Source organism: Myxocyprinus asiaticus, chromosome 38 (assembly GCF_019703515.2).
Source record: "Myxocyprinus asiaticus isolate MX2 ecotype Aquarium Trade chromosome 38, UBuf_Myxa_2, whole genome shotgun sequence".
Taxonomy (NCBI): Eukaryota; Metazoa; Chordata; class Actinopteri; order Cypriniformes; family Catostomidae; genus Myxocyprinus; species Myxocyprinus asiaticus.
The window spans coordinates 14,661,824-14,733,912 of record NC_059381.1 but is presented as its reverse complement, the minus strand read 5'-3'; the positions used below and the strand labels follow the sequence as shown (position 1 = coordinate 14,733,912).

At 38.7% G+C, this 72,089-nt stretch overlaps 1 protein-coding gene across 1 annotated transcript; it reads right to left on the bottom strand.

Annotated features, from left to right (window-relative positions):
* Positions 1–23,965: 23,965 nt before the first annotated feature.
* si:dkey-1d7.3 (transmembrane protein 132D) lies at positions 23,966–58,496 on the bottom strand. The gene is made up of 9 exons (XM_051677410.1): positions 58,025–58,496; positions 52,506–53,379; positions 47,120–47,266; positions 39,725–39,899; positions 31,524–31,667; positions 29,926–30,134; positions 28,811–29,081; positions 28,225–28,416; positions 23,966–26,206 (listed from the first exon to the last, which is right to left on the bottom strand). Exons 1-9 carry the CDS (start codon positions 58,074–58,076, stop codon positions 24,737–24,739), a joined length of 3,534 nt encoding a protein of 1,177 aa, XP_051533370.1. The 5' UTR covers positions 58,077–58,496; the 3' UTR covers positions 23,966–24,736.
* Between the last annotated feature and the right edge of the window lie 13,593 nt (positions 58,497–72,089).

Sequence of the window (72,089 nt, the reverse complement as noted above, 5' to 3'; positions counted from 1 at the left end):
ATGCACAAATATGAGCATACACACAGTTAATGAATGAGGCCCAATGTCCTTAAGCCTTTCTATCTCTCTCAGATACTTGCATACAAAAACTCCTACAACAAACTCTGACATTCATCACCCTCATGTATTTCTCTGTCTGTGTGGAGCAATATGACACCCATAAAGGCGATTGCGATGCCAGTAGCACATGAAAAATCCATCACTGCCCTGGAGACTAAAGAGCAGGCAATAGCAGATGTGTGCTCCTTATACCTCTTCCAGCCCTGCTCCTCCCTGCCTCCTCCTCTGCCTCTCTTCCCACCATTCACTCTGTGATACAGTCACTCTGCTACAAGTCCCTGAATCATCTCACAGACTCTCTTGGTGTATACAGTACTTGCGCCTTCTTATCCACTACAGTGGAAATCCAGCATACACACAACCGCGAGGAAGACCCGGCTTAACCCCCGAGAAAGTTTTATCTTTTTAAATCTTGCAGAGGATTTATTTGTCAATCCCTATATCCTGGGATTTTTCTACTTCTTTTTATATATCTAAGCCATGGTGTGCAGTTTGCACTTTAAAAATATTTCACTATATCTACTCAAAATATTGAGGCAGCAATCTGCATGCATTTATTTAATTTTAATGTGCTTATCTTATTTTCAGATGCTGGGAAATGTTAAAGGGATAGTTTGGTCAAATATGAAAGTTCTGTCATTTACTCTTTCTCATGTTGTTCTAAATCCATCTGGAACACAAAAGATGTTAGGCAGAATGTTAGCATCAGTCACCATTCACTTTCATTACATCTTTTTTCTATTCAATGAAAGTCAGTGGTGACTGAGTCTGTTATTCTGCCTAACATCTACTTTTGTGTTCCACCAAAGAAAGAAAGTATTATAGGTTTGGAACAACATGAAGGTGAGGCAATGATGACAGAATTTTCATTTTTTTAGATTCGTAAAAAAAAAAAAAAATAGACACAGCAGCACAAATAGAGCAGAACGCAGGTGTCTCGAGACAAGTTTTTAAAAGTTGAAGTTCTTTTTAAACTGACACGCCATCTAAAAAAACTCAACTGCACAAAACTCCTGCACGAGATGCAGAAAAAACAGCAAAACACAGTGCAACAGTCAAAGCCGTCTATCCAGCACATAGAAAAACAATTGAAAAAAAGTGCAGCTGTGTGCAAAAATTTATTCTGTGTGAATGGCCCCAAAGGGTTAAAATCTGAGTAAAACAGTGCATCAAAATAAATGAATCGGTGAAACCATGTGGGTCACAAGAATCCTGAAATTCCCAATAAAATTTAGTCTCCCAATCCAACCCTGGTGAACTGTCCCAATAAGTAGCATCCTTTTAATTTTTTTTTTTTTTTTTAGAATGCAGAAAATCAGTGATGTAACACAACAAAGCTCTTTGTGCATCTGTGCTAGAAAGGGAGTGTGTGAGGACTTCTGTCTGCTGGTAAGTTGTTTATGTCGGGTGTGATCAACATTGTAGGATAGATGAGGAGATCAGGGCTTGGGAGGAGAGCAAGGCATAGCTGTTTGAGACTGTGTGCATGTGCAGCTGTTTGCATGCTTTAATCACAGGGGAGTGGGCCATCATCCTCATCATGTTGCAGGACCGTCCAGGGTAGTGGTGGTGGAGGGAGGGAGGTCACCAGTAGTGCAGGGACGGACGTAAACAGCATGCAATTACAGATCGACTCAGACAAGGTAAAAAAAAAATAGCAGATGGTCCCTTAACTGAGATCAAGCACTGGTGTGTGAGTGGATTTTAAACTAAAGCAGGATGAATAAAATGAGTTAATATTCTTATTTTGCTGGAAAAGCATGAGCAGGACTCCATTTGATATGCAATTTGCAGACTTCAAGCAAAATAAGAGGAATGAGTGGGCCGGAATGTATGAGACAAAATATAAGAAACGATGAGCACACAGGGTGATTTTTAAAATTATTATCGTGTCATACATCAAGAGGCTAAATTCTGTTCCGGGAAAATCAAGTAGACGATTTGTCTTGTCACCTCAAATAAACAAATAAACCATATGACCCATCTCTTTATTAGAATCAGAAAAGTACAGATATTTGTGATCAATATAATGATGAAAGAGCCAGTCATTTGTTTCTCAGTCAGTTTCAGGACATTGGACAGCTCCCTCATTCACACACCAGTCACGTCTCGCTCCATGTCCCAAGCAAATGTGGCACTGAAATTTGTTGGAGGAGGCAGGGGAGATGGGTATTTTGGAGGATGTTTGTGTGTGCGGTGAGGCAGAGAGTTGGTCGATGGGTAGTGAGCTCCAAACTTGTTTTAGACAGAGGGGGAGGCAGGGAGTGACCCAGCCTCAGTCCATATCCTGCCGTGGCATTCGAAACAAAGAGCACCTCTGGCCTTTTAAAACAGTGTGATGCTTGCACTGCAGGCTGGCACTGTTTCCATACATAGAATATTAATTTTTTTGTGGCTGGTGTCCCACTGGGCACTGGAGCACGGTGAGGGTACAGAAGGTCATTTCTGCTTAGAATTAAATGTTCCTCTCCACTCTTGGTGGCATCACAATGCTGCTTTGCATTTAGAAACACTTATTTGCCAAGAGAGCTCAGGGCTAGTGGCAGTCCATGAGGGAATTTTCCGGTGAGACTGCTATGTAAATATTGATATTGATCAAACCAAAATATTTGAAAATATATCTCCCTGATATTTAAAAATTGTCTTAATAATTAATGATGCTCAGAAAAAATCTGGTAAAATGTATTAACCTCCTGAGACCTGAGCATGACTGCTGTGTGCATTCTTTATTTTTTTTATTTTTTTTTTATCTAGTAGCACCTAATAAACAAGCAAAAACAGTTTTGTTTCTAGAGTAAATAGTTTTCCTAAAAATGTATGTCCACATATGTGGACAGCGGTACTAAGTAGTGAAGTTTTAAATACCAAGCTATAGAAATATTTTTTTCATCAAATAGTTTGTTTCAGGAGTTTTGGTTAATCATGTTTTCGAGATGTTACAGACATTACAGCTAATTTTCTGTAAAGCTTAATAAATTATTCTGATTCAAAGTAATGCCCAGCATCATCCAATCACTGCCAACCATGGTAAATAAAATTTAGCACTATAAATTCTGAATATATGTACTGATTACCATTGTCCCACGTCTGCCAAACATGTTGAGTGAAACATCATCTGCAGCCTGAAACTGAACTTCTGGTTGTATTTTAGGAGTGAATGGACTCATAGAAAGATAAAGGATGTTCCCTCGCTCACTATTTATTGAATGACTTCAGTGTGCTATCTGTCTGCACTGGTCTCAGAACAGTTTGAAATGCACCTTATTTTCATTCTTACTCCATATAAAGCCTCTGAAAGCAACACTTTTCAGCTTTTGGATGAACCCACTGATTCTCAATGTATCAATGCAGAGTGAATATGGGAATGCTTTAACAAATGTTAATGAACAAAACCGTATTGTACAGTGATAACAACATAAAATATAACAAAATGTATATTAAAATGAAGCAAAATGACCCGCAGATGTTAATGTTGAAAGTTATACAAAATAACTAACAAGTTTTTAAAACTTTTTAGGGAATAATTTTCCAAAATCCATGAATGTGTACATAATGTGTATCAGCGCACTGGTACGCGAATAATTAATTAACGTTTTAAAGCAGCATATCAAACAAAACTAGAGATGCTACTCTTTACACCCAAACAGGTTTCAATGAAAAAAGGTTTCTTACCAGAGGGACTTTTGTTGGCACTGCACCCATAGAAGCGCTTCACGGAAATCAATGTCATGTTGTTGTGTCACGTGACTCGGTGCGGCAGAAGTTTAACCCTTAAATGACAGTCTAGAGTGTTGTGAACAGTATTCAGTCGGATTAAATTAAAGTTATTAGTTGCGTATAGCGAAGCCAAAGTGCAATGTCCATGCATGTGGACGCGGGGTCGCACAAGGTTAAATGGTGCATGGAGACGGAGAGTACTACACTCTTGCTGGTAGCTGAAACCGTTATGAAATTGGCCAAAATGACACATGTAAAGTGATATTGAAAGCTAACTAGCTTGGCAGGTAACCTCTGTTAATAATTGTTTTTAAGCAGTATTTTTAGGTATGATTGGACTTTTTCTGCCACATTTTGGATGGAAGCAAATAACCATGTGTCATTTGAATGTCCATTCTGGTTGGTCAGTTTACTAATGAGAGAATCCTTTAGGTGGTCAGCCTCTTTTGGTATTCATACAATGATGAAAACTGGCCTAGGTTACCGCGCATGAAAGAAAAATAGAAAATGCATTACATTGTATGCATCTTAGTTATGTACATTTATTAAAGGGATAGCTCATTCAAAAATGAAAATTCTCTCATCTTTTAACAGATTGATTTTTAAGTCCAAATTTTGAAAGTGAAAGTGGAGATTTATGGTAAAAAAAGGACTTAAACATTGATCTGTTTCTCACCCATACTTATCATATATCACTTCTGAAGACAGGGATTGAACCACTGGAGTCTTATGGATAACTTTTATGTGGCCTTTATGTGCTTTTTGGAGCTTCAGGTTCTGGTCACAACTCACTTGCATTGTAAGGCCTTATAGAACTGAAATATTCTTCTAAAAATCTTTGTGTTCTGTAGAAGAAAGAAATTCATACACATCTGGGATGACATGAGGGTGAGTAATTGATGAGAATTTTAATTTTTATTTTGGGGTGAACTATCCCTTAAGTACGAGGATTAAAGCAACAGTTATTTTCAACGCTTTAGTTGCTATATTCACTTTGAATAACTTTTTTAGGAGACCCCGCGTCCAAATATACATACTTTCGTACTATATTATGCAAAAATCAGTATGTCAAATGAGTAAGGTGTACGAATCCTCTGTATTGATAAAACAGTAGGTGAGAAATGTCTGGACTACATCTACCAATAATTATGAAGTGTGCATCCACTGGACACTTTACTAACCCATAATCCCAAGGGAGCTGTGAACAGCGAGTCGGCGCTCTTTTCAACTGTATATACCAAGCAAGTTGTTCCTTGTGATTAAATTGTACTTGTTTAACAAAACCAGAACAAATCATTTTCGTGTTGGCTGTTACTATGTCATACTTTCGGGTCATGGGACAATGCCCACATTTCCATATGAAAGTATTCACACTACTCACATGCATTCTAAAAGAATGTAATTTATTAATGGTTGAGAAGTACGTTCTTCATTAAATGCAGTACTTACTCTGACAGTACACAAATTCGGACACACTGTCAGATTGGAACACAACTACCAAAACTGTTACTGAGATGCAAATGCTGATGTCAAAAATAATATGATTCTAGTGCAACACTATTCCTAAATCAAGTACTGCTAGAGGGTTACATTCCTCAAAGGGATTATATTAAAACTTTGTCTTTAGCCTTTTGTGCTCGAACAATTTCACTGCAAATTTTTTTTTTTTTTTTTTTTTTTTAGTAAATGTCACACATGTTCAGTGGCATTTTTCATAATAGCCTTGCAGAAATAAACAAAGATATTAGGCAGGGCCTGTAATGGGGATGCAGGTATTCAAGCTGTGTTGGAGAGCCTAAAACTGTCATTTGGAGATACTTACTAAGCCAGTTGCAGTAGCGATCCCTTGGCTGAGGATTAGAAGAGCAGACAGGGGCTTTCTGCACTGCACAACTCATTAGGTCAGAGCTAATCCAGCTTTTGCAGCAGAAGACCCTTGGTGCCTGAATGACCCCTTAGAAAACTGGATGCTGCTGTTCCAGACACTGCATACATAGAACAGGGGCAAAGAATTCCCTGACATGAGCTTGGCCATGTATCCAAGTGTTCAGAATCCATCTCAATTAGTGCACAACCATTATGGGTTATTTTTGTTGCTGATGTAGAGCCAACATCTAGAGAGAATAGTGGCAGGGTATATACACTGGGGTCATAAAGTCTGATATCGCTAGTGAAATTTTTCTTATTTAATCTTTTTTTTCTTTACAAATGTAATTGTCAGCATAACAATTTGAGTGAAAAGTGAACTGAAAAATAACATGAATTTGGTGTGTCCCCCTTTTGCTTTATTGACAGTATGCATTCAAACTGGCATGGACTCCACAAGTGCAAAACTTGATGCATGTTATCCCAATATGATTTAAGAATATTCCTATCTTGCCTGCTTCAGTGTAAGAAAAGACATCTGACCATTTATACAAAAGATCTTCTTACATTTGATTAGGATTCAACAAATAGAGCAGAATCGTAAATATTTCTTCTTCATTTATGTCATAGTTGGTCTCATTCATGAAACTTTCGTGAATAAATGAGTAAATTCTGAGTAATATGAGTGTAAAATGGACCTTAACGAAAACGTTCCTCAGTCCCCCAGATTTGTTAGTTAAATGTGCATATGTTTGTGAATTCCAAACATTCTGAAATACTGGGCGTGTGCACATTAATGCACAATTATCATAATCCACGCCCATGAAAACACCATATAAGGAAGGCACCTTACTCATTAGTAAATGCTTTTAATATCTCTGTGGAACAATAATAAAATTAATGAAGAAGAAAAAAATTTATGAATGAAGTGCATTCACACCTAAACATTTTTGACCATAGTGACTCAAAGAAAGTGAGGAACTTACTGTCATCGCATGTTTTTGCTGTCATATGAGGCTCTTTTGTGAATCAAACGTCAATAAAAAAATAAAAGTGTAAAAATAAATTCAGTTCTAGCCGGAAGGAGGATGTCCACCATCATTAACCTTCTCTGGTTCAGTACACAGTGCATACTTGCAACAGGAAGAATCTTCAGAGAAATTAATAGAATGTCTGAAGAAGACCTTTGACCAAAACATTGTAAGATATTAAAGATTGCGAGCCATACGACAGTTGTGTTGTGTACGCTCCTGTCCTCAAGATGTTTATTTATGGGTTTAACAGCATTAGCATTAACCATATGTTATCAACTAAATGCAAATTATCGATTTCATACTTAATTATGAAACCTAAATTATAGAGCTCATACTGTATCAAATGCAGAAACTGTCCAAACAGTCACATTAGAGAGCATTCATTTTTTAATTTTTTGTCTGATCAAATGTCTTTCTGTGAACTTTTCAACCCAAGTACTTCTGCTGGAAAAGCGATATATAAAATGTAAGAAGCAGTACGAATTGGGAATAAACTATACTTTGAAGAATATAGGTTTTATACATTAAGATATATATACACCGATCAGCCACAACATTAAAACCATCTGCCTAATATTGTGTAGGCCCCCCTTGTGCCACCAGAACAGAGATGCTATATAAAAACATCCAGTGAGCGGCAGTTCTGTGGACGGAAATGCCTTGTTGATGAGAGAGGTCAACAGAGAAAGGCCAGACTGATACGAACTGGCAAAGTCTACGGTAACTCAGATAACCGCTCTGTACAATTGTGGTGAGTGCTGTTGAATGCTATTCTGAGATGAGGGTTGGCGCTTCTTTGGTGGCACGAGGGGGACCTACATAATATTAGGCAGGTGATTTTAATGTTGTGGCTGATTGGTGTGTGTGTATATATATATATATATATATATATATATATATATATATATATATATATATATACATATATATTATGTAAAGAGTATAGGGTATGGTTTCATAAGAAACATTTTATTTTTAAGGTTAATTTCACTCATTTAATTATTAATTTTTACATTACTTATTTAATTTCACTTCTATCAAAATGTGGTCATGAGAACACTACAGGTTCAATGTCAATTTACACATGGTCAGGAGCAGGTGTACATTTTGTTCATTCCAGCTAACATTTTGAAAATATGAAAAATCCAAAACTTTACATCAGAAAAGCTTTACGAACGATTTACACAAAAATTCGTTCTGCTTGTGTTTCATGATTGAGTGTCACTGTTTCTTTAATTATTATAAATAATTATAATTATATGTTGTTTTTTTATCACAGAATTTTAATGTGGTCTCAGGCTTTTGGACCCCATTGTATATGAGAGTGACAGATTATTGCTAAAATTCAATGGAATTAAAATTTTATTTTACACAAAATAAAACAGTCTGAAGCTTTGACTTTTGCTAATTTGCCAAGCAGTTCCTTAGCAGTTTTTATTAGTTCCTTAGGCAATACATATATGGAAATATTCAGAGATGTTTTTGTCTTAGAGGCATTTGCAGAGCCAATTCAATTTGCAACCCTAACTACCTCTTATGCAAAAAAAAAAAAAATAAAAAAAAATATTCGTCAGACACAACTCAATTCTCTTGTGCACTTGGTGAGGTTCTCAAAAGTATTTACCTCTGAAACGCAACTAATTTGTAAGCATACCTTTGAGGTTTGACAACCTGGGTGTACATGTGTGTGTGCGGTCTTGTTTGTTTTCTTGCATTTATGCTTCCTGTCAGCCACTCTCATGTATGACAGTGGAGAAAAAACTTAATTACCATGCATCCAGATCATTTAAGCTGCTACTCCTCAGCGGGATACCTGCATGCATGAGTTGGTGGAAGTTACCACTACAAAGGTGGGTGGTAATGAAACCAGGCCAGATGCACGCAGAGGGAGGAGGCTCTGAGTCCTTAGGCTTATTATCAGCAAGCAAGCCCTACCTGCAGGGAAGACCTTTAGGCCTTGGGAGACTAGGGCAAGGTGCGTTGCTGGTCTGACTAAATAGGAGACACTGAATATGGAAGGTCTCAAAGCGGGACAACAAGGATGTCATACAGAGCAGAATCTATTTGCAATTTTTTCAGGTTAGGCTAGCTTACGCCCCATAAAGTTTGACTGTGGCATGTAAAGTATACTGTAACATTTACTGGAGCAAGAATCATATTACCCATGAATGAGCTGAAGGTATAAGGAAATTTGCAGGGAATGTTTTACATTTTTGCATTTGGCAAACGCTTAATGCAACTTGCAGTGCATTCAATGTACACATCTTAATCAGCAGGTGTTTTCCCCGAGAATGAAATCCACGACCTCGTCCATACACAATCAGAACCACAGGAACACGACAACAATGTGTTTGCCCATGGTACTTATATTAGATTTAGATTTTATTTTATTCATTTATTTGACTATTTTATCCAAAGCCAACTTACAAATGAAAGGTGTAGAATGTACAAATATGAATTCACACAAATTGTCTCATAATAGCTTTTTCTTTGTGACTGTACACATTATGAATGCTGGGGCATAAAAGCAATTCACCAATACCAACAGGGATAATTTAAGCAACTGACCTTTACATGCTGCACTAATGTCATCACAAACCAGAAATATGACTGGTTGGCAATGTGCAGTTGTGCCCTCTGGATATTTACCACCACTATTACACCAATAGTCTATTTACATTTGACCTTTGTGTGCCTGGTTATATAAAAATATATATACATGTATACATGACTTCAAGTATTTTCCACATTTCGGGACATCTGAAAAAATCACATCCACCATAAGGCACCTCCATGGAACAGAACTTTTGCCGTTTGAGACAACAACAAAGCACCACTGATAATTTAAAAACTTCAAGTGCTCCATCTATTTTGCTGCTGCATTCATCTTCTAAATGCTCTTTCATGAAATTTCATGACACAGTCTGCAAAGCATACTCCCCAGACTCCCCCAGAATAAATGAGCTGCAGACTGATTGTTGTTGCCACACTATTTTGCCTGTTGCATTTGGGTATATAATTTTGCATTCATGGTAATTTGTTAGTGTGAAAATGGAACCGGATGAATTTCAGATGAGCTACATCAGAACAAAATTGCGATTGGACTTCTGTAAAGCAAAAGGGGGCATGGTGACAGGCAAGATGGCAAAAGAGACTTGGAAAGATAAAAAAGGAGTGAGAAATGGACAGCCGAAGAACGTGTGAAATTCATTTGCAAAAGCATTTCAGCATTTCAAATATTGAGGAATGAGCCCAATTATACAGTTAATGTAATGCAGTGATGTATAGGTCCAAATGTAGGTGAAATATACATTACTCTGTATATCGTTTACTAAATATATATATGATGGATTTCAGACGAAGATTCTGTTAGAACTTCTTTGACATTTGAATGACCATTGGTGACACATTTTCCAATGAGGCATTTCCTCTTTCACTGTTACTGCTACTGTTACAGTTACTGCATCATATTCAAGGCATTTAAATGGTTTATTTATTACCATATAGGAATCTTAAGTGGGTTTTGTGATGTGCAAGATTCTTGACAAAGATGCAAAGGCCTCCATTTAGCCCAACATTTTGCATGCCACTTTGACCGATGCATTCATTCACCTTGAAATTTTCATATTTAAATTATTCCTAACATAATATCTACAGGGAACTTTTTTCAAAAGGCCTAGAACTGTCTTGAAGACAAACAGACTTTAACCATGGCATAGTAATGCTCTCATTATTCACAAACCATCGCTGGTTTTCATGAGTGCAAGCCATCTCCAACCTCCACTGCTGTCGCACAAACTTCCCGCGACAGTTAGACACCTGTCTGTGTTTCCCCAGTGGGTGTCACAACTTCAGATGCCTCTGTCAGCAGACCCCCTGCTGCGGCCAATCCAGCACACAGCCCCCTTGATCAGCCAACACAGTAATGGATGATTCCTGACATCTACTTGCTCTGCTGTACGGCAGCCTGTAATGAGAGCCAAATGTGTGAGACTCCAGGCCTGGTGCCTCATTGATTCTCAGCCCATTTCCATCATTGCCTATACATGCCATGTCCATCTCGTCAACCTCAGCTTATTTTCCAGCAAACACCTCTGACTGATTGCCATCAAGCTGTCTCATTTTCACATTTCACATATGCCTGCCAAAGAGGACCACCAAACTTCCTCAGTTGGCATGTTACCAAGAGAATAGCTACACCCTTAAAAGAGATAGAACCTTTGGAGTTCAAATATGAACTTCTATTTCAAACAGTTTCAAAATTGAACTTTTAGGTTCTATAAAGATCTTGTTGTTATTTGGCATACTATAATCCGTTGTTTTAAGAACCTTTATTGTGACAAAAGCATTCATAATAGAGTGCAACAGTGCCCGCCCACTTTTTCAGCCATATTGGTTCCGGAATTGTTTTTCTTATTAATTTCTTCTGACGGGACTTCATAAAATCTATCATAAAAGAATTCTAAAACATGTGCTAAGCCAACCAGCTCCAAGGTGAATCAGAAGATTACAAGCTTTGATTTGCAGCAAATCATGGGCAACGTTTGTGGCACAAGATGCTGAAAAATCAGTGAGACGCATCACAAAAGTCAAAAACGTCCATTTAGTGCATATTTACATGAAAACTATATATATATATATATTTAAACAGTACAGAAAGACACAAGAACGTGTCCTGTGTAAACGGCCCTTAAGGATTTTTTTAATATATAATAACAATAATAATAATAATATATTATAATTATTTTGGTTATTATTATTATTAGTAGTAGTAGTATTAGTAGTAGCAGTAGTAATAGTAGTATTTATGAACAAAAAAACTGCCTGTGTATGTTGTATTAAAAAAGGTTTAAAGAGTGAAAAGAACCTTAAATGTTCCCATTTGCAATTTTCAAAACTCCCCAAAAGTTTTCTGAACCATTTTTAAACCTTTTCTTTGTGAAAGTGAAATGGATTTAAACTGATTTATTGGAAGAATGATTTTCAAGGCACTTGAATGGATTATGTACAACAAACATATGGCATGCTTACTTGATGTATAGCTTCCCTAAAAAAGGGGACGCTGCTTCTTGTAAAGGCATGCTAAGGAAATTGTTCTGTCTTGATGCATTGATCAAATATGCAAAGCAGGCAGTTCTTGCTTCTTAACTTGCCTCTTGAATGCACCACTGCACTTTTCGAACACTAATAACTATCTTATAAGGGCACAGGAAGAGCATCAAGGTCAAACTATTTTGTCTCGTGCAGCTCTGGGAGTCCAGGAGTAGACGTTAATGCAACAACAACTGATAAATGCAGCAGTTATGCTTGCAGGAGGAGAGTGTGAGGGCAGAGGGGAAGGGGAGACCAGGTTCTCACCAACTGTGTCACCAGTCCTTAACAGATGCCTCATTGATCAGTGGCTGACACAAGATCTGCAGTGCAGCAGAATGAATGTGCTCTTGGTAGAGTAGCCACGAGGAGAGATAACTGAAAGACGGCCAGTGATCGAGCACCGTCCTCGAGGCCAAATCCACTGAATGTTTGACATAGCTTGGGGTGACTGGCAGCAAGTGGGGGGAGGTGACTAGGGGGTTTCAAAGACAGAAGAAAAGACAGCCATGAAAAGGCCATTGATTTAGTCATTTAGCCATTATGGGATTGCGCCCTGCACCTTGCCATTATTAATGTCACAAAAACAAGGGAATCTTAAAAAACGTAAGACCCTATGAAAACAAATTGTAGCTCTGTGGCTTTTAGGGGCCATTCACACCAAACACATTTTTACGTCTGTCTGCACAGTTTATTTTATTATTTTTTTATGCGATGTAAACACGCGCTAGGCAGATGTCTTTGAATGTTGCGCTGCATGATTGGCATGTAAAGCCACCAACCACATTTTGTTTTGTTTTTACGTGCCTTTTAGGGTGCAGGGTTGTCTAAAATCGGTTATACCGCAACAAAAGATGGCCATGGAAAAATGTTTTCAAATACATTGAAGCCATCTATATGCTCGTGTACTTCTAAAAGTCAACAACGTTTGATCTGATATGCACATTTAAAATATATAGTTAATGTCTTCTGGGAAAATCTTGCACTACAAATTTTTGTCCAATAAAATCCCCTATTTGCCCCTCCCCCTAATACCATCTGCTTTTGACTAGCAATAGACCTTATTCACAGCAGCGCCATATTCGATTTTTGACTTGAATGAAAACGAGGCTGTGAGGGATAGACTTCTAGTCTCTCCAATGGCACTTACTGTATAAAGCTCCCAGATCACATCTCATTTTCCACAACTCATGTTTTCTGGAGGTTTTTGTCAACTAAAATTTGTTGTAAAGATGTTTTTTTTTTTTTTATGTTTCATCAATGGAATGATCCAAAACACTGTAAACAACCATACAACCCACTGATGAGACTGTAATTCTGTCCCTCACAGCCTCGCTGTCATTCCTGTCAAAAATTAAAGATGGCACTTTAGCAAATCATAGTTTGTGGCTGTGAAATACGTAAAGTCTATTGGCTATTTAAAAAAGGTATGAGCCCTTCGAATTGTTCCATCCAAACTTCCTGTTTCAACAGAAAATGCATCAACACAGAAAATAAAACTGCTTGTCAAGTGATATCACTGGGTGAAATCAAAAAATAGACTTGAGAAGAGATGTGTGTTTCATGTGGTGCTGGAAATGGCCCTAATGGGAAAATCGGTGGACGGATGCATCACAACAGACAGGACATAAATCATCTGCTCAGCTTCACAGACAGATTGTGGTCTCGGCTGTATGGGGCACCAATAGTACTGACAGAGAATGCTTGTGCCAACTGACCTTGCTGTAGAGGTACACATTATAGGGAACTTGCAATGGTGTGTGGGGAACTTCTCAAATGAGGATGCAAAGTCTCTGTTTTTTAATTCAAGAGGCCTATAAATTCATGTTTCAGTTCTATTTGATGTTTACACAGTTTCCATATTAAAGGCATTGTAAGGATGAGGTAGGCTGAGTAGGATCCATTTGTGGATATTTATTAGAGGGGTTGCTCAAACAATTCAAACAGTATTCTTTAAGCGTAGTCAGGTCACAGGCTTGGGTCAAAACACAGATAAATTGGTCCTCAGGCAACAAATCCAAAAACAGTAATCCAGAGACATAAATCCAGCAAATGTAAGCAATGGTCATAACAAAAGAAAAAAACAATGGCAGAGAAACAACACTTGGTAAGGCAGATAACTGGCAATATTTCGCAAGGTGATTCTGTGGGCATATGGCTTATATACAGTGCATCCGGAAAGTATTCACAGCGCTTCACTTTTTCCACATTTTGTTATGTTACAGCCTTATTCCAAAATGGATTAAATTCATTATTTTCCTCAAAATTCTACAAACAATACCCCATTATGACAACGTGAAAGAAGTTTGTTTGAAATCTTTGCAAATTTATTAAAAATAAAAAACGAAAAAAATCACATGTACATAAGTATTCACAGTCTTTGCCATAACACTCAAAATTGAGCTCAGGTGCATCCTGTTTCCACTGATCATCCTTGAGATGTTTCTACAACTTGATTGGAGTCCACCTGTGGTAAATTCAGTTGATTGAACATGAATTGGAAAGGCACACACCTGTCTATATAAGGTCCCACAGTTAACAGTGCATGTCAGAGCACAAACCAAGCCATGAAGTCCAAGGAATTGTCTGTAGACCTCCAAGACAGGGTTGTATCGAGGCACAGATCTGGGCAAGGGTACAGACAAATGTCTGCAGCATTGAAGGTCCCAATGAGCACAGTGGCCTCCATCATCCGTAAATGGAAGAAGTTTGGAATCACCAGGACTCTTCCTAGAGCTGGCCGCCTGGCCAAACTGAGCGATCGGGGGAGAAGAGCCTTAGTCAGGGAGGTGACCAAGAACCCGAAGGTCACTCTGACAGAGCTCCAGCATTTCTCTGTGGAGAGAGGAGAACCTTCCAGAAGAACAACCATCTCTACAGCACTCCACCAATCAGGCCTGTATAGTAGAGTGGCCAGACAGAAGCCACTCCTCAGTAAAAGGCACACGACAGCCTGCCTGGAGTTTGCCAAAAGGCACCTGAAGGACTCTCAGACCATGAGAAACAAAGATTGAACTCTTTGGCCTGAATGGCAAGCGTCATGTCTGGAGGAAACCAGGCACCGCTCATCACCTGGCCAATACCATCCCTACAGTGAAGCATGGTGGTGGCAGCATCATGCTGTGGGGGTGTTTTTCAGCGGCAGGGACTGGGCGACTAGTCAGGATCAAGGGAAAGATGAATGCAGCAATGTACAGAGACATCCTTGATGAAAACCTGCTCCAGAGCGCTCTGGACCTCAGACTGGGGCAAAGGTTCATCTTCCAACAGGACAACGACCCTAAGCACACAGCCAAGATAACAAAGGAGTGGCTCCGGGACAACTCTGTGAATGTCTTTGAGTGGCCCAGCCAGAGCCCAGACTTGAACCTGATTGAACATCTCTGCAGAGATCTGAAAATGGCTGTGCACTGACGCTCCCCATCCAACCTCATGGAGCTTGAGAGGTCCTGCAAAGAAGAATGGGAGAAACTGCCCAAAAATAGGTGTGCCAAGCTTGTAGCATCATACTCAAAAAGACTTGAGGCTGTAACTGGTGCCAAAGGTGCTTCAACAAAGTATTGAGCAAAGGCTGTGAATACATATGTACATGTTGTTGTTTTTTGTTTTGATTTAATAAATTTGCAAAGATTTCAAACAAACTTTCACGTTGTCATTATGGGGTATTGTTTGTAGAATTGAGGAAAATAATTAATTTAATCAATTTTGGAATAAGGCTGTAACATAACAAAATGTGGAAAAAGTGAAGCGCTGTGAATAATTTCCGGATGCACTGTACATGGAGAACGTCCAAACAGGAACTGATGTGGCAGGAACAGGAAGTGACAAGAGTTCAATATTCAGGTGAGGGCTCCCTCTGGTGGATGGGAACCTGTTCAGACGTTACAGGCATATGGAACACCACTGCCTCCTCTGTGACTTTTCACCTGTATTTTGCTGTTACTTACTCACACTCACTCCATGGTTCTTTAAGATCTCAATGAGAGCACAGTGAAATTAAGGGAAGCAAAATGAGTGCCATACACACCATAATAATATAATATTTGTTTTATTTTTGTACTGTCGAATATTTTGTATTGCCTCTCTTGAATTTTTAGAGAAAAAGCCCCTGATACAGAACACAAAAGAAGGTTAAATCATTGATGGCAATGTGATATATTTGGCATCACGTCACATTTAGAACAGTACAGGAGGCATTTCACTCCTCCGCAACCAGAGCTGAACGATTGCACAACACGAGTTGATTTCTTTGAGTATTTTTAGTCAACACTGGATGCTGTCAACACGTAAAACCCGCTCCTGTCCCTTAACTGCAGGCCTCCTGTTGTCACAAACATCCTCTCGCAGCAGGTGCACCCGTTTCATGTGACAGCTCTTTAATACCTGGTTTGATCTGTGCAGTCATATCATTATTTCTTCCTCCTGCATGATCCAAACTACTCACTTTTGAAGCCAGATGTACTATAAACACTCACACTTAATTTAACACTTATTAACAAAAGAAGCATATGAGGACAGATCAAGACATGGAATTTTTCTGTGATTTATAATTTGAGATGGCTTCACTTCCTCTTGGATTTGAAATGCTTTTGAATAAATAACTATCTACATATGATTTCAGGAACACTTTAAAATTCAATTGTTTTAAATTTATGGTAAAAAAAAAAAAAAAAGGCAACTGTGGTTTGACAGAAGTTCACTACAAACTATGAAGCCAAAATTTTTAGTAGGATTTTCACTGTGAATTATAATAAGGCAATTTATACTTTTTGTATAAATAGTGCTGCATGGTTTTCCACAAACAATTTAACCTTAGTTTCATCAGTCCACAAAACATTTTCCCAGTAGCGTTGTGGAGTGTCAAGGTGGTCTTTGGCAAACTTCAGGCACGCAGCAATATTTTTGTTGGAAAGCAGTGGCTTCCTTTGTGGTGTTCTGCCATGGACACCATGCCTTTTTAATGTTTTCCATATACAGTGCTGGAAAAAAATTAAGAGACCACTGCAAAATTATCAGTTTCACTGGATTTATTATTTATAGGTATGTGTTTGAGTACAATTAACATTTTTGTTTTATTCTATAAAGTACTGACAACATTTCTCCCAAATTCCAAATAAAATTATTGTCATTTAGAGCATTTATTTGCAGTCAAAATAACAAAAATTATGCAGTGTTTTCAGACCTCAAATAATACAAAGAAAACAAGTTCATATTCACTTTTAAACAACACAATACACATTTTTTTTTAACTTAGGAAGAGTTCAGAAATCAATATTTGGTGGAATAACCCTGATTTTCAGTCACAGCTTTCGTGCGTCTTGGCATGCTCTCTACCAGTATTTCTTTTGCTGTTGGGTGACTTTATGCCACTCCTGGTGCAAATATTCAAGCAGCTCAGCTTTGTTTGATGGACTGTGGCCATCCATCTTCCTCTTGATCACATTCCAGAGGTTTTCAATGGGATTCAGGTCTGGAGATCGGGCTGGCCATGACAGGGTCTGGATCCGGTGGTCCTCCAACCACACATTGATTGTCCTGCTGGAATAAACTATCCTCAGATTTGGGGAACATTGTCAGAGCAGAAGGAAGCAAGTTTTCTTCCAGGATAACCTTGTACGTGGCTTGATTCATGCGAAGACGAATCTGCCCGATTCCAGCCTTGCTGAAGCACCCCCAGGTCATCACCGATCCTCCACCAAATTTCACAGTGGGGGTGAGACATTGTGGCTTGAAGGCCTCTCCAGGTCTATTTCCAACCATTAGACGACCAGGTGGAGGTCTTCAAGGTAACTTTTTAACGCTTTCCAGCTTTATGCAAGGCAACAATTCTTGATCGTAGGTCTTCTGAAATCTTTTGCGAGGCATGGTCCACGTCAGCAGATGCTTCTTGTGAATAGCAAACTCAAAATGTTTGCTTTTTATAAGTCAAAGTAGCTCTAAATCACACTTCCAATCTTGTTTCATTAATTGGATGCCAGGTTTGCCAACTCCTGACTCTAAATAGCTTTTGTTGAAGTCATTAACCTAGGGGTTTACATACTTTTTCCAATCTTCACTGTGAATGATGTATTCAATATGTACAAGAACAATACAATAATTTGTGTGTTATTAGTTAAAACTAATTGTGTTTGTTCATTATTGCAACTTAGATGAAGAGCAAACCAGATTTTAAGACAAATCTATGTATAAATGCAGGTAATTCCTGGTAATTTACTGTAGCATTTTTACATTCTTTTCCCATTAAAATTAACATTATTTTACAGTGTAATATAGAACTAACTGTTGCTGAGAATCTTTAAGAGAGCTTAATTGTATGCTCTTTTGGCATTGTAATGTCCTTTTCATTCTTGTTTATTTTGTAGAACAAGACACCTGAAAGTCAGTGTGAGAAAGAGAGTAACAGAAAAAGTGTGAACATATCAACAAAAGAGGAGAGGAAAACTGGAGAGTGTTTAGAACTGGCCTAATATTTGTTTGTGGCAGGTGTGTGTAGGTCCACGGTCTTACTGTGGGTGACAGCGCTTAGAAAGCAAAGAGAAATAACTGGCTGTCACAGATCAAAGGGATAAGCAAACATCAGCACTTGCCAGACGCAAAACCGGAGATGGGCTCCAAACAAATTGCACAAGCTGCAACAGACGATTTGTCCAAATATGTTCTTCTCCTGAACAAAAAGAAACAACTTTCGGCTCTGTCTGATAGTCCTTCACCTTCATTCTTTTAAGGTCTACATCTTTTCTAAGACTCCTGAGCTACTCTGCCTTAATCCCCTAGACCTTCCCCTCTCTAATGTCAAACTAAATTAAAACAGCACATACACAAAGCTAATTCTGCTCTTTCTGACATTGTCTCAAATCAGACAATTGTAGAAATGAGTTCAACCAAGTCAGAATATTCAGGAAGTGCTTAAAAACATGACTAATATTATTTCTTCTGATACTTTATACAACCCTTATTTTTCAATTTTGTCTAAAGTAGCTTTTTCATACTTGTTCTGGCATAAAGCTACTAAATTTTGACCTTTTATCAGTTCACTTTAGGAGTATGTTTGGCTACTGCAGCAAAATAGTAATCTGTTGCCAGACAAATTAGATAAAGTAAAATGTTGCAGAGCCACTTGTACGGAACTAAAAGAATATTCTGGCAATTACAGAGAATTGGGCACCATCAGCCCTCCTATAGCATTACTGAAAAAGCAATAGATAGTCTGCCTTTGCTTTTAATCACTTGATTGGAGATTTGCAAATACTTTTTTCAGATGGAGAGTAAGATTACTGCTTCTGCCTCAAACACAGCTCCCCGAAACTGCCTTAAAAAAAACACTAAATGCAATCATTTTCTACTGGAAAACCACAAGCCAATGACTCCGCAAACCAAAATGGATTAAATACATATGGGTCTAAGTGAATACTGGCTGACTTCATACTCTTTTTAAAAAGCACTTCTTTTTAAAAGTGCTTACTTTCTGTACTTTCAAGTGAGATTTGTCGAACTTTAAATGCTTTATGTTTGTGGGTAGCTCTGGGGAATATATTTCATACACTGTAAAATCTTTCAAGGCTAACCAGTTCAACAGCCTCTGAATAGCCAATCTGGGGCAGAAAACAGATTTTCTAGTGTTTGAGATTAATCTCATGTAGTCTTAATGTATGGCCAGTAAAAGTACAGATATGGCCACTATAATTTTGTAATACATCTAAAACTGTCAAATCCTTAAGGTTTCTATCAGCTTAAACTGGAGTTGTTAAAAGAATATTCTGGGTTCAATACAAGTTAAGTTCAGTTGAAAGCATTTGTGACATAATGTCAGTTACTACAAAAAATAATTTTGACTCGTCCCTCCTTTTCTTAAAAAAAAAAAAAACAAAAGCAAAAATCAAGGTTACAGTGAGGCACTTACAAAGAAAGTAAATGGAGCCAATTTTTGGAGAGTTTAAAGGCAGAAATGTGAAGCTTATAATTTTATAAAAGCACTTTCATTCTTCGGTTAAAACTCATGTATTATTTGAGCTGTAAATTTGTTTAAATCATAATTTTTACAGTCATTTTAGGATTTGTTGACATTACAACGTCATGGTAACGAAGTTGTAAAATTGGTTATGACTTTACACAGAAAAAGTTAGTAAGCGATTTTATCAAACTAAAATCATTGTAACATGCATAGTTTTGTGTCTTGTGGCTATATTTTTGAAACAGTGAGTAATGTCTAAATACATTTTTGTGGAAATCAATATAGTCACAAATGCTGTCGATTGAGCTTAACTTGTATTGAACCCAGAATATTCTTTAAACAAATGTGCTTATGTAAATAACTAGATTTTCTGCAAATTGTAATAATCTTAATGATGTTATATATTTGGCTTATTGTAATTATTAAATAAACAATGGATCAAAACAAGACCTGTGGATTGTTGACTGATAATTTATGTACTGTAACTTTACAGCATGGTTGCAGAACAGTTCTCGAATTTTTAGGTTTAGAGAACGTTAGGGGAACGTTTTATGAACCATCATGCACAACCTAAAGTGAATGTTAAAAGAACAATTTACCCAAAAATAAAAACGTACTCATCATTTACTCAATTTATTACAATCCCATATATTTATAGTGTTGCCTCAGTCACCATTCACTTTCATTGCATTGATCTTTCCATAAAGTGAAAATGAATGGTGACTAGGGCTAACATTCAGCTTAACTTCTTTTGCGTTCCACAGAAGAAAGTCGTACAGGACTGGAACAACATGAGTGAGCAATTATGACAGATCTCTTTAAGGAAGAAATTGTTATTTGGGAAAATTTAAAGCTAATGCCAGGCGTCAGTTTTTTCTATGCAGCCTTTCTTCCCAAAGTAGGTAAAATATAGACATTTTTTTTTTTTTTTTTTTTAACACTGTACCTGTACTACTATTGATTTTGCGAATGATGAGTAATCGAATATAATGAAGCCATCCTTGTCTGTTTTGCAGAATAGTTGCCTTTAACCTTTTCTCTTCTCTGCAGGACATTTTTTCTTGTGAATTACTGATATCCCACCAACTGGCATTCACTGTTGCTATTAAAAATCAATCTTTCTCTTTTACTTCGTGTTTACCATTTACCCTCTTCTCTCATCAATTCGTGGAAGCTCGTCTGTATTCAGCATGCCTGTATTCACAAGTTACAGCTCCTCTTAAAGAATATGTCAAGTCCTTTTCTCTCTGTGCCTTTGCACTTGCTCATTGGATCTTAAGTGATGGATGCAGCACACTTTCTGATCAAGTGTGAAGCAGGAATGTTTACAACCACAGATTTTCTTCAGCCTTCAGCTAACAGCAAAAAGTCAACATATTTACATCTTTGGTTCTCTTTGTCTTTGATTTTTTGCAATAAATTATATCTTGTTTTTCAAATACTTTAAGGCACTATCCACAAGTAGAGTGGGAAATCTGATTTTTCTTTTTTTTTTTTTAGCAAATGATCATTTAAAGGAAGTTTTTAACGTTCAGAAAATGTATTTTGCCAATCTCAGGAGGACAAACTAAATATTATATGAGCTGTTTACCATTTTTGAGCTTAGCCATTTTTGCAACCCTGTTACCAAAATTTGGTGTCTAATGGTTCAAATGATGTTTCTACTTGGAAGACACAATTTTAAATAAATTGTTAAAAAATTACATTCTTTCATCATTTACTCACCCTAATGCCATCCCAGATGTGTATGACTTTTTTATCTGCAGAACACAAAGATTTTTAGAAGAATATTTCAGTTCTGTAGGTCCTCACAATGCAAGTGAATGGGGACCAACATTTTGAAGCTCCAGAATTCACATAAAGAAAGCATAAAAGTAGTCCATAAGAATCCAGTGGTTAAATCCATGTCTCCAGAAGCGAAAAGATAGGTGTGGGTGAGAAACAGACCAATATTTCAGTCCTTTTTTTTTTTTTACTATCAATCTCCACTTTCACATTCTTCTTCTTTTGTATTTAGTGATTTGCATTATTTGTGCATATCACCACCTACTGGGCAGGGAGGAGAATTTATGGTAAAAACAGACTTAAATATCTATCTGTTTCTCACCTATTCACCCATTCACTTGCATTGTGAGGACTTACAGAGCTGACATATCCTCCTAAAAATCTTTGTTTGCGTTCAGCATAAGAAAGAAAGTCATACACTTCTGGGATGACATGAGGGTGAGTAAATGATGAGAGAATTTTAAGTTTTGGGTGAACTATTCCTTTAAGGAATGTTCATTTTTTATAATAGAGTAGGAAGTATGCTAAATCGGGTTTCCGCATGCTGCTATGTCTCACACAAAGTGTGCGTGATGCAAATTTCATCATCAGCACAAAATGCGCAGACTCTACGTACAGCCCAGTTTTCTAGACATGCAGACAGTCCACAGCCTTGACTGCACTTGCCATTTACTGTACTAAAGAGAATAATAAACAGTAATAAACAGTGTACAATACTGATGGAAAGTGACAGGAGTAAATTTAGCTACAACAAAGCCATAAAACAAATCTAATGAACTTTCTCTCATGGAGTACTCTAACTTGGATTTGGTTTTAAAAAAATGCATACATACAGTATTGCCTGTTTCCAGAATTAAATAGAAGTGAAAGCAACTAGAGAAGATCTGGTGTGTCTGGCCCACATCTGTAAATGTGGGCAGAGAAGGGGGAGGAGGGCTCCACTAATGCATGTTAATCCTGCAACACAATGACCTCAATCCTGTAAATCTGTCAATAGAATATCTGACGGTCTGGATTAGGTGGCCGTTGTAATGATAGCACAGATAGAGCTGTTATTTACAACATCCCAGTCAGAAATATGTATTTCCTTGCACTATGTTCATCCTATTCCTTGAGATTCATAAGTGATTAGGAACTAGAAGGTTAAAGACCATTACTGGTGTGTATTTTGTGACAAAATGTTAAATGCTAGTAGTGGTTCTTAACTGGTTTTGTTCAGGACCCAAATTTTATGTTGGACATTCAGCATACAAAAGTAACAAAAATTATGAAATATGATAATATTATCATGAACAGCATGCAATATTAGCAGTATCACAATGCATAAACAACAGCAGAAGTGTGATTTACCAGCCTAACACATGGAACAAACACTGGGCCAAAAATTGCAATTTTATTAGCCATATTACCAAGTGACAGATGAATTTGTGCCAAAACACTGTAGAGTTTGAATGGAAGCGCAACCTTTGAACAAAAGATATGAGAAGTGTTATCTCCTCCCTTAGAAAAGCTGTATAGCTTATTTTGCTATCCTAATGATATACGATTATATGGTTAAATGCATTTTATTATTTACATTTAGCATTGTTTTTTCCCCTGCTGTCCGCAATCCTATCATACTATCTACTCTGCTATGGTCAATTTAATTTGGTTTCCTTTATGCTAGAATAAGTGTTGTGAAATTAAATGCAAATTATGTTGTGAAATTAAATGCCAATTAAAAAAAAAAAAAAACTTTAGCCTCAAGAAATTGTTAACAAAAGGCAAGATGTTTGGCAGTGTATTTTAAAAGTCAGTGTACACTTCTGCTGAAGAAACCTGGGGCTGTTTTGGAGATGACTCCCTCCCTGCAAATCCAAAACAGTCCTGAGGTGCAACATCAGATTATCTGGGCTAGCTTGAGCTATTTCTTCGCATGCAATGCTGGAATGCAATTTCAAGATTTGAGGCAGTGCTCACTCTGAGAAAGATATTAGCTCTTTTGCAATGGAGGGTGATGCTAGTCATTCCAAAGCTGGAGTTGGTGCTATCAAAATAAAAGGGAAAGGTGTGTTTGCAGCAGAGATTTCATTCTTTTCACTCCAAGCTGTCACTGATGAGTTGAACCACAGCATGGGTCAAAGACTAGATAAAGGCCTCCGAACTGGAAAACAATCAGGAGGCGTGTGGAGCATCATAAGCAACTGTACTGCAGTAATGTTAAAAATACACATATGAATACACATATTAATACAAAAAGGAACCATAGCCGCTATGCATTTGTGTTATAGAAGACTTAGAGGATAGAGCATACAATGGACCCAATTAATTGGGTCATTAAGGACAACTACAACGATAGTAATGTACACAATTAGACACTTTATTTGATAAACTCTTTAAAGCAAAACTTATGGTTCTATTAGTTAACACAGAAAACTGGGGTTTATATGATTTGCAGTTTAAAACTTATGTGTTATGGCATTTAATTTTATTTAATATCAATTGTTAGAGTTACAAAATGTCATATTTGTATTAATACATATTTTATATACATTTATATTTTAGTTCTTTTATAAATCTTAAGATATAACAAGTATTTGCTTGTTTAAACACAAAATAAGGGTTCATTTTAAAACACTAAGCATAAATCTCATATATTATTAGCAGTTGTTTTAACAACTGTTTTAAATATCTGTTATCTCTTTCTAATAATTTATCATACAAATATGCAAAATGAGGAAAAGTTAAAACTCTGAAAAAGGTTGCAGAAATATTTACACACTTAGACCAAATTTAAATAAACTTTTCAGTTCACAGACATACGTGCACATACACATAGGGCTGTTCCAGGTTTTTGGAATCGATTCCAAGAGTCGATTATAGACTAATTTGATAGTTTCTTAAGAAAAAATGGAGGCAAAGTGAAATCTTACAATAAAAAGTGCAATATAAAACACCATTTCTGATTGATAGTATGAATGACAACAGATCATGTAATGCCCTCGAGCAGAATAGATTTGTTTTGGAGTTGACTTTCGATTCCCAATGCCTTGGAATCGAATAATCGATTATTTTTGGAATCGACTCCCAGCCCCACACACACTCACAGGGCCTCAGTCATGATGCAAGAGTAGAATGAACTTGTGTAAATCATTCTTAAAACCATTGTTGCATAAATTGTGACATTCATTTCAATAAACATCCCTGTTCTGTTCCACACAAACACTCACACATGCACCACACAAACACCATGTCACACATTTGACACTGGTGTAGCCATAGGCCATGGGCCTTCTGGAAGAAACCCTTTGCACTCAGCAAAGCCTCCTGTCGGAAAACACCCTTCTACTTGGCTACACACATTTACATGATTGGTTCGTTCAACCTGACTACTTAACCCACCCTGACCAATAGCTGTAGTCTGACTACCTGGCTGACTAACTGGCTGGTTGGCCCAGCTGAAGTTCTGACCGCTCTTCTTGAGAGCAGCCAGATGTTTGATGTCCAGAGTAGTGAAGGTTGTGAACTGGACTTGGTTCCTCTTGCTTGTGGGGGAATGCAGATGTTCATTGCGAATGGGCTTTGCTAGCAGGGTGGCTGATTTGAAGGCCAATGGGTCACGCCTTAAAGGAAGGGTGTTGGTCCTTCTTCCCAGAGTCGCAGTCCTCTCCTCTATAGGAATGGCTACGGCTGGCATACCCCCTGGCTGGATCAACTCCGTGCCTCTGGGACATTCCATGCTCTGCTGCATCTGAATGGTTCTTGGCATCTCCACGGCTGCCTGCATCTCTTGCTTGCAGGTGGTTGCAATTGGTGCAGCTCTGCTTCGCTCTGCAGGTGTGCCTAGTTGTACCCAGTGATGCTTGTGCTTAGATTGGGCCTGGCACTGAACTGGAGTCTTCTTGATGCGTGATCTCACATTGTGGGTTGCGCAGTTAAGCAGGAAGGCTATAATGGCCAAGCAAGAGACTGCTACCACTGCATATATGCAGACCTCTATGTCTGTGAAGATGCTGAACATCTGTATCAGATCACTCTCCACTAGGGGTGGTTCCTGCTTGGGTTCCTCCACTTGGAATGGGAAGTTAGAGTTTTCAACCAAGTTTCCATAGCCGTTTTTTATTAGACTTCTCGGGACAACAGTTACAAGAGCTTTGTCAGCGACGGGCTTGGTAATGACAGTCTTGTCCATGCTGTTTATTGACCTAATTGTGGATACACCACCCCCTAACGCCTCTTGCAGTTTGGACTTCGTTGCTGTTTTGATCTCACTCGTGGTGCTCTCTTGCAAACCAGTGTGTACAAGTGTATTTTTGAGGATTTCGACTGTGTTCAAAGGGGAGGTAAGGATAAGATTGGGCTCACTTTCTTCTTCCTCACCATCATCAACATGGTCGCTCTCTAATCCAGCTTCTTTTTTGCCAGTCCCTGCAGTCTGCCCTTCCAATGGGAATTTTACCCTCACGGTGCCTCCACCCACTGCTAGCTTGCTCTTGCGTTTGGATTTCTGACAGGCCTCACAGATGGCAAGCTCTGCTTTGAGCAGTAGACCCTGGCCATCGGCCTCTGCAACAACAACAAAGCCACCCCCCGAAATCTTCCGTACAGACACTACCCTTGTGTCCAGTGAAGTAATGGAGAGAGAATAACCACTGGGATCATATAGATCAAGAGGAGTCTGGGAGCCATCGCTGAAGTGTAGCCTGCAGCCAACCACCGCCTCCTGTTATTACAAAGAAGGTTCACTTATACAGCATGTGAACCCTGCTGAAAAGACCAGCTTAGGCCAGCAAAGCTGGTTTATGCTGGTTTGGTGCTAGTCTAGCTAGTGGACCAGCATAGCCAAGCTGTTCACCAGCAAAAAATTAAGGTCGACCAGCATGGTCTTTCTAATGAAGCTGGCTGACCAAGGAAGGCTTGCTTGTTAAGCTGAGAACCAGCAATGGTGACCAGCAATGTTGGTCTTTTCAACAGAGAAGGTACAGGGGTTTATAAATCAGTACACTCCATGCACAGTTATAATTGAGCTACAGTGTATTTTTGCATATTGTAGTTCAGCTGTAGTCATATATCAGTCCAAGTATACATGACACAATGCGTAATCAGATATCTGAAGGAAGGATGTCAGCTAAGGAAGTGATTTAGCATCATATTAGCATGTAAAACCAAACAAAAGAAGCCAGTTATCTTGCTTCTCAACAGTGAGATTCGCACAACATAGAAGTCTTTGTACAATCTTGTAAAACAATTTTCTTTATGCCTTAAATTTGGTACAAATTGAGAGTAAATAAAAGCTCCTGGTGTTTGCTATGATGCCACTACATTGTTTGCACTGCATTCACCTTCTGTGTAAAATAGAAGTCGCACTGAGGCCAATTGTGGTCTGTTAATATGTATACATTCTGGATAGTGAGGTGTAGCCAGGCTACACCTCACTATCTAGGTCTGTCAGTCTGACTTAAGACTAAAATCAGACTAATACAATTTCGGTTGGACTTCAGCATTTACATGACATTTTTAAAATATTATTATTTATTTATTTTTTTACTCTGACTGAAATCAAACTTTTAAAGTGCATGTTAACTTTTTGAGTGCTGAGAACATGCAACCTCTACATAGAAGCAGAACTCTTGTAAGTTCTGAATGCATCAAAGCTGGTCGACTAGTTAAAGTAATTCTCAGTTTAATGAAGAAGAAAAGGTACCGGTTACCATGGCAGCTACTGTAGCACTGTATCTCAGGGATATGGCCATGTTTTTTTTTGTTTTTTTATTAAGCAGCTCTGTGACAGGATGTAGTACATGACAGGCCTACAGCAAACATGCATTGAGGTCTATTTATCCAAATGTATCAATATTTATGTTTTTGTGTTCAAAACTCCATTTGCTTAACCACCAGAGGGCACAGTGTGGAGTAATTATTGTAAAAAGCTGTGGCACGATAACCCAGAGCTGTTGGCTAATAGAGTATGAGAAAATGCCACTACAGGCTGTCCTAAATTTTGGGATGAAATACATTATGCATAGCCTGAGGAACAGTGCTTGCAGAGCCCATCGCGAGATGAATGAGGTCTCTCGCTGAGTGCTAATAGCTTGATATTGACTGGATCATGTTATGTCACTCAGGCCTGGCATGTGAACTGGCACTAATATAAAGGGATTCAGAGCATCACTGCCCATAAGATACATGTGATTCTAAAAATGATTGTGCCAGTAAAACAGTAAGAATACTAGGTTGATTTGTCTATTGATTACACTCAATGTAGTACTCTTCTTTATTATGCCTCACTTGTCAGTGCCTAAAATCACTTGTTACTTTTCTTAATCAGTATTTTTGTATTGTTTTCCAGTTAAGATATCGAAACATCCTTAAGACAAGATAAATTTACTTGAGGAGCAAAATTGCACAGGACATGTTTTTCGAGAATACTGGGTTTTTTTTTTCATTTGCAAACAGTCTTTTTTAAAGCATAAATCTAACAAATGTTAGAGAGGTTTATGCTTAAAAAAAAACAAACAAAAAAAAAAAAAACTATTTACCAATGGGCTAAGAATTTAAATCAAGACATAATCTCTCAAATCTCTTAATCTCTTAAAAGAAACTTTATTATCTTGAACAATTTTGCTTCGAAAGTAGATATATACAGTATTGTAGTATAATGGGTTCCAGACACTAAAGAAGCCGAAACAACTCTCTTTGCTCAATGGATGATGTATTTCTTCAGTTGCTAGATGAATTTACCTGCTTTGGGTAGTGTATGATCTCCTGTGTGGTTGTCTTGGCAACAATGGCCCTGTTGCTTCCTGGGCTGAGTTGAAGGTTCAGTGAAAGGCCAGAGACCAAATGCAATCCCAGCTCTGTAATACTGACTTTATCATCCAGAACCTGAATCATCTGCTCAGCTAGAACCGAGTCTGACAACGGGGACATCACCTGAACAACAGCAACAAACACAGCATGGCATCATCTTTAATTTGTTAATTTGTTTGCCAATTACAAAACAAACAATCCATCCACAAGCAATCCACAAAATAAACATAAACAAAAATAAACTTCATATCACAATACTTTCTCCTAATTAACAGCTATAAGTTAGCCATTTGTAGGGTTATTTCCCCAAAAAATGTAAACACAACCAATGGTTTGGGGCGGGCTATCTGTTTGCCTGACCAATAGCAGATGGGGGGAGTGCTTGGGAAACCTGTTTAAAAACAATCATACTTATGCAATTCCATAGGGTGTCACAGAAATTACACACTTCAGCTTTAATTATGTGAATAATGTTTTACTGACAGCTCCTGTTCTGCTCTGTCATTATCACCATTACCTGCACAGTAGTGACTCCCACAGCCCTGCCTGTCACCACAGTTCCTGCCTGCAGGCGTGCCACGCTTGTATCTCCCACCCTCAGAAAGTAGCGCACCAGCCGCGTCACATCCACCTGCCAATCTGAGCCAAGGAAGTATGCAGGTGATGGGCTGCTTGGTTCTGACGAGTCTGCAGTGAAGACTGTGAGCACCCGAATTAAACTGTGTTGATACTGCAGCATGCATCCTCTGCCCTTCCTCTCATCATCTTCCTCAGTGTCCCAGCTCACTCTGAGAAACATTTGCAGAGAAGATTAACATCTCTTTTTCTCACTCTTACATTCCCAATCTATATTTTTTTCTCTGCTATCTGCTATTTGACTGGGCTCAGCAATCTCTCATCTCCACCATATAATGAAAGTCTCTGCAATGTCATCAAAACTGCAGGAATATCTCTGTGGAACACACTCCCTATTCTAACAGGAACACTTTGGAGCAGTTTGAAAGTGGAAAAAGTCCATGTGAGGTGGAACATAAAATGTAAAAGCACTGAGCTAGTTTGAGTAGCTAAAATTCACTCCGCTATCCAAGAATTCGAAAACCTATTCACATTACATATTAAACCACATTAATTAATTAGAGACAACCAAATAAATAAACCCCAAAAATGATCAATGCAATAAAAAGGACTGATTGTTAATGACTGAATTAAAGTGTTATATATATACGCACACACACACATTCTTTATAGGATCAAGGATCATTTTTACCCACTTAGGACAAAATAAAGGTTAAATATCTATTGCCCAAGTAGGAATTATATTCATCATGTATTTATACTCATATTCTGATGAGGATATGGACCCACAGTTAATCAGCTTTCAATCAGTGGTATTTCTGCTGACTAACTTGATAGAAACATAAAATTCAGTAACACTACACTTGATATTTACAACACTCAATCAATTCTTTACTGAAATAGATTTAACATTGCAAGATCTAATGTTGACATCTGATTTGAATTTCACCCATTACTTCAATATGGATGTCAAATGGGCATTTAAACTTCTACCCTTTTAATGGTTAACTGGCATAATCTAGATTGGAATTAACATAAATGTTTGTTGTGACAAACCTTTTGTTGTTCCCTGTGACAGGAACTCTCCAGCCTTTGATCTGGTTGAGTTCTGGATTGGATATCTCAATTTGCAGTGGAAGTTGAGGCATCCAAACGCTCACCTCCAGCTGAGTGCTCAGGTAACTGTAGGTGAAGTTCACCATCATTCTTACTCTCCCATGTGTCTCCTTACCATTAACATACACAGAATCACACCTCTCGGACACCTAGCCACAAATTAGAAAAAATCACATTAAAAAGAAATCACAAATAAGGACAAAAACTACCACAAGGATTTGAGTTTACATGCTTGACGAAATGGACAGTTGTTGTAGTCCTTATGTAGCAACTTGTCACACACTTATGCTTTTAAAAACCAAGCCATTTCAAAATTCACATTTGAGGTATAAAGATGTGTAAATTATGTTGTATAACAAAATGTGAAAGTCTAGTCATGTTAACCACAGACCTTATTTGACTCATGAATCAAAAACTGCTATTCTAAAAAGCCAATGAAAACTCCTAAATCTCTGTACTACCTCACAATCTTCTAGCCAATTTAGACCCTTTGTATTGCAGAACTTATGTTACTGTATCCTAAGGATAAATCACTTGTGTGAAGCATAGTAAATCACTTTGGATGCAAGTGCTTACTAAATGAATAAATGTAAATAAATGTAAAAAGATATAAATTCACTTTATCTTAATGAACACTGAGGGCACTTGGTCTGTACTTTGATCCCTAAAATCTTTTCAAGACAGAATAAAAAAAAAAAAAATATATTGACTTAACTCTTATTCCTTTGCATTCACAGCAAGATTATGTATTCATGTGGAGGGTGCAATTAAGTGTGTGTGTGTGTGTGTGTGTACAGTTGTGCAAGAGAAGACACATGACAAAATGCAAGGTTTTGTGTGCAGTACTCTCCCATCATGTATCATTGAATAAGTGAGTATCTCTATTTATGTGGTAAAGCATGTTAGTCTCAGTCACTATTCACTTTCATTGCATCCTTTTCCATACAATGAAAGTGAATGGTGACTGAGGCTAACATTCTGCCTAACATTCTCTTTTTGTGTTTCACGGAAGAAAGAAAGTCATACGGGTTTGGAACAACTCATTAGGGTGAGTAAATGACAAATGTTCATTTTGGGGTAAACTATTCCTTTAAGACTCAACATTGGATAAAAGCAAGCTTAGGAGGGCCTTAGAAATAAATCTTTATATCTTAACATATACCCGCAGAAATTGTCTCAGCAGGAGAAACTCCAGAGAATTATAACAATAACAAAGGACTTAAGCTTTCCCTTATGAGCATACAAAATAAGACAGGTGTCTGGGGCTCAGATGTGCTTTGGGTAGAAAACACAAGTTCAGTTAGGGCAAGTGAGTCAACGTCTTTCTGTCACCATCTACATTCTCTCTTTTCTCTTTTTAGGTGAGGAACTAGGGAGGTGGTGGTTGTCTCTGCTGCCTTTCCTGACCCCTCTCTTCTGTGCCCTTCCAGTTCTAATAGATATGTCATTCAAAGGCAGAGTAAAGCTGCTAATGGGAAGAGCACAGAGTGTGAGATTGCTGAAACAGTCAGAAGTGGCCTGACCTTGACATACATTACCTTCAGGACATCCTGGTCTGAAGATCTGCATCGAGAAGAGTTAGTGATGTCCGTGATGGAGCCATCAGCCTCCACGCCCAAAACCTTCACAGGCACAGACACCCTCTTTCCAGTCAGCACGGCCGTGTTTAGAAACTCTGTATCCTGTAAGAGAAGGACATCCAAACAACACTGAATTAGCACTGAGATATTTGCACATCTTAGAAATGTACTAGAAACAGAACTTTTCAATTTGGCAAGCTCTAATCTGACTTTACGCAACTTCCGAGAGAAAGGGTACACATTTATGTTTTATTTTTATCAGTCCATATGAAAACAGTTGTGTTTAAATGAATAGTTCACCCAAAATAAAAATTCTCTCATCATTTTCTCAACCTCATGCCAAGACTTACTTTCCTCTGCCTAACACAAACAAAGATTTTTAGAAGAATATCTCAGCTCTGTTGGTCCAAATAATGCAAGTGAATGGTGATCAAAACTCTGAAGCTCCAAAAAGCACATAAAGGCAGCCGAAAAGTAATCCACACAACTCCAGTGGTTTAATCCACATATTCTGAAGTGATATGATAGGTGTGGGTGAGAAAAAGATCAATATTTAAGTCATTTTTTACTTTAAATTCTCCTCCCTGCCTGGTAGGAGGCGATATGCGAATAGCCAAAAACACAAGAAGAATGTGAACGTGGAGATTTGCAGTAAAAAAGTACTTAAATATTGATCTGTTTCTCACCCACACCTATCATATCGCTTCTAAAGATATGGATTTAACCACTGGGGTGATATGGATTACTTTTTTGCTGCCTTTATGTGATTTTTGGAGCTAGAAAGAGCTTGTCACCATTCACTTGCATTGCAAGGAACTACAGAGCTTAATTTTTCTTCTAAAAAAATCTTTGTGTTCAGCAGAAGAAAGAAAATCATGCACATCTGGGATGGCATGAGGGTGAGTAAATGATGAGAGAATTTTCATTTTTGGGTGAACTATCCCTACTAGGTTGATAAAACAAGCTTTTGAGGATGAAGTAATCACTGGATTTGCTAGGTTAGTGGTACTGCATCTTTGACAGTTTTAGAAGCGGTATATACAGTGCATTCAGAAAGTATTCAGACCCTTTCATTTTTTCCCCCACATTTTGTTATGTTGTAGCCTTATGCTAAAATGCTTTTTTTTTCTTTTTTTTTTTTTTTACATCAATCTACACTTCATACCCCATAATGACAAAGCAAAAACCAGATTTTTGGTAACTTTGCAAATTTATTAAAAAGAAAAAAATGAAATATCACATTGGTATAAGTATTCAGACCCTTTGCTATGACACTTGAAATTTAGCTCAGGTCCATCTCATTTCTCTGGATCATCTTTGAGATGTTTCTACACTTTGATTGGAGTCCACCTGTGGCTAATTCAATTGATTGGATATGATTTGGAAAGGCACACACCTGTCTACATAAGGTCTCACAGCTGAAAATGCATATCAGAGCAAAAACCAAGCTATGAGGTCAAAGGAACTGCCTTCAGAGCTCAGAGACAGGATTGTGTCGAGGCACAGATCTAGGGAAGGCTACAAAAATAATTTGGCTGCATTGAAGGTTCCCAAGACGGTTCTCTGGTTGAGCTCCAGAGATCATGTGTGGAGAGGGGAGAAACTTGCAGAAGGACAACCATCACTGCAACACTCCACCGATCTGGGCTTTATGGCAGAGTGGCCAGACGGAAGCCTTTCCTAAGTGCAAGACATATGAAAAAGCACCTAAAGGACTCTCAGATTGTGAGAAACAAGATTCTCTGTTCTGATGAAACATCCCCAAAATCCAGGTGTGCAAAGCTTGTTGCATAATACCCAAAAGAACTTGAGGTTGTAATCGCTGCCAAAAGTGCTTCAACTAAGTACTGTTAAGTGTCTGAAAACTTATGTCAATGTGATATTTCAGTTTTTTCAAGTTATCAAAAATCCGTTTTTTGCTTTGTCATTATGGGGTATGGAGTGTAGATTGATGTGATTTTTTTTAATTTATTTTTTTTAAGCATTTTAAGGCTGCAACAACAAAATGTAAAAAAAAAAAAAAGCGGTCTGAATACTTTCTGAATGCACTAAACATGAGCACAACTGTATATTCAGAGTTATGTCTGTGAAATAGTCTGTACTTAGTCTGATCACAGATTCTATACACACTTTCCTCATTCTTTATGGTGTTTTAGTACAACCATTTGCAGAGTCTGCCATAACATTATTTAAATTATCATATTTCACACCAATCTACTATTGTAGCATATTCTATTTCAGGTACATTATGTACCTAAACAGCACATAAAAACATCATGAACTGTGATTGGTCGCCTTTTATGTCAATCAGACAGTCTCTTTCTGGCCAAGTAGATAGTTCTGTGCCAGAGAATGCTGCAAAGTGAACAAGACTTTTTCTACATGAGTATAGTAACAACATGACACACTGTAAACCAAAGTAAAATTAAAAACATGCCTTCTCAACATCTAATAAGCTCCTATGATATACATCTCCATTCAGTTGTGAGCAAACTCTTAAACAGGTAAAAAATGTGAAGGCAACAATCATGAATCAGATGTGCTCTGCATCTGTCAAACTCTTGAGTTTAATACTCTCTAATGATTATCCTACAGTGTGCTATGCTGATGATGAATACACTTGGATGATTACATAGGTTTGAGTGTAGATTTAATTTCTAGACCCAACAGATGTCAGAGTGCATCCTCCAAACACAACAGAACAGATGCTGAATGTGATTTGAAAAATTACAGATAAAATAATACTTTTTCAGCTGTGTTATTTCAGAGACAGGGTCATGCTTTGAAATAGTCTGTCCTTGTAAACATATCTGTCAGCTGGCTGTATAATGGATAATTGATTAAATTAACTTTTTGTTTAATTTGTCTTGAACATTTTAAGTGCTAAAAAGCATTTAATATACAGTGCCCCTAAAAAGCATTTGGACACCTAAGCCAATCTTAAAAATGAATGTCCTTGCATTGTATAACAAAATCTCAAATTAAGTGGCATTTATTTTAAAGAAATATAGTGCAAGCTCACGCACACAAAAAAAAAGCAGAGCACTTAAAAAAAAAGAAAAAAAAAAGAGGTTTGTTAGTGTATTTGAATTGCTGTATATTACAAGCTTGTAATACAGTAAATGGGTTTCAAAAGCACTCTCTCTTGATGGCTTTGGAAATTAAATACTGTGTCCTTGCAAAATGAATTCCAGTTTCATTTTAGCTAAGTCTGAGGTAGTTTAACCAATGGTTAGAGATGATAGGAAGAGATCAAAGGGTTAAGTAAAGTGACATTGAGCCTCTGGACAATTAAGACAAACACTCGCAAACACACAGAGGCAGAACAAAGAGACATAAATCATTTGTAAGAGCTGTCATTGTAGCTTTATAGTCAAAAGGCCTCTACACAGAAGCACGACAAATACTTAGCACCAACGTGAATTTGTTTCGAAGTGTCCATGCTAATGGTTCCCTGTCTGACACTCACTCGACGTTGTGTTGATGTAGTGACACTAGGGGTTCGCTCGAGAGCCCCAGTCACCTTTGCTTTATTCAGAAAAGGCCAATGAAAATTGGCGAGTGGAATTTGCATGCCACTCTCCGCCCCGGACATACGGGTAGAAAAGGAGATGGCGTGCACCACTCATTCAGACTTGTTCTTCAGAGCCGAGCACATGTGTGTTCGTCCCGTCACCTTACCTTCTGCTGCTGGAATTTACGGCGCATATCAGTGGTCACCCTCGCACGATTGAGTGTTGTGCTTCCCCTGGGCGCTTCGGCAGCTGAGTCCACAGGTGTTAAATGAGTATATTTCAAAAGAGTATATTTTCTCTAAAAGAGCTCGCACAAACGATAGCCATCTTTTTAAAGATGTCCTTTCGCCTTTGTGCTACTGGGTGTGGCCGTTATCTCTCCCCACCGGATGGCCACGAAATCTGTCTCGAATGCTTGGGTCACTGTGAGAACATGCCCATGAGAACGTTGTGTTTACGGCTCTCTTCCTTCTTCGTGAAGCAGAGAGCCACCATAGCTGCTTCCCGACCCGGTCCATCCTGGGTTGAGGCTCAGGCGGCTGTGTCGGCGAGCACCGCGGGCGATCTGGATGTGGATATGGGAGCGTTTCCACCGGCTCAGTCCCCGCGGACCTCCCATCCCCCAGCACGCTCGTTCTGCCCAGTAGAGTTCACGAGCGAGGCAGGCGGTCCGCCTCAGGGCGGATTTAATGTCTCGTTTGGGGCTCCCGACGAGGATGAGTTATCAGTCACAGCATCGCAGTGTGGGCTTCTGCTTTCAGAAGCGGACGAATCTTCTGAGCTCCCGCTCTCGGGTGGTAGAGCTCAGGATGAGGCAGATGCTGAGTTGGCAGCCGTGCTTGCCCGGGCGGCCGGGAACATTGGGCTTGAGTGGAACCCTCCGCCCTGCCCCGAGCATTCGCAGTTGGATGATTGGTTTCTGGGCTCTTCCCGGAAGTGCACGAGGAGCTCACGAAGTCACAGAAGGCACCTTTCTCTGCCCGTACACACTTCACCGGCTTGTCCACCCTAACTTCCCTTGACGGCGGAGCGGCTAAGGGATACGTCGAGCTTCCCCAGGTAGAGCGCGCTGTAGTGGTGCATTTATGCCTGCAGGGCGTGTAAGTTTCCTTCGTCACTCGTGGCGAAGGCTTACAACGCTGCGGGTCAGGCCACCTCCGCCCTGCATGCCATGGCTATCCTGCAGGTCCTCGGCTACGCGATCCAGTTCGCCAGATGGTCGCCCAGGTTCAGTGGCGTCCTCTCCAACGCGGTGCAAGGCGAGGATGCCTCGGTCCTTCGGGCGGAGGTCGCCACCCTTCTGGCAAAGGGAGCGATAGAGCCCGACCCCTTAGCCGAGTTGCACAAGGGCTTTTACAGCCCTTATTTTATCATGCCCAAGAGAGGGGGGGTTGCGCCCAATCCTGGACCTGCATGCCTTGAACAGAGCCTTACACAGGCTTCCGTTCAAGATGTTGATGCAGAAGCGCATCCTGACTGTATGACATCAGGATTTGTTAACGGCCATCGACCTGAAGGACACATACTTTCACGTATCGATCCTTCCTCAACAGACCCTTTCTTCGATTTGCCTTCGAGGGATGAGCATACCAGTACAAGGTCCTCTCTTTCGGTCTGTCCCTGTCTCCTCGCATCTTTACCAAAGTCACAGAGGCTGCCCTGGCCCCGCTAAGGGAGAAGGTCATTCGCATCCTCAATTATCTCGACGACTGGCTGATCCTAGCTCACTCGCAAGATCTATCTTGTGTGCACAGGGACCTTGTGCTTCAGCACTTCGACTGACTGGGGTTTCAGGTCAACTGGGAAGAGAGCAAGCTCTCCCCTGCGCAAAGCATCTCTTTTCTCGGTATGGAGTTGGACTCGGTCACCATGATGGCACACCTTACGAACGAGCATGCACAGTCGGTGCTGGCCTGCCTGAGAACCTTTAGGCAGAAGGTAGCGGTCCCGGTGAAACAATTTCAGAGGCTCCTGGGGCAAATAGCATCCTTGGCAGTGGTACTCCCCCTCGGATTGATGCATATGAGGGAATCTCCACGTCTGGCTCCTGGATGGGATGCGGAGGACCTAGCAGGCCTTCTGCCAGCGGTGGTAGACATGATCTCACAGGCCAGAGCCCCCTCCACGAGGCAGCTGTACACTCTGAAGTGGCGTCTCTTCGCAAATTGGTGTTCTTCCCACGGGGAAGATCCACGGAGATGCGCGGTCGGGTCTGTGTTGTCCTTCCTACAGGACGGGTTGGAGAGACGGCTGTCTCCCTCTACCCTGAAGGTATACATGGTTGCTATAGCAGCATATCACTATACACTGGATGGGAGACCCTCACAGCAGCACGACCTGATCACCAGGTTCCTCAAAGGTGCGAGGAGATTGAATCCCCCTAGACCGTGCCTGATTCGCTCTTGGGATCTCTCTGTGGTCCTACCTGCCTTACAGAGAGCTCCCTTTGAGCCCCTGGAGCAGGCCGAGCTCAACAATTTGTTGCTGAAGATGGCTCTCCTGGTGGTGCTCACTTCTATCAAGAGGGTTAGGGAGCTGCAGGCGCTCTGTCACCAGCGAACACCTGGAGTTTGGGCCGGTACACTCTCACGTGATCTTGAGACCCCGGCCTGGTTACGTGCCCAAAGTTCCCACCACTCCCTGCAAGCACTCCCTTTAGAGGAGAAGACCCAGCCTTGTCATTACTGTGTCCAGTTCACGCCCTGCACATCTATCTGGGCCGCACACAGAGCTTTAGATGCTCAGAGCAGCTCTTTGTCTGCTTTGGAGGGCAGCAGAAGGGGAAAGCTGTCTCCAAACAGAGGTTGTCCCATTGGATTGTGGATTCCATTTCTCTGGCAATAACAAGAACTGTCGTGCCCTTTGGGAGTCCGGGCGCACTCCACCAGAGGTGCTGCATCATCTTGGGCACTGGCGAGGGGCGCCTCTCTAACAGACATATGCGGAGAAGTGGGTTGGGCTACACCAAATACCTTTGCGAGGTTCTACATCCTGCGCATAGAACCGGTTTTGACCCAAGTGTTACGGGGTACAACAGGTAAGCCGGGCAGCCGGTCGGGTGTATCGCTTGCATTGCGCCTTTCCCCTTTTAAGGTGATAATGTGCGCTATCTTGTCCACAACCATTCCCTGCAACTGGTGAACACTGGACACCTCTTTAATTCCTTAAGCACAATTCGGTGGCGAACTCGGTGGAGGAGTAACGCCACCAGGCCCAGTACTCGTGGTATGCCCCTTTTCAGGTGAGCCCGTGTACTTGGCCTCAGTGCTCCATATGTGGTGATTCCCCCCTCGGTAATCCCGTATGATGCGTTTCAACTGTTCGGTTTCCCCTCAGGTGAACCCTGTGTTCCCCTCATCAGAGCACTGCTCTGCCTTGGCCACTGTTGCTGTGTACCCTGTCCGTAGATAGGGTCCTCCCCAGTGGCATCATTCCATATGTGAACTTCCCCGTAGGTAAGTCCATGTGAGGTATTCTCCACATGTTAACCTCCCTCTGGTAGGATGTGGTCTCCGTGGTGCTCTCCCTCCTGGAGAGGGAAGAGCACTTCTCCAGCATTATTCTAGCAGGTGCTAAGCGGGAAATTGCTTAATACAAAAATCAGGAAAGGCCACCGCCTGTAGCTTCCTCAGGTAAGTGCCTCCTCCTACCCTTATTGGGACCAGGGAGATGCCTTACCTAACTCGCTAGAAGGTCACGACGTGATCAAGCGCTCGCTGCAAGGCATGCAGCTGCCTGCCCGTGTCCGCTCCTCCGTACCTCGTGACACGGTTCAACGCCTGTGGCGTTTCTTATAGGAACCCCTAGTGTCACTACATTGACACAATGTCGAGTGAGTGACAGACAGGGAATGTCTTGGTTACTGATGTAACCTTTGTTCCCTGATGGAGTGAACAAGACATTGTGTCCCTCCTGCCGCGGCGCTGAACCGAGCGCTGACATGGCCAGGACTCTCTCTCGGCTCCTCAGCACAACTCTGAATGAGTGGTGCACTCCATCTCCTTTTATACCTGTATTTCATGTGGCAGAGAGTGGCATGCAAATTCCACTCTCCAATTTTCATTGGCCTTTTCTGAATAAAGCAAAGGTGATTGGGGCTCTAGAGTGAATCCCTAGTGTCACTACACTGACACAACATCTCGTTCCCTCCATCAGGGAATCAGGGAACAGAGGTTACATCAATACGTTTCACAGACAACCTCACAAAACACGACCTATCAAAACTTTTAAAAAAATTACAAGCAGCGTTCACACACTTTTCGACCAATTAATTTCAATTACGTTTCCACAAACTTTTCAGTCATTTGTGATTGCTGGATAAGGATTTTTAAAAACCATTGTAAATAAAACCGATTCGCTTATGATTCATAAACGATTTGTGAATCTTGATTCATTAAAAAAAACTGACTTAAATCATCTTGGATTGCAAGCAAGTTTTAATCTATAAAACTGCAATATCTAGGCAATGAAATATTTTAGAGCTGATTATAACTAGAAGAATGTATATTCACTATAGAAGTTTCTGTCCTCAAAAACAGTGTTACAAAATACCAGGTTTTCCATGAGCATGGGAACCCTGTGCAAGGACTGTGGTTCCATGTGATCATGACAGATGAAACTGATTTAGTGAAAATTTGCACTAACTGTGATCAGAGGCGCTATGCCCACATAGTCTCTCTGGATGGTATAAATCCTCATGGTCCCTTCATCCCGGATCATGTTTCCAGGCAGCTCCAGTCGCCACTTGATCATCTGGCTCTCTAATTGGTCACTCTGTTCCTCTGTCTCAAAGTCCAGCTGCAGGACCTCCAGCAGACCTCTGTCAATCAAACATCAGGGCAGAGTCATATTCCAATCTCTGTAACAAGTGATATACTGTACACTATATGGCAAAGTACACGGACACCCAAACACCGCACCCATATGCGCTTGTTGAGCCTTTAATTTCAAAACCATTGGCACACTGCAAAAAAAAAAAAAAAAAAAAAAAAAAATCTGTATTTTTGTCTTGTTTTCCAGTAAATATAAATATACACCTAAAAAAAAAAAAAAAAACATTTACTTAAGCAAAATTGTAAAAGATTTGTTTTCAGAGAATATATCTTAAAGGAATATTCCAGGTTCAATAAAAGTTAAGCTAAATCAGTAGCATTTGTGGCATAATGTTGATTACCGCAAAAAATAACTTTGACTCCTTTTCTTCCAAAAAAGCAAACATTAAAGTTACAGTGAGACACTTTCAATGGAAGTCAATGGGGCCCATTTTTTTAAGGTTTAAAAGGCAGATATGTAAAGCTTATAATTTTATAAAAATAAATCTTAATTATTCTGTTAAAACTCATATTATTTGAGCTGTAAAGCTGTTTAAATCTTAATTGATACAGTTGTTTAAGGGTTTGTTGACATTACATTGTCATGGCAACAAAGTTGTAAAATTGCATATAACTCAACACAGAAAAGATTAGTAAGCAATTTTATCACACTAAAATCAAGTTAACACACATATTGTTTATCTTGTGGCTATACTTTTGAAATAGCGAGTATTTTAACATTTATGGATTGGCCCCATTCACTTCCATTGTAAGTGCCTCACTGTAACCCAGATTGTTTTTGTTTTTTTTAAATGGACGATTCAAAATTATTTTTTGTGGCAATCAATATTATGCCATAAATGCTGTCAATTGAGCTTAACTTGTATTGAACCCGGAATATTTCTTTTAATTACATTTTTCTTAACTCATATGCAAAACAAAACAAAAATAAAATCTTCGATTTTCTTTATTAGATTTTTATTTATATTAGATTTATAATTAAAACAAGAAAATGTACCAATTAGCAATGGGGTTATAAAAATTTACTTAGGAGGGCCTAGCCAATCTTTTCGGTCATGTAGTTTGAGTATGTTTCTGTGTCGAACTGGGTTACCGGAGACAAGCAAAAAGGACAAGGTGAAATCTTACTTATGAAAGCACAATCAGTTAAGAGCAGAGATGGAGCTTCTATCCCACTTCAGTTCTATTAAAACACTCAGCAACCTAATAACATATCAGTAAATTCATGCAGGAGCACAAGCATTCTGTAATTCAGCAGACATTGTACCTTTCTGGTGGAATTGCTTCAATAAATTGCTTTTACATTACTAAAAGTAACAAGTCAAAAATCAAATGTTTCTGCAATTCCTCTGAAAGCATCAGAAAAGTGTAGAGTATGTATATGTTTATAAAAAGGCTTTGACTTGAGCCAGAGTGGGCACTAGAGGTGCAGAAAGGAAATTTACATTTAAAAAGAAATGCTATATTTAGGGGCCAAGCATCAAATTTATGTTTCGGCTTATAACTTTTGAATTGTATGTCCTAGAAACAAAATTATTTTTACCTCCGATTCCTTGGGTCTTCAGCTCCGCCCACTCGATTTTCCACCATTTTGAATTTTATGAAAACCCTACTTTTTCGAATTCCTCCTATACCATATAAATGATTTGCTCAAAATTTTGCACGTAACATCTAGAGACACTCATGACAAAAATGTATACGATTTATTATGATAGACCAAACTGTTCTCGTATAATGCTTCAACAAATTAGATTGCGAAAATGGCAAAATGGACATGAGGCTGTATCTTCACAACGTTTTAGCATATGGACCATTTTCACACTTCCGCGTTCGTGAACCAGAGGTCATCATAGTTGGGTGAACTATGGTGGCGATCGGGAAGAACAGTAATAACCAATGTCACTGCAGTGTTCATATTTACACAAATTCTAAATGAAAAATTTGTGTTACCATAAATGTCCTTAAGATGCTATACTTTGTACAAGCTCGGTGGGTTCAGGCAATTAAATGTGAAGATGATAATTTATAACGTTATTAAATGAGGAAGCACTTTTGTTTGTGGAGTATTTTCAAGATGAGGACTTACAGCGGTCGCTCACATGTGGAATTGTGAAACGCTTTGAAATCTGAGCCATACCGTCATGGTTTCAATGGAATGATTACATATCACAACCAACACAAGAGTGTGTGTTTGACAGATTAGAATTCTGATGGAGCGCGACATGGGTCTCTGCAATCCTTCACATCCTGCATTGTCCCCCATCAGGTATTAGTTTCACAAAGTGCTCACAGATGTGTTAACTGTGCCATCTTTTTTGCATTTTTGCACTTTATGGCAACAGATTTGTAGATCGTTCCTTTAGTACATAAATATGTGCCTGCTGATTTAAAGCACAACCTCTTTTATATTTATTTATATCGACTTGCCTTCGTATTTTTGCGGCTAAACCTCGAAAAACATCTAACCTTTTTTGAGTTTAGATTTAACCATTGATGGAAAATGCTGTTAACGTCTCCAAACGTAAATGCAGGCAAAACTTTTCAGTTACCCAACTATGACGACTTCCACTTCACGAATGCGGACGTATGAAAAGGGTCCATTGACGCAAAACTTGGTATATGTCATCACACGCATGACCTGAGGGTACCTGCAGCGTTTTGGCACAGTGCCACCCAGTGGTCAGTAAATATGAAAAATGGCTATTTTTGCTTATAACTTTTGTATAGTTTTGCCTAAAATCATGAGACTTTAGATTCGACTCTTTAGATTTCTTGGGGAATACAGAGTGATACCCAATTTTCCTATGTTGGCCATATTGGGCGTCGGACAATTATTTCCTTAAATTGCTGTATATTACAAACGCATTGGCTTATCATTATGAAATTTGTTAAGTGTCATTGGGGTCATGTCCTGAAGGTACTCAAAGTTTGGGGATGGCATCATCTAGTGGTCAAAAGATACAGAGAAATGCTTATAACTTTTGATTAATTTGGACTATTATCCTGAGACTTGTGTTGTTAGCTTCCTTGGATCATAGTACGTTGATACCAAGTTTACCATGGTTGGCCAAACATCCTGTCCGCCATTTTGAATTTAATTGAAAACATACTTTTTCGAACTCCTCCTAGAATGTAAATCCGATTTGCACGAAATATTGCATGTATCATCTAGAGACACTCATGACAAAAAGTTATGAAAAGCTTTTTAATAGACCAACCTTTCTCATGTAATGCATCAAAGAATTTAATGGCATGATGCCAATAAGGATCTGAGGCTGTATCTCTTGAACGCTTTGGTGTATTGACATGACAATACCATATCAATTTGGTGACAGCACCACCCATTGGTTAAAAGTAATACGTATTTGTATAACAGCTCTGGTCCTGCCTGATGTCCGATTCTGGTCCTGCCTGATGTCTGACTCCCACTACTACATGTTGTTGAGTGATGATGACTAACTGCAGCCTGTGCCAGCCAGATATCATTTCAGTCTACTACGATGGACTTCACAGAGGATGAACTGATACCAGCACCAACCGTCAGACATAGGATTCTTCACTGGACACTGCCTGAAAATATGGACTCCACCGGAAATTAATATGCCACAAGCTTACAGTCGAACTGCAGTGCAACTTACTGACCTCTGCCTGCATCACCTTGGTAAAAGGATGGACAAGATTCTTAAAATGGAATACATAGAAAATAAATTAATTGCAGACTTCATCAGCCAAATAACAAAAAGACAATGCATCTGTTTGCAGTTCCGCAGTTAATTAAGAATGTAAATTCTAAGACTTTAGTCATTAATCTTACAGTTAATACAAACGCTTTTTCTTAAAACATTGGCCCCTAACGCTTACATAGTTGACTTGGACTACACATGAATAACTAATATTGGCATTATATATATATATATATATATATATATATATATATATATATATATATATATATATATATATATATATATATATATATATATCCCCTTAGCCACAGGGGAACTGGCCCCCACAGTGAGCCTGGTTTCCCCCAAGGTTATTTTTCTCCATTAACCATCTTATGGAGTTTTGTGTTCCTTGCCACAGTCGCCTTAAGCTTGCTCACTGGGGGTCTAAATATAAATATAATTATTTTCTATTTATTTTAAGGTGCAAATTACAATCATGTTTTTTTTAATTTATTTATTTATTTTATTTAAATCACACTATTATGACTCGAAGACATTACTATATTACAGCTTTTTCTGTTAAAGCATAATTTTCTGTAAAGCTGCTTTGAAATGATGTGTGTTGTGAAAAGCCCTACACAAATAAAAATGACTATGACTTAACATTATAAGTAATAAAACATATGTCTTTTTTTACCACTCTGCTTAAAATCATCACCGGAATTCTATATCCAATCTAAAAGTTTGCCATTGATGTGCTTGGCCCCGTAATTGCTGCTTGCATCTATATTTTATATTATAATACTGTATTGATATTGATAAAGCCAAGGAACATTTTTCACTTTTATATTTTTGGGATAAAGAGATTGGTGACCGCTCAGAGCTAGTGTGTAAAAAGATGAGACGAACTGTGTCATTAGGTCTTTGAACGATCAATTATTTATTTTCAAACAAAAATGCAAACTCAACTGCCTGCAGTGAGCTAAGAATATAAGTCTATAACTTGACTCATTTGTAAATATGTTGATACAGATCCTCTGTACAGCTATATTGCAAGGGTTGTCATGTAATGATAAATAAGTTTGAACCAAGGTATGATATTTGCTCAGTTTTTTTTTTTTTTTACTGAGACTGATGTGTCTATGCTTCACGCTACTTCTAAGGCTCTATGATGAATTAAACCTGGAAGTTCGGCACTTGTTGCACAAAGCACTGAATTTTAATGATGATGAATAAGAAACAAGTAAAATATTGCAATATCTCACCATACACTAAAATAAACAATATCAATAATATTATACTGTGACCCAGATATCAACATATTGCCAGGCTGATTCACAGTCCTAGTGGGCACATCCCTTGGGACTGATTTTAATTCTCTTCAAATCATCTTCATACTGTACTGTCTTCAATGAAGAAAGCATAGAATGATTTAGCTGTGTTGAGGCTTCAGGGGTGAAAGTACAAGTGGCTGACCCTTTTCCATCATCGTTATGCTGTATTATGCATTATTAAGCACAGCGGAATCTTCTCTGTTCGGCTCTTTACTGGTTAATGTGGCAGCTAAGACTAGAGATCTCCACTCTAATCTTGTGCTGAATGTGCCGGCCTTTAAGCTGGTCTAACACACTGATGCCTTGAGGATGATTAAAGATAAATGGGTCATCGTCGTGAAGGGAGGAGGAAGGGAAGCGGACGATGGAGGTAGGAGGTACAGATTGCTGAATGGGAGTTGATTACTCCATTATAGTTTAAAAAGCATAAGAGGGTACACTACTAGTCAAAAGTCGAGAAGGACACATCTACTAATTTTTTTATTACTACTATTTTCTACATGGTAGAATGATAGTAGAGTCAACAAAACTATGATATAGCACAAAGTATGGCAAGTATAACACAAGCAAGGTTATTATTGAAATACCATTTCATGAAATACAATTACATGTTAAATCCCATGCCAAGAATTTGTTTCCTTCATTTCTCGTCCAACTTGTCCATATACAGATGCATCTCAAAAAATTTGAATATCATGTAAAAGGAGCCCCAGCCAAGTACTGAGTGCATAAATTAACATAATTTTCAGAAGGTCGACATTTCTGTATTATAAATTCTTTATTCTAATATTTTGAGATACTGGATTTTTGATTTCCATGAGCTGTAAGCCGTAATCATCCAGATTAAAACAAAAAAAGGCTTGAAATATTTAACTTGATGTGTAATGAATCTAAAATATATGAAAGTTCCACATTTTTAATTAAATTATGGAAAAAAAAAGTAACTTTTCCATGATATTCTAATTTTTTTAGATGCACCTCTATATACATTTTATAATTCAAACTTAGAAATTATTTATATTGGTCTGCAAAACCAGTTTCAAGCATAAGCTTTATATCATAAGCAATTAGTATTGTAGAAAAATATATAAATCATGAGAAATATAAATTCAGTCACGTGTGTCCCAACTTTCACTTACTTACAACTTTAGTAACATGATTGAGATATTAAATGTTTTAAAATAAACCATTTTAAAAAGAAATCTCCCAAAAAAATTATATTTATATTATTTTGCTATTTGATTTCATTAAAATTTCAGATTAGCTACAGTATGTTAATTTTTTCCTTACATGCAGATCTCACTTCTTGGGCATCTTTTTTACAAAACAATGGTTAGTGTGTGTTACAAGTTGCTAGCTGTAGTATTTTTTTACATACAGTAATGCATATAAAAAGTGACAATAAAACTAACAGCATAAGAGAAACTACAATTAACTAAGAAGAGTATCTGCAGTCATTATTGGTAATGATAGCCCATTGCCATGGACACCAAACTAGACCCAATGATACCAATAGAAATGTAACACCCAGATGGAGGATCTTATTAACAAGATGCTTGCAGTTTTCAAGACGAATTTGAATTTGATCCAAAAACACTCAATTCTTTCTATGAAAACCAAGCCGAACCCATCCCTTGCTTATAGACGCAGAGGTAATATGAACTCAGAGCTCATTCTTCTTAATAAGAGTGGTATGATATTTTTTCTGTGGTTACCAGCAGCAGAGGTGATGGAATGATATCACATTTTTATGAAGTTATTTTCCGTTGCTTTCTATATGAATAGCTACTTTGTGCCATTAGTCATGAAATCACTAACACGCAAAGTAGCTGGCTTTTAGCTGAAGCTGCTGTCCGTATTTAATAAGAATTGTCTAGTGTTTTTACACAGAGTACATGTGGTTAACCTGCACCTTTTTAACCAGGAAAAATCTTTAATTTTCATTCAAAATATCATCCTGCAAAAAAGGGAACAGGTTGTCTGAACATCTGTTATTGCCTGAACAAATGAGTGTTTTTTCTGTCAAACACTAATTTTGCAATCTGTCAATTAATTCTCACAGTTTCAGAGGAACAGACCACAGCTGGCAATGTGCAAGGGCAGAACAAGCTTTTAAATGATAAAATGCCTTTGGAATGTGAGCCAAGAAAAGTCTGTGGATCAGTAGTTTCTAAGAATGATGGGGGTAATGGAGGGAGGGCTTGCCTTTTGCTAGTTAATTTGCTTTTCTTCTGACAGGTCATGGAAATGGTTTGTGCGTCACTTCCTCGCCCAGGTTCCAGAGTGATATCCCACAGGTGAGCGTCACTGGGTCTGGCTGTGCTGAATGACATGCCTTTTCTTGTTGTGGCTCTGTGAGAAGAAACATAAACACACATGACATGGGGAAATTCACTAAGTATTTGTGCCTGCTGATAGTATTGTTTATTTGCAAAGGCTGTCTATAATGCTCTTCTCCATCATTTGATGAATTACTGGTGCTGTGATCGCAAGAAAATGTACGCAAACAAAATTTTAATATATTTTAAACTAAATTCAGCCCACTGACTGCTTTCTGCGGGCAGTAATAGCACAACAGTGATTGCGTCAGGAAAATAGCACTGAGATTTGTGGATAAGGTGCAATCTACAGTATATTAATGAACCTAATTTACATAGAAGGGAGGCTTTGGTACATAAAACTGAAAACTGTGATTGGTTGCTTTTTATGTCTGACCTTACTTGTCTAAGTGGGTGGTTTTTGTCCAGAACAAGCAACAAACTGGACCAGACTTTATGCAGATATTCAAATGTCTGAATATGCGAGACTGATGGAAAGTAGACTAAAGCACATGTAAAAAAGTAAGCACAAAGCTCATTGCTTGTAGCTGCCTCTAGGCAATATTGAAAGGGAAAACACACATACATGTCAAGTAATAGTTTTTGCTTGCGGGCTTGTGTGTAAAAGACAGTGACCTGTGAGAGCTGAGGTGCAATACATGAACCTCTCTCTTGATGGACAGAAAATCCACAAAGTACGTCTCAAGACCATCTGCGCTATGACTGCCCTTTTATTCGGTCTGATTTATGGGCCAGATTTATTAAAAAAGTCCATCATTATTTACTTAGCCTTATGTTGTTCTAAGCCTGTATGACTTCCTTGCGTGGAACAAAAAAAAGAATGTTAGGCACAGTGTTATGGACTGTAAATTTCACCATTTACTTTCATTGTCTGGATAACTTTCAAAGAACATTCTTCAAAATCATCAGAAAAAAATTAAGTCATATGGGTTTGAAACAATATGAAGGTGAGTAGATGACAGAATTTTTTATTTTTGGGTGAAATATCCCTTTACCGTTCTGATTGCAAATATAAGGAAGGCTCTGATACCTGCGTTTAAGGAGGGCTCGCTAAATTAGTCTAAAGACACGCTTTTTAGGAAATGTAATGCCATAATAAAAAGCACATTAAAATCTTAATTGCTTAATTTTATTCTACCATCAAAATCATCACAAATAAAGTGGGGGAAATTCACTAAGAAGTATTTGCTTAAACTGGATTGTGGGTGGTTAGTGAATTAGATGCAGCTTTTTGCGCTGAAATAGTGTAATAAGTAGTTAGTGAATATGCCTTGGTATATTGTGAATAGAGGTAGACCGATATATCGGTTTTACCGATTAAACGGTTCTGATAGTTGCTTTTTGGAACTATCTGTTATGATAGTTGAAGTCAGAAGTTTACATACACGTTAGCCAAATAAATTTAAACTCAGTTTTTACCAATTCCTGACATTTAATCGTATAAAACATTCCCTGTCTTAGGCCAGTTAGGATCACTACCTTATTTCAAGAATGTGAAATGTCAGAATAATAGTAGAGAGAATGATTTATTTCAGCGTATATTTCTTTCATCACATTTCAAGTGGGTCCGAAGTTTACATACGCTTTGTTAGTATTTGGTAGCATTGCCTTTAAATTGTTTAACTTGGGTCAAATGTTTTGGGTAGCCTTCCCCAAGCTTCTCACAATAAGATACTTTAATTTTGGTCCATTCCTCCAGACAGAACTGGTGTAGTCAGGTTTGTAGGCCTCCTTGCTCGCACACGCTTTTTCAGTTCTGCCCACACATTTTCAATCGGATTGAGGTCAGGGCTTTGTGATGGCCACTAAAATACCTTGAATTTGTTGTCCTTAAGCCATTTTGCCACAACTTTGGAGGTATGCTTGGGGTCATTGTCCATTTGAAAGACCCATTTGTGACCGAGCTTTAACTTCCTTAAATCCATAATCCATCTTTTTGGAGCTCTAATTTAGCCTGGGTTGAGTATGTCCACAATTCCTTTTCATCATCATCTACAGGGCTATCCCCTTTCCAGTGTTACCTATGTTACCAGCCACTTCTGTTCCCTGCCCAAGAACCTGACACCCAGGTCCCTTTCGTGCACGCCTTTATTCAACGGTGCCATCGCACTTGGCAGATAGCCAGAGAAGCCCTCCTCCGGACTGGTGCACGTGTCAAAATGTCGGCAGACTGCCGCCGGTCTAAACCTCCAGCTTACATCTGCGGGCAGAAGTCTGCTTGTCTGCTAAAGACATTCCTCTCCAACCCCCCTCTCGTAAGCTAGGGCCCTTTTCCCATCACTAAGGTCATTAGCCTGGTGGTGGCCCGTTTCAAATTGCCCCCCTTCTTCAGTCGTGTCCATCCTGTTTTCCATGTTTCCCGTGTCAAGCCCATCTTCCGGTCTAATTTTCATCCCTCTGCACCCATTCTGCCCCCGCCTAGCCTTGTGGAGGGCGCCCCGGCCTATTTCGTTAAACGGTTACTTAATGTTACTTTACTCATCCTTTCTGACATGCACATTATGCCCTCAATTGGTTAATCCCATGTTTTAATTCCAGGGAAACAGAGAGAAACAATGAAAGCTTGAGAAGGAAAAAAGAGACAGAAAAAAGACAGAAAGAGAAGAGAAAGGGCGATGGAGATAGAGAGTCTGTGAAAATTTTTGGTCTGCCAGTTGAAGAAACACTGTATGCATGAGTGGCAAAAGAAAGAATTCAACCAAATATATAATGAGGATCTTGATGGAATAAATCTCTGACACAAAATTAAAGAAGAAAGAATATTGATTTGGGACTTGGAGGGGCTGCCTGCAGGATAAAATATAGAATAACTTTCATTAATAGTAGTAATTCATAGTAGTGAACCAAATACTACCAAGTAGGTTTTCAATGGGTGATACTGAAGGTGATATCTAGAGCAAAGGGTGGCTAATATAATGCTGACATATAACATATATAATATATGTACTGTATGATACATTTTAAAGATAGCAAAAGAGAGAAATGTTATTTTACACAGTATTTTTATTTTTTATTTTTTTAAATGTTAAAAAAGCATTAAACACTGAAAATGTACATTGGCCGGCAGTATTTTTTTAATTGACAAGTTTACATTGTGCTTAACTATTAACTTAACTACTACTAGCAGAGCAGAATAGAATATAAAAACACATTTAAAATCATATATATTTTATATATAATAGTTGCATATTCTATTCTGCTCTGCTACACACACACACACACACACACGTATACAGTATATAACTTTGCCTGTGATGTTTAGTGGATGTTTGAGTGATCTATGGCTATCCTCCAGGCAGCCATCAGATAAAATATATTTTTCTGTGATAAAGGGCAGATCACTAAAGGGTTAACATCTTCACTAATTTTCAATCAGTGTGGATTATCAATCATAACCTCAGGGGTCTGGACTCAATCTTAGACTGAGTAGTGAAGTGGGGCAGAGATTTTTCCTGGGATAAAATCAATCTCTTTGGGATATCAGCCTTCACTTCACTTTAAAGCGAAAACCTAAAGTGTATGTCCATTTGAGCCAGGGCTGGGAGCAAAGTAAACCCTATCAGAGGCGAGCAAAGGGGCGCATGGATATTGAAGGCTCAGCTGGTATACTGGGTCTCAGCTACAGCTCAAATGTAACATATATCTTAGTAGTTAAGAAGCAGGATTTCCCAATTTCCCAAAATAATCAGTGCAAGCCAAAGTCTCAAATCAGTCTAAGCCCAACTATAAAACACTTCTGGGTGGTGCTTTGAGGGTCAGGTTTCTGATAACAATCCCTTGTAAGTTCTGATAAAAAGCTCCAAAAAATGTATCCCCACTCTAAACACCATCAAATTCAACAATACTCAGGAGTTATGACAATTGGGTCAAAATACGGGGCACTATTTACCTCATCCTAGAGGATCATTTTCCCCCACAGTTTAATTTCCCATCAAAACAAATGCAAACAAACTTTTAGAAGAAAAAAAAAGTACTGCACAAGAAAGAACAATACCTTTGGTCCAAAACATGCTAATAAAAGCAATTTTACTCACTTATGTGTTCTGCCTCAATGGCTGTGGTCTGAGACTAAGAAAAACAGATTGCACTGTGTTTTTTTTGTTTTTTTTTTGCACGATAGAGTTCTCCCTGTAATATATTCGTTTCTGCCCAAAGGACTCAAGTAGTTATTAGGTATTTGTTTTCTTGCTCCATTAAGTTGATGCATTATTTATGGTGAGAGGAGTCACACAAGCAATGGAATGTTAAGAAATGAATGCTGCCAAATGATTTCCCCATTATTTTTCCTATTTATGGAAGAGTGCCTTTGAAACTCCTCCAGTTGGAAAAGTGAATTGAGCTGGCACAAGGTTATTACATTTCAGTAATCTGTATACTGAGTGGGACCGTTACATTCTCTCGGCTAAAAAGTGGCACGACTGCAGTGTCACATACTGCGATAAATTCACACTAAGCTTCTTGGGCATTTGACACATCTGTTGGCTCCATGCCACACTTCTATTTCAAATTGGTTGCTCATGTTATTTTAATCCACAGTGTTGTTCTTCTCCATCTTATTTTGGCCTGACCAAAAGTCCCTTCCAGGAAAACAGTTGGTATTTGTTCTGCCTTCTGAGAAAACCATATAATCCTCAACAGAGTAAATCCTATTTCTAAACATTGCATTATGTGTATGGATTTAGTTCCAGATAGCAGCATATGAAATGATGACGACCTGAAAGCATGGCCGTGCCTAAGTGGGGGCATTGCCTCCCTGGATCAGCCCTACCTGAAGTGTGTAATTTCAACCAATGTCACAATGGCAAAAATAACCAACAATCCTGCCCAGCAGGTGGCGATATGGACAAAAAAATTCGGCAAAAACAAAAGGAGAATATGAAATTGTAAGTGGAGATTGATAGTAAAAAAGGAATTAAATGTTGATTCGTTTCTCACCCGCACTTTTTATCTTGCTTCTAAACATGGATTTAACCACTGGAGTCTTATAGATCACTTTTATTCTGCCTTTATGTGCTTTGGAGGTTCAACATTTTGATACCCATTCAATTGCATTGTTTGGACCTACAGAGCTGAAATAGTCTGCTAAAAATCTTTGTTTGTGTTCAGCAGATGAAAGAAAATCATACAAATCTAGGATGGCATGACGGCGAGTAAATTATGAGAGAATTTTCATTTTTGGGTGAACTACACCTTTAACACTGAAAAAAGTACTTTTAAGCACAATGGGTTGATAAATAATGAAATCAACTTACCTGAGAATGAAATGTTCAACCGGAGATGTGCTTGATAGGAACACATAGAAAGTGGCAGTGTCTGTGGTCTTCAGCGGTTTCGAGGAGGTTTGGATAATTACAGCACCCCCAAGACGCAAACGCATAAATGTTGGATTTCCTGGAGGTGAGCGCAGCAAATTTACAGTCCCAATCCTCTTCATGGGGGATCCAAAGACCTGCCGTCCAAGTTCGCCCTGCTGTGGATCCTTTCTTAGCTTACTCTCCTGAGGAACACACTGACCAGTGGGGCTTGGTCTTGTCTGGTAGTAAAGTTCTGCAACATTTCCCCTTTGATCACCTCTCTGCTCTGAGCTAGACCTTCCAACACCATGGCTGAACCATGATGGCTCAGGCTTTAGATGCACCAGACAGAATCCACCATCTGCTGGGATGGAGCAGCCGCCCCTGACCTCCCTGGTTTCCCAGAAAGCATATGCTGAAACACAAATATAACCTCCTTCACTCTGCCCTGGGATGTTTTGGATTGGTCCCTCACTCAGGTCGCTCTTAGTACCAGATTCATAAAACAGCACATATAAGGCAGGTGTTGATGAACGGATTTGACGGGCCAGGATAAACGGCTGGATCCTGGGGCCAGTGTAGATCATATTCAGTGGTATAGACTGCTCCAAAGACATGGGACCATAGCTGACATTGATGGCTGGCTGGCCACTCAGTCCAGTGAGGATGAAAGGTTGTCTTTGGGCCCTCAGGCTGGAGTTGTCCATTACGTCCTGCCTTGTATTTCTGAGGAGGAGGTGGTCTGCATTTATGATCTGATAGTTCACAGTTGGAAGAACAGCGAGAGGGGACAGGGTCCTCGGGTCCGTTGACAACTCCACAACCTTCATTCCTTAAGTTCACAATGCATCAGATTAAATTAGCATAACAGATACTAATAGAATATTAAAAGATATTTCCCAGTCAGGGTTCCCACACTTTTTGACCAATGAAATTCCATGGCTTTCCAGTTGTTTGTAATTACTGAATATGGATTTTTAACTTTAATTTTATAGAGACTGCACTCACAAAGAGCAATTTCTAGCTCATGAAATATTTTAGAGGATAGAGTTTTCCATATTGAGAAAATTTATGTTCACCACTTAAATTTCAATGACTTAAGATTTGTGATGGTTGACCCAATAATGAAATGATCGTTCGCTTACTATCTTGTTGTTCCAATTTCATATAACTTTCTTCTGTGGAAAACAAAAGACATTAGAATGACAACCTCAATCACCATTCACTTTCATTGTATGGAAAAGGAAAGAGAATGCTGACTGACACTAACATTCTGCCTAACGTAACAGAAGACAGAAAGTCATACAGGTTTGGAACAACATGACTGTGATTAAATGAAGACAGAATATTAATTTTTTGATTAACTATCCCTTTAATTTTCTGACTGTTCCAGGCCTGGAATTCACGGTCTTATAATTCCCTGATATTTTTAAGATTTGTTATGACCTTGGGAACCCTGTTCAGTATATGTTATGCCAGATATGTTGTATATATTATCATCTGACTCTACTGACCCCTAGAATGCTATACATACATTTTGTAGATGAATTTGTTTTACACACAAATGAAAATAATATATTTCACTGTAAAACCAAAGGTTACTTTCACAGAACATTATGCTTGGTAAATATGCTATCAAAAGTTTTTTATTAAGTTCTAGACAGCCATACTTCAGTGCCCTCACTATAGCTATTTTGCAGAGTTGTACTTGTGAGAAGTCATTTGCTATGCTGTGTTCCTTCCTCATTTACAGTCAGAGCAACAAAAAATAATAATAATAATAATAATGATTGGTCTAAACCTGTCAACAAAAAACAAAACAAAAATATATATATATATATATATATATATATATATATATATATATATATATACATATATATATATATATTTCAGATGCTGTCTGAACCTCTCCCTGATGTGCTAGTCTATAATATTTTCAGAAAACATTTCCATAAATGTCAGGCCCACAAAATCCTATGCTCCTACAGCAAAAAAAAAAATAAAAAAAATAAATAAATAAAATAAATATATAAATAAAGTAATTAAAAAAAAAAAAACATGCCTTTTGGTGCTGGATCATTTTGAATAAAGCAACACAGAGGGATGAAAACAAAAAACAAAAACAAAAAAGTATTCAGTGTGTCCGGAAAAGCAGCTTGTCAAATCAGTCATCTGGGAGAGATGCTTAACCTTTCCCTCCTGACAGGCTGCAGAAGCTACACTGCCTTCTGATTGCAAAAGTTCAACATTAAAAGCTGAAGGTTGTTCTTGACATGCTGTGCATTTTTCTTTTTTTTTTTTTTTTTTTTAAAGAGTTTGTGTGTCATGCTGAAAGATGAATGTGATTGCTATTCCTAAAGGAAAACCCTGAGCTACAGTATAACAAAGCTACAGTATAAAAAATCACAATCATTTGAGAGTAGGGTAGACCGAGTACAGTTGTAACGGAGTACAGTTGAAACACTGTGAACTTTAAAACATTTTGTGAACATCAGTTTTGGGGGGGGTAATTTTTTTCATTTTCTTACTCTTTCACTGTGAAGAAATCATTATTTTTGAATGAACATGAAAAGAAACTTGCTTGTTGTTATTGTTGATTTGTCTAACTTCAATTAATGCATTTTGGGACATCCTAGGATGTAAGGTCACATAGAAAATCAGGCAAACATGCAAGGTGATCGGCGTGGGACAGATGTTACAACAGTACCCGCTACATAAGAAACATGGTAGCAAATGTTCCTTCTAGAGTTTTGTTAGCTTTTATTCAGAAATAAGGGTCAGATAAGCAAAACAAATTAATGAATTTAGATGATGGATGGATGGACAGATAGATCAGAGCATGTGAGCGGAGCGAGCGTGGAGTGTTGAGCGGAGCGGTGATAATTTCACCTGAGCGGAGAGCACCTTTTTAAAGATTCCGCTCACTCAGGCCGCTCAGCGCCGCTCGTTCAACCAAGGATGCGCTTCGTGATATGCTGGTTTGGGAATCTGCTAAATAAGCAACAAGCCTGAGGTTATGGAGCGCTAACATTGTTTTAGTGAAGTTGCAAACCTTATAACCTCAATAAATGCAAAGTATTAATCAAAGCTTAGAACGAAGAAATCGAAAGGGAGTGTGGAGAGAGTGTGAAAGTTAGCAAATATTCCTTTTGGAATCTTACGCGTTACATTGCCAGAGAGCATGAGGATGTGCTACGCGATGTAGTGCAGAAAAAGGGGAGCTAGAAGGCTACACTACTATTCGATAATAAATTAATAGATAAGTAATGTATCTTGTTGTTTTGCAATCATGTCAGTGCAGCTGCCAGCTAGATGCAAGCCCGGTTCTGCGGGGTTGCGAATGTTAGAGCACCCTCAATTGAATATGTAAGCTTAATAATACTGTATACTGGCAAAGCATTTTGCCTTGAATTCCGGCTTACACACACACACACAATACCAATAAACATGTATGATCTTGCAGATCAGTGTGTCCTAATTGCAGGCGGAGCATTCTGCTTTCCTGCCTCTATAGTACAATTGAGCATTTGATTGGTAAAGATTTCCGCTCTCGCATAGAGAATTTGATAGCGGAATTATCTCCCTTAATCGACCAGCTTTCGATTTCTGCTTCGAGACAAAGTGGCTCATAACCCAAATCCCAAAGCCAAATCCACACCTTAACCAGAAGTGAAACATAAAAAAAATGATTCTAGATTAGTGGTTGCAGATAACATCTTCCGACATCACTTGCTGCATTCATGCGCAGAGAAAAAAAGCTATAAATGATGGTACATTAGGGAAATAAATAAATAAAATACAAATTAAAATTCTTAAACGAAGGCAGTGTAATTTGTGATATATATATAGGACAAAATCTCACTTTATGCAGGACAAATATTTTTTTATTTGTTAAATCCACAGTTAAACCTTGCTGTACATATAAAAAGTGCATAACCTACAATATTTTTCCTGGTAGTCCATGTTTTCATTATTGCCATAAAGGACTCGAACAAACTTTAAAGTTGAAAAGATTGTTAATTTCAAGCATGACATCTACCTGTCCTCATCGTTAGCTCAAGCATCACTCTTCACCAATAATGGTAACCCCCAAAATCTCAACATAACAAATTCTTCTAAATCTCAACATAACAAATAATTAAATACTAACAAGTATCCCCCTTTATATTCATCTTGTAGAAAAATATATTTAACCTTTACTCTCCCTATCGAGTCCCATGCAAAGCATGCTGGGAATTGTTAATCCCCTGCCCAGTATAATTAGCTACATTAACACCACAAAAAGTATGTATTCCCAACTCAAATGGATTAAGTAAACTCCCATTTTACTTATTTAAATGCACAGAACACAGAGAAATCAAGTTAAGTAAATTGAATAAGCAGTAAAAAAATATTTTTTGTGTAGACTACAGATAGATAGATAGACAGATAGACAGACAGACAGACAGAATTATACAGTGTAAATGATATTGTAAAGTAGATTGTCCAAAAATATGATTGTAAATTAGTATTTTGGTTGCTTTTCATGTGTGTACATGTCACAGGATGCCTCGTATCAGGGTGAGGACAATTAAGAGAGTATTCCCATATATTCCCATGTATAGTGTTACAACTGTACCTGGTATGGGGACATTTGTAACAAAAGCACTACTTGTCATGTAGAAAATAGGAACAATATATGTAGGTTTTTGGCATTTATTTATTTTTTTAGTAGACAGATAAAGCTATCACAGAAAATGCCATGTTTATTCTACTCTGTATTTGTGTAGTACAGAAAAAAGCTAAAAGTGTTACAACTGTACTCGGTCTACTCTAATAAATAGTAACTATTGTCAGATTGACTTAAAAGCCAATACAGAAAAACAAACACCAAAAAAACTAGGAGTCAAATAAACTATACATTTGAATCTCAGTCTAGGAATCCCATGTGTGAAAGTGGTGTTTCAAAGTAGGTTAATGGCTGAGCCTGAGGGGGGAAATGGACCAGTGTCACTGTAATGTCAAAGAACATTAGGCCAAACGTGACTTTGCACAGCTCAAAACAACTAAGCCTCTGCACAGAGACCCTCTCATTTCAAAATTTCTGCTTTTGGCCCTACTAAAACCCCACACCATATTGTTTTCAAATTAGGAGCTTTCAAAGTGGCTGTCAATAAAGTAGGGGTTTTATTCAAAGATGAACAATTCTCTCCTCTCTATTTCACATATCATGAAGCAGACTTCAAAACAACTGCGATTAAGTCTTAATTTTCCCTAATAATCCATTTAAGATCAAATACATTCTCCTCATTCACTCGTACATTCTGAAATCATCCATAAGAAGATATATGCTATGTTAGCAGAACTGCAATAAAGTCTGTCTCTGACATTCTGGTGTATAATATGCATTTGTCTTAAAACCTAGTGAGTTGTAAACAGCAAATGTAATTGGAAATGTCCAACACCAAGAAATTATTGATGTAAGTAGGTCTTACCTTCTACACAGGATAGACACAACGCTATAAACATCAGCATCATTGTGCTCATCAGAACAAATCAGTCGAAAAAATGGAGGCTAATGGGCTTTATACTATAAATACATTCTTTCAAAAAATAATAATAATAATAATAATAATAATAATAATAAAATAATGTTGAATTCGAAAACAGATTCCAAATCAAGGAAGCAAAAATGAAAGTGACCCTTGTGCACTTACACGACATGAAAAATAAAAACAGTTGTCATGGTAGATTTAAAACCAATCTTGTTCCGTCATTGTTGAGTTATAATAAACAAAATTCCACAGCAAAAAGTTCAGACTATGCGCTCTCAGATTTCCAGCTCTGTTGATTCTGGTACTCACGTTCTACACAGAGTCTGTCTAAAAGATTAGATGTTATGCTCGTAATCCTCAACAAATGAAATACATGTACGGTTAATGCTGAGCAAACTGGCTTGTGCTCTCTTGTTTTGCTCACCACTGTTTCATGAGGACAGATGACCAGAAGTGTTATTGACATTAATTTGCGTACCCAATAGAATGCCCTAAACCAAGAGCGACATTCAACTATGGGCAGAATTTACAGCCCCAATGTCTTTTAAGGATAGACGCAAATAAGTGTTTTAACTGATTAAGGTCAACAATAAATGTACATGAATAAGTAAACAACTATCAGATGAACAACTGCTTGAAATAGTTAAGTTAGGCCTATTCAGTGTAATCCACACAGGGTCTAAAATGAACGCAAAGCAATATGAAAATATCTTATAAACTGCACTTTTATCAACTGTGTCCGAGTTGTTTAAGTATAGTAGTACAGTTTAGGGGCCGTTCACAGCAAACGCGTTTTTGCGTCTAAACGGAGCGCAAAGAAAGGAACACAACGCAGGTGTCTCGAGACGCGTTTTTAAAAGTTGAAGTTTTTTTCAAAGGGCCAATCATACCGAACGCGTCCTTGCTGTTAAAACCCTAGGCGCCTCGCCACGAACGCGATTTTAAAAGTTGACGTTCGTTTTCACTTGACACGGCGTCTGCGCGAGAAGCTGAAAGAAACATCAAGACGCGGCGCAACTGTGAAAGACGTCAGTCTAGCGCATGTTTACAAGGAAAAACAATTGAAAAAACGTCGCAGACGAATAAAAAAAACATATTCGGTGTGAACGGCCCCCAAGACTACAATGGCACTTAGCAACATGGTGGGTAGCGTCTAAGCCTCCCCTGTTGACGGTCAAACGGTCACGACAGGATGAACCCTCGATTGGAAACACGTCTGCTACGAACAGAATTGACAAATCTAGGCCATCTCATTGTCTGCGCCAGGATGAATTACTTTGGGGCGCATATGAAATTTCTAAGGGGGGTACACATTCACCTTACCATAAGCTACTGTAACGTGACTAAAATGACTGGTGCTGTTTAGGGGTGTCCTCATTATACGGGTTTACCATTAACCGCGATTAAAAATGGCACGGTTAATTTAATACAAGACATGTTTTATTTACACGTGGCAAAAATACTATATATGTAATATATAAATTAATAATATAAAGGAGTTTTTGGTTGTAATCCTAAAAGTGAAGATCTCTTGCGCTTGTGCAAGGCTGGTTATTGGTTGTTGTTATGATTACTGACGGAGGACTGAACAAACTGCGCCTTAAACAAACGAACTCCAAAATATAAGAAAGAATTCGATCTACCAGTCTCATAACCATAAAAAGGGACTTAAATAATCTGGTTGGTAGCATTTGAATAACTGATTGAAGACGAACGGATGTAATACAGACAGTCACAGGAGTCTCGTAAAGGTGCACATACTACAAATGGTACAGGATGTTCCACAAGTCCTCCAACAACAAACTAGTGAGTTTATTATTTTTGGCTGTGGTGCTTTTAAAGGGATGAATTGAAAGATGATATATTATATATATATATATATATATATATATATATATATATATATATATATATATACACACACAGTATATATACACAAACAATGAATACAAACAATGAAGATGGCGAAAGCATCGAGCAATTTTGTCTGGACAGATGAGGTTGCTTTATTACTACAATTACTTTGCTGGAGAAGCGTCAATAAACTCAAAATCTTGAGCAGCACAAACACAGTCCTGTAGTCTGCCATTGTAGTTTTGAATGTCTTGCTTGTTTTTAAGTACTCGCACGCATGCCTATAGACTGAACTCTCTAGATTATTCAATAAACTCTGCTCATTTTTACCATCACTTCATCTCCTGCCTTTTTCTGTATTCCCCCTGCTGACTCTTGGGCTGGTAGGAGAGTAAGTTAACATAACAAGCTGTTGATGTTGACTGGTTTTGGATATCAGACAGAACTCTGATATATGGATATCTTCTGATGGAGAGAGAGGTTTTGTGTACACTGGATCTAACATGGATTTTCACTGCCTCATGTTTTCATATTCTAAGCATATCATTGAATACAGGGCATCATATCTATAGGCTATATACATAAGCGGTGGGTGAATGAATTGCAGGGTAAAGGTACATCAAATAAAATTAAGTAAATAAATAAATAACATTTAAAAAACAAATAAATTTTTCCCATCTGAATCCATACATTAATTTCAAGATTTTCAAATTTCAGGTTCTGCCTATTGTACAATGTTCACACTCCATACAAAACACACAAATGAATAAATTGTTGATTATTGTTATTTGCACAGACACCAGTATTCATATTGATAATTATACATCTCAAATTGATGCCTATCAATCCATCATTCTTTATATAACACGTAATACACATGCGCATGACGTCATCGTTTTCACAAACGATGTTTGTGACATACACCAGTCAGCGGGTGGGATCTTCAAGGCAACAAGAAGAATCTCCTCTCCCCTGCAGTGTTCCGGCAAACATTTACTCCACCTTGAGGCTTCGCTGGTGAACAGGCCGCTTCAGCTTCCTGATTCCCCACAGCACTTCAGCAGGAGTTTTGTATCCTTATAAGTTATTGTGTATATGTATGCCTATATATAAAGTGGTATTCAACTGATCGCAAAGTATAGTCAGGACATTACTGATGTAAAAAACAGCATCATCACTATTTGAAAAAAGTCATTTTTGATCAAATCTAGACAGGCCCCATTTCCAGCAGCCATCACTCCAACACCTTATCCTTGAGTAATCATGCTAAATTGCTAATTTGGTACTAGAAAATCACTTGCCATTATATCAAACACAGTTGAAAGCTATTTGGTTTGTTAAATGAAGCTTAAAATAGTCTTCGTTTTTGAGTTGCCACAGTATGCAATAGACTGGCATGTCTTAAGGTCAATATTAGGTCAAAAATGGCAAAAAGAAAAAAAAAAAGAAACAGTTTTCTCTAGAAATTCATTAGTCAATCATTGTTTTGAGGAATGAAGGCTATACAATGCATGAAATTGCCAAACAACTGAAGATTTCATACAAAGGTGTACACTACAGTCTTCAAAGACAAAGGACAACTAGCTCTAACAAGGACAGAAAGAGATGTAGAAGGCCAGATGTACAACTAAACAAGAGGATAAGTACATCAGAGTCTCTAGTTTGAGAAACAGATGCCTCACATGTCCTCAGCTGACAGCTTCATTGAATTCTACCCGCTCAACACCAGTTTCATGGACAACAGTAAAGAGAAGACTCAGGGGTGCAGGCCTTATAGGAAGAATTGCAAAGAAAAAGCCACTTTTGAAACAGAAAAACAAAAAGAAAAGACTAGAGTGGTCAAGGAAACATAGAAGAGAGTGTTATGGATCTTAACCCCATTGAGCTTTTGTGGATCAGCTAGACTGTAAGGTGTGTGAGAAGTGCCCGACAAGACAGCCACATCTATGGTAAGTGCTACAGGAAGCGTTGGGTGAAATGTCACCTGAGTATCTGGACAAACTGACAGCTAGAATGCCAAGGATCTGCAAAGCTGTCATTGCTGCATGTGGAGGATTTTTTTGATGAGAACTCTTTGAAGTAGTTTCAGAAGTTCTGAACATTTTTTTCAAATTGTAATAGTAATTTTTCATGTTATTAATGTCCTGACTATAAATTGTGATCAGTTGAATGCCACTTTGGTGAATAAAAGTACCAATCTCTTTCCATTAGAGCAAAATCTGTACATTATTCCAAACGTTTTGCCACCAGTATATATATATATATATATATATATATATATATATATATATATATATATATATATATATATATATATATATATCACATACACACACACAACTTAAAGAGCCGCTTATGTGTTTGTGTCTTTTTAAAGATGTCGTTCCGTAAGTGTTTTCTTATGCGAGGGACACGCTCTGTCTCGGGCCAGCACCTGGCTAAAAACCCCACACCAGTTGCCTCAGCTCCGCCAAATGTCGCCGCCGATCCGCTGGTAAAGACATGCAAGCCGTAGCCCAAACGAAGGCAGCTGCCTCAGTGCAAGCCCTGCGCACACAATACTGTTCCCCTCTTCCCCACTGCTGTTTGTCAGGAAAGGAACATTGCTGTTTAAAATGTTGTTCAATATGTTGTTTTCTGTGTCTCACATTAATCACATGCAATAAAGTTTGCACATTATGCACAACCGCTTCCCAATGGTGAGCGGCGCATTATATCATGTATGAACATACAAAGATTGCAAAAAGAGTACAGCACTCACACGAGACGCTCACACATTTTCAATAAGGGCTTTCCCACTTCAAAGCCCACACATTATGCACAACCGCTTCCCAATGGTGAGTGGCACATTGTATCATGTATGAACATACAAAGATTGCAAAAAAGAGGAGGCAGAGCTGAAGCACCGAATGTCATCTAATGGCCTCAGAGAACTGACCCAATTTAAATACAGATATAATACTATTTTGTCGCAGAAGGTGGAGTTTTGGCTATTCAGGGTAAGACAGTCATACTTTGAGTCGGGGGACAAGGCAGGAAAACGTCTGGCTAGATATATAAAAAAGAGAAAGTCTTTTTCTACCATTACCTCAGTGAAATCTGCTGGTGGTGAAATATTTACCTCAGCCACTGATATTAATAATGCTTTTAAAGAATTCTATCTTGATCTCTATAGTTCCACATCTTCGTCTACTGACGAGGATATTAGAAGCTTTGTGGAGCCACTGGAGCTTTCTGGACTGACGAATGAGCGAAGGAATTCTCTTGATTCTGAGGTGACCTTGGAGGAGTTTGGCGAGGTAATTAAGGCCTTGCCTACAGGCAAGGCTCTGGGGCCAGACGGCTTTGCCGCTGAGTTTTTTAAGATCTTATGTACAGAACTGGCTCCACTTTTGCTAGTTGTTTATACGGAATCATTAAAGAATGGAAAGCTTCCGCCAACCATGATGCAAGCCCGGATCAGTCTGATTCTTAAAAAGGACATAGATCCAAGCGAGTTACCATCCAATTTCTCTGATCCAGTAACTGATTAAGTAAAGTTATGACATCTCATATAGATCAGGTGTTGTTTATTCAGGGCCATAACTCTTCTGATAACATTAGTAATTTCATTAATGTCATGTGGGCAGTGGTGAACGATCAGACTCCAGTCGCTGCCATCTCACTTGATGCTGAAAAGGCATTTAATATAGTAGAATGGGATTATCTTTTTAAGATTTTGGAAATGTACGGGTTCGGGAATACTTTTATTGGGTGGATTAAGTTACTTTATAGACACCCGGTAGTGGCGGTTCAAACAAATGGATTAATTTCAGATTATTTTACTCTGGATAGGGGCACCCAGCAGTGTTGCCCTCTTTCCCCCTTATTGTTCTGTCTTGCCTTGGAACCATTAGAAGCCGTGATAAGAAAGGAGGATGATTTTCCAGAGGTGGTGGCAGGAGGACTGGCGCATAAGCATAAGTATTTGGGTATTTTATTCCCAGCAAATTTGTCTGATTTAGTTAGAGTTCATTTTGACCCTTTAATAAAAAAGGTTTTCAAGCGATGTGGGCAGGTGGGCTTCATTACATTTATCCATGACTGGGAAGGTTGTTATTAAAATGAATTGTATTCCAAAATTCAACTACCTGCTATAATCTCTCCTAATAGATATCCCCCTCTCTTATTTCAAGAAATTTGATAGCATAGCGAAGTCCTTCATTTGGAATGGTAAACATCCCAGATTACATTTCAGTAAATTGCACAGGATGATTGACAAAGGTGGGCTAGGTCTACCCAAGATTTTGTTTTATTATTACGCATTCGGTGTCAGGTATTTGGCTCATTAGTCACTTCCACCTGAGAGAACTCCTCGCTAGTTTTGTATTGAACATTGAAGATATTGCCATTGCAAAGCCTTTCTATCAAACTAACCGGAGAAGTTAAATTACACCCCGTTATCTCGCATTTGCACTCGGTATGGACAGAAGTGTCTAGAGTGTTTAATTCAGACATTTATTTAAATGTTGCTTTGAGCATATGGCTGAACCCCAAATTTTGTATGAATAAGTCCCCTTTCTGCTGGACAGAGTGGATTGTGAGGGAGGTTAATATGCTCGGTAACCTATATGAGAGTGGAGTGTTGAGATCCTTTGAAAATATGGTTCAACATTTTGGAATTCCCAGGTCTCAATTTTTTAGGTATTTACAGCTGCGCCACCTGCTTTGTACTATTTTTGGGAGTAGCATACACCCCCCTAAAGTGGCAGATACTCTGGGAGTGGTGATTACTGCTTTTGGAAAAGGTCATGAGGCTAATTCAGGGTCTGGGGGACGGAGCTTCAACTTCTCTCAAGAGATTATGGGAGAAAGATTTAAACTTGGTATTGGAGGAGGGAGTGTGGATTAGGATTCTAAAAAACATCAAGTCTACATCTAGAGATTCAAGGGTGCATGTTATGCAATTTAAGATTTTACATCAATTCTATTGGACCCCCTCTAGATTATATCGGCTTGGTCTTAAAGGCTCACCCACCTGCTTGCGATGCCAATCAGAAGATGAGGACACAACCCATGTTTTTTGGTGGTGTGTTAAGATCCAAGAATTTTGGTTGAGGGTTCAGAGATTTATGTGTGACGTATTAGGTACTCAAATTTCATTTTGCCCTAGTATTTTAGGCGATGGGGCGGTAATTAATATAGGGGATAAATACATAAAAAATTGGGTCCTAGCCAGTGTTATGATCGGCAGACAGGTCATCCTTAAGGGATGGAAGTTGGCTGGAGCACCCACATTTCATGAGTGGTACATGGAGATGGGCAGAGTAGCGGCATTTGAAGGAATGTCATATAGAAGGCTTGGCATCATAGATTTGTTCATTAAGAAATGGGGCAGCTATTTAGCCTTTTTAGAAAGTTCTTGGGAAGGATCAGTGGAGAGAAACTTGTTGTTTAAATGTGTGTGTTGCAACCTTTTTGTTTTTTGTTCTTGAATGTATACTTGAATGTTTTTTATATGTTTCTAAATATTTTCTGCTGTTTTATTGTCTGTTTGTGTGTCTGTCACTGTGTCTCGTTTGGAAGGCTGCGAACTCCGGAGGTCGCATTTGTCGGCCGCATACGTCATCGAGGCTGTCTCGTTTCGAATACAGCCTTCGAATGCGACCTTCTTTCACAGGAATTTGGAGGATGCATGAGGTGTATCCTTCGTAGGCACTCACAACCCACAATTCTTTGCTTCAATGGAAATGTCTAAAAAAATGACGCCAATTTGCCCGTGAATATTATGTTCAAACACAAGTAACGTTAATTCCCAAGTTGAAGTACCTCAGTAGATGGGTGCAGAGTATATAATATATATAATTATATTAATATATAATTAAAATAAAGTATTATACTAAAACTACACCTGTAAAATCCATTTTATTTTCTCTTTACATCATTATAACTCTCCCAAATTTGACCTCATACATTCATACTTTCCCTTCCAAAGGGAATTTGTTACCTTCTCACTCAAAGTGCTGGTGCTTGTTAAGTGGCATGCTGTCACAGCAACCATGTTACATTCTGTTTCTGTATGTCCTACGAAGGCCGTCTGGTTTAAACGAGACTTGTTTAAAGGAGGACGTTCGGTATACCGCAGCCTTCAAAGGATGCATCCTACCTAGCATGCAGCCTTCCAAACGAGACACAGTCATTGTCAATTGGTATTTGACCACTGGGGTGCGTGTTTGTGTCAAGTGGAGGGTTAATGTTCGGGGTGAAGGGTTATAAATGTATATAATTTGATTCCAAATATTCTGTTATGTTTTTTTAATTTGTTATATGGAATCAGTAAAAATTGTTAATAACAAAATATTGCAAAAAGAGTACAGTGCTCGCACAAGATGCTCGCACTTTTTCAATAAAGAGCTTTCCCACTTCAAAGCCCACACATTATGCGCAACCGCTTCCCAATGTTGAGTGGTGAATTATATCATGTTATGAACATACCAAATTGCCCTCTGTCCCGTTACGCAGACGTGTGGCGAGCTCTTACTGGCATTCCAACTGAGTGCAAAAACGACCAAACACAGTTGTACAATCCAATTTGCATGTCGGCTACCCCGTTTCAATGGTGTTCTGTCTTCCACGGTTCCATTCAAAGACACAACGGTGTTATGAGACAAAATACACAATCTCCTTGCAAAGAACATGATAGAGGTTGTTTCATATTAATTAATACGCCTACTGTCCCGCTGCGTGAATGTGTGGCAAGTCCTCACGGGTGTGTCAGAGCTGGTGTTTATGATCGAGCACAATCTGTGGTCCCAGACTGCGACACACACAGCGGGATTTACAGCTGTTATTTCTTCATTCTGGAGAAGGACAGCGGGCTTCGGCTCATTCTAGTTCTCAGACGCTTGAATCGCGCATTCACGCGCACCAATTCAAAATGTAAACTCAGAAACAGATCTTATCGCACATCCATCCTCAGGACTAATTTGCGTCAATAGATCTGAAGGACACGTACTTCATGTACAAATTGTACCACGTTACAGGTGGCTTTTTAGATTTGCATTCAAGGGAACTGCATATCAATTTAAGTCCTTCATTTCAGTCTGTCTCTGGCTCCCCGCACGCTCATGAAATGTATCGATACAGCACTCGCCCCACTGAAAATGAAAGGTGTGCATGTTTTTAATTACCTCAGCAATTGGTTATTACTAGCCAATCAGAAGCACTACTGAGCGAACACAGAGACTTGCTTTGCCATATGGAAAATCTGGTCTAATGTCAACTGGGCAAAAGCACACTTTTCCCCAGCCAGTGTATGCACCTCATGAACGAGCGCGTACAGACCATTCTTTGGTGTCTGTTTCAGTTCAAACTGAAAAAACATTACCACTGAAGTATTTCATTTTCATGTGCATCACGGTGACTCGCCACTGTCTGGCTGCTCTAGCACCATGGACAGCGCCATCATTCTACCAACAGGGTGTTATGCTGGGTCAAGTTTTCAGAAGGAAAGTGCTGACCACAAATGCATCCAACACTGGGACGTGGTGTGTAATGGACATCTGACTTTTGACACCTGGACAGGTGCGAAATGGCCGTGACGTCAACCGCCTAGAGCTACTGGCTGTTTTACAAGCTTTGAGAGCTTTTCATTCTGATATTGTGAATCACCACATTCTGATTCGTTCAGAAAACACAACAGTAGTTTATATGTCGCCATGATGCGCTGGCCCATGTATGGTCGGCTAAATGCAAGTATGCATTTCCCCCAGTGCACCTCCTTCATTCTGTCATCAGCAAAGTCCAAGTGGACATGGAAACATGGAATGTGCGCCGAAACGGCCCAATCAGTCCGGGTTTCTGGAGATGGTAGAAATACTGGACAGGCCTCTATGGGAAACACTGCTGAAGAAAGATCTTCTTTTTTAAACACAAGGCATGGTTTGGCATTCCCTGTCAGAGCTGCAAAGCCTACACGTGTGGCCTTTGAATGGAGCACAGCAGACGAGCCAGAATTTGCTCGGTTGGTTATGAACACCATATTACATTCTAGAGCGCCATCCACAAGATGCCTTTACCCACTGAAATGGAATGTGTTCACTAACTGTTGCTTTTCACACGGCAAAGACCCAGTGAACTGCCACAAACCTGAAATTTTTACATTTCTTAAGAGCGATTGGACGCAGGGCTCACTCCGTCTATGCTCAAAGTTTATGTGGCGATTATATCTGCATATCATGCACCTCAAACCGGCACCACTATAAGAAAACATGATTTAATCATAATTCCTCGCCCGCCCCCTGACTTGGGACCTAACTTGGTCCTAAAAGTGCTCGCGGGGCCTCTCTTCGAGCCTCTGGACTATGTTGAAATGCGTGTGCTTTCTCTTAAGACCGCATCACTGCTGGCTTTGGCCTCAGTAATATGGGTTGATGATTTGCAAGCACTGTCAGTTGACAATTCATGTCTGGATTTTGGTCCATGTCTTTCAAAACCACTATCAAATCCAGAAAAGGCTATGTACCTAAGGTAATAACCACACCCTTCAGAGCGCAGGTGGTTCACCTTCAAGACATTTTCCCTCCTCCATTTAATTCGGATGAGGAACAGTCCTAGTATTTGTTATGCCCTTTGCGAGCGCTACACACATACGTTGAGTATGTTCAGACTATCAGACCAACTTTTTGTGTGATATGGTGGACGCACAAAAGGAATGTCTGTCTCCAAGCAAAGACTTTCACACTGGATCATTGATACGGTCACCCTGGCTCACTAGTCACAGAGTGCAGATTGCCCAATTGGTGTTATAGTACACTCAATTAGAGGCGTGGCCTCTTCATGGGCATGGACGAACAGTGTGTCCTTACAAGACATATGTTTTGCAGCAGGATGGTCTTCTCAAAACACATTCGCAAGGTTTTACATCCTATACATAATGTCTCTCTCAAAACAAGTCCTCTCTGTCTAGAGCGCTTGCTATTTTATTGGCCAAATATATACTTATGCCCCTCTTTTTAAATACGGGCTCCCTGTCACTTTACATAACCGCCTGCATTCGGACCGTTATGTTCCTAAAGTTACAGGCACTTCATTATAAATAAACTTACCTTCCAACTGGGTTCGTGAAGGGGTTAATCCATACTATATACTGTAGTTCATATATATATTCTGAGTGTTCCCCTCCTGGCTGACCATGAGAGTCATTCACTTGTGGCATACTCATGTCGGTTGCTGTCCCGTGGGACTGCGGCATCATGTTTCCTCTCTGGAAGGTTATGTCATGTAGTGCAGCGTGATGGGACTCTGTCCCCCAAATGTGTCAGCAGAACGTAATGTCAAGTGTACTGAGTCGTATGGGAACATTTTGGTTACGTACATTAATAAATATGGATCTCAATGAGGTTTAAAATACAAACAGAGTACATCAGGTATTTCAGCTGGTCTCCCAAAAGATAACTGATTCTACCAACAGTTTGTTTGATCTGTTTCTGTAATTTAACGTTAGGTTTGTTAATAATCGCACTAAACAAGGTAGTTTAAAAGGTGTTAAGAAAAATTTATACAGAAGTGTGCACAATTTTTGTACCAAAACAATTTTCATAGTTTTACGCTAGAAGTAGCTGTAGCATTTTAAGTACAACCAATCAAATGGGAACAAAGTTTTGGCTTCACTTTTATGCCACTCCAGCAGGAAATTGGACTGTACCATTTCAGTCATAAAGCAGGGACCCTTGCAATTGTTTCTATGATTCATTTATCTATTAATTTAGTGATGCTTATGATTTGTAGGTTATGTGAATATTACTTAATTATTTTTGGGGTTTGTTTTTGTTATGAAGTTTATTTATTGAATATTGTTATTTAACAATCTTACCTTTACCTACTACCTTTTGTGTTGTGGGTAGAACCAAGTCTATTTAAATTAACCTTGTTTCGTTGTTTGAGGTAGAGGATGTCTTTCTTTTTGGGTTGTTTCTACCCAAGGGTAGCAGTTAAAATTTGCTTAAAACCGTATTCATTATCCTAGTTCCATATTTGCTTATTATTGCTTCATGATTTTTTCCCCCATTAGTGTTGCCTATTCCTGTATTTTTTTTTTTTTTTTTAAAGAGGAAAGAAAAAAGAAAATGTTCTTCTTTTTTCACACTACTTGTGTCCTTAGTCCATCAGCTGGCTAACTCCATTTCAGATCCTTTCAGTTATGAGACCATAACTTGAATCAAATGCAAGTGCTTTCAAAAATGAATCCCCTCCATGGCCCAGTTAACATACCATCATTATATCAGTCCCATCTGCTCAGAGTCAGACATCCAGATGTTAGCAGTGTTAGACAGACTACGGCTGTGAGCTGTGATACTCAAAGGTGAACAACAGCTTAGTGGCAATAATATGAAATGGTGGTCAGTAAATTGAACCGTGAGTGATTTTGACCCATTTTGACAACCTATTCCATTACGAATTTTGTTCCACGTGAACACACTGCATTGCATTAGCTGCACAACATGCCTACAGTTTACTTGCTTTTTTCCTGGTCAGGATCATGCTATGATGGGTTGCCACAGTAACACAGAATGACAGTAAACCTACTTAGAGTTTGGAATATACCACACTGATCATGTGTATCTCAATCTCACTAGCCCTGCTATGACTGACTTCATGTTGCTAAATGATTAGTCCCCCTTCAGATAAATCAAAATCCAAGATGTCACCTCCAATACACTGTGATGTGAAACACTTGCTCCCTTTACAGTAAAATTATTTTCTACATAAAGACAGATGAGGGCAGAATCTTTTCAAATGCCAACCACATATCCTTCCCCTTCAGAAAGAATAACCAGCATATTTACAATGTCAAATTTATGTACTATACTAACAAGTTCAACATTTTAAAAAAACAAACATTTCATGACCACCATTGACACTGAGAGGAGCAATGGAGCAATTCTTAAAGGGATAGTTCATCTGTCATCATTTACTCATTTTTGGAGTTTTCAGTTGGTCCTCTCTTGAACATTTGTTTACCTCCTTGTCACTTCCCCATATAAGTTTGAGGACACCCAAGGTAGATGACTGAGCTGAAGTCATAAAACAACATATGTATCACTTTAGCAAACAAAGGAATAGCTTTCGGTCGATCCGAGCAGTGGGAACCCTTGGAAAATTAGGCAGGGAGAGTTTAGGAGCCTTGAATGCCTCCGTCAAAGCCTTTGTGACATTGATCTATGGATAAAGTTGAGCAGAGGCACTCTCTCTCAGTGTGAGCTGAATTTCTATGCAGGTGATGAATGAATGCGCTCTTGTAGGGCTTTACTGGTTGTTTAGATCAGTGTTACTATCAGAAATAATTGGTAATTATTTCTTTAGTTATTAATTAATATTTAAATTAATTAATTTAATCTAACTCATTAAAGCCTCACACGGGGCACCAATTATTATGTAGGGCTTTACTGGTTGTTTAGATCAGTGAAACTATCAGAAATAATCGGTAATTATTTCTTTAGTTATTAATTAATATTTAAATTAATTAATTGAATCTAACTCATTAAAACCTCATATGGGGCTCCAGTAAATGTAGTGCGCTACGTTTAGGAGCGGGTTTGTTTATTAGCAATAATTAATAATTATCAAAGATAATTATTAATTATTAAAATCAATAGAAAACTGATGAGAATCAATGTTAGCTTTTTTAATCCTTTAAATCAACAATTATCAAAGATAATCACTAATCATTAACATCGATGAAATATTAATTAAAATTAACACTAGCTTATTGATCCTTCAAATTCTACAATCATCAAAGATAATTATCAATTATCAAAAATCAATAGAATATTAATAAGGATTAATATTGCTGGGGCACCACCCTGGAATCAGGGACTAATAACCAGATAGAATAACAGTCTCAATATTAGATTGTTTTCTTAGGAAAATCGACATCCGAAGAATATCAATTTTCGGGAAAAAACAATGAATGAAGGCTTCAATCCGAGCACTGACATCCCATCAGCATGACACAGGTGTATGCAAAACAAACCAAAACACTTCTCTTTGTAATATAACAACGTTTATTTATGCAGTAATATCAATTAATAATTAATACAATGCAGTCAATAAACTTCTGACTTACAACTACAAACTAAACAGTGATATGATTAGATTTGGAAACCAAAAT

Excerpts from the sequence above, each read along its gene's own strand:
- si:dkey-1d7.3 (XM_051677410.1), bottom strand. The coding sequence starts at position 58,076 with ATGAGCACAATGATGCTGATGTTTATAGCGTTGTGTCTATCCTGTGTA. Across the intron at positions 53,380-58,024 it reads GTGTCTATCCTGTGTAGAAG|GAATGAAGGTTGTGGAGTTG; the intron begins GTAAGACCTACT and ends TGTGAACTTAAG. Across the intron at positions 28,417-28,810 it reads TGGGAGTCACTACTGTGCAG|GTGATGTCCCCGTTGTCAGA; the intron begins GTAATGGTGATA and ends GCTGTTGTTCAG.